Source organism: Grampus griseus (assembly GCF_964374135.1).
Source record: "Grampus griseus genome assembly, chromosome: 8".
Classification (NCBI taxonomy): Eukaryota; Metazoa; Chordata; class Mammalia; order Artiodactyla; family Delphinidae; genus Grampus; species Grampus griseus.
Genome location: NC_139002.1, coordinates 69,391,309 through 69,463,397, shown reverse-complemented (window position 1 = coordinate 69,463,397; position 72,089 = coordinate 69,391,309). Strand labels below are relative to the sequence as shown.

The 72,089-nt window shown below is 37.3% G+C and overlaps 2 protein-coding genes and 1 long non-coding RNA gene across 3 annotated transcripts; 2 read left to right on the top strand and 1 right to left on the bottom strand.

Moving 5' to 3' along the window:
• Nucleotides 1-1,082: 1,082 nt before the first annotated feature.
• LOC309826434 lies at nt 1,083-17,697 on the bottom strand. Its single transcript, XR_014297107.1, has 3 exons — nt 17,481-17,697; nt 12,898-12,952; nt 1,083-1,315 (listed from the first exon to the last, which is right to left on the bottom strand). It is a non-coding gene; the product is annotated as an uncharacterized lncRNA (long non-coding RNA).
• A 166-nt stretch (nt 17,698-17,863) lies between these two features.
• On the top strand, nt 17,864-29,961 carry PSMA1 (proteasome 20S subunit alpha 1). Its single transcript, XM_082660246.1, has 10 exons — nt 17,864-17,972; nt 19,282-19,326; nt 19,776-19,877; nt 19,998-20,101; nt 21,980-22,068; nt 22,690-22,760; nt 22,879-23,008; nt 24,236-24,315; nt 28,359-28,469; nt 29,770-29,961. The coding sequence occupies exons 1-10, from the start codon at nt 17,970-17,972 to the stop codon at nt 29,824-29,826; spliced, it is 792 nt and encodes a 263-aa protein (XP_082516372.1). The 5' UTR covers nt 17,864-17,969; the 3' UTR covers nt 29,827-29,961.
• Nucleotides 29,962-34,376: 4,415 nt separating this feature from the next.
• Nucleotides 34,377-66,555, top strand: COPB1 (COPI coat complex subunit beta 1). The gene is made up of 22 exons (XM_082659212.1): nt 34,377-34,480; nt 35,179-35,330; nt 38,284-38,513; nt 38,936-39,105; nt 40,491-40,605; nt 41,792-41,884; nt 43,896-44,033; nt 46,367-46,486; nt 48,118-48,225; nt 48,309-48,455; nt 49,170-49,315; nt 50,708-50,804; nt 51,917-52,077; nt 52,956-53,076; nt 56,978-57,205; nt 57,370-57,549; nt 59,724-59,868; nt 60,880-60,999; nt 63,785-63,930; nt 64,543-64,632; nt 65,598-65,753; nt 66,226-66,555. Exons 2-22 carry the CDS (start codon nt 35,240-35,242, stop codon nt 66,283-66,285), a joined length of 2,862 nt encoding a protein of 953 aa, XP_082515338.1. The 5' UTR covers nt 34,377-34,480; nt 35,179-35,239; the 3' UTR covers nt 66,286-66,555.
• Nucleotides 66,556-72,089: the final 5,534 nt, after the last annotated feature.

Genomic DNA, 72,089 nt, shown 5'->3' with positions numbered 1-72,089 from the left:
TGGACCTTGACTGCTGGGTTCTAATCTCATGACTTTGCTATGGTTTGGAATCCTGACTGATGATCTTGTTCTGGACCGTCCCCAATTCCTATCCATTTTGCACTTACAATTCACTTGATCTGGGATATCTGTAACTATGATGGCCATTCAACCTGGGTTTTCCAGATAGTGTCAATTTTAAATATTTTGTCCTTTAGACACTAGTGTTTTGGTATATGAAGTATATTTCCCAGAGGATTTTTGACACCAGAGAGAACTATAAAATCCCATAGACAAAATATGTCCTTTTTATTTTTTTAATTCAGAAAATATAATCAGGGTTCATCTAAACTTTTAATAAGTTCCCATACTCAAGTGACCACCAGTCTTAATGCCCAGTTGCAAACCATGGTCCAGGTTCTATATATTACTCTGTCAGGCAGTACTATATTACATGGTGGAGGTGATTTGGAAAGAAGGCACAGTTAAAAGGAGGACCCAAAAACCTCCTTGCCCCAGGTTTCAAATAATGGCCGGAATGTCACACATTCTATTCTCATTTTAAAAAATGATTTACTCCATCTGTGTGTACATATTGTAATCATCTGATATTTACAGTCATTTGAATAGAATGAAGACAAACAACTTGATTGTGTCTGTTTTCTTCCATTCCACTTCTTAGTGACCACGTGTGTATCAGCAGCTATCTCTTAAGATGGTCTGCCCTGGTAAGCTCCTCCCTAAATTGAAAAGTGAATAAATTTCTGCAAAATCTAAAATCAGTGATTTGAGCTCAGTTACCCCACTCTATTTCCAACAGATTCAATCTCTGCTGGCAGATTTTCTGCCTCACCAGGCATTCAAAAGTGAATTCTTAAAAATATTCCCTCTGAGAAAACGTCAAATTCCACTAGAGCTCTAAACAACAATTACTTTTCTAAATCGACGTCTACTATTGAAATATAGTAATTATATTATCATTTTGTAGTTGTGGTGTATATGGGTTGCTTGGGTGGTGGTGGTTGTGTGTGGGGGGGGGGCAGGAATGGAGTAGGAAGGGGAGGGTCAGAGTTCAAAACCTTTTTATTCTTTAGAAACTTCCACACAAGCAACACTTGGGTCCCTCTCGTTTTAGAACTGACTCACTCTAGCAGTTTAAATAAAATTCATTCTTTTCCACCTAATCCCCTTTATTAAGAGAGAGAAAAAAAAAGAGTAGGATTAGATAGAGAACTTAGCTAAGTCAGGAGGCATGGATTTTAAACCAGCTTTCTCACTAACTCTCTTGATGGATCCCCAGGAGGTCCATTCTGTCCATAGACAGAATTCAGGATGTCTGTGAATTTAAAAGGGGAAAAAAATTACATCATTATTTTCATCGATGTCTAATTGAAATTTAGCATTTCCTTCAAGAGCTCTCCCAATTCTGCCCTATCTTTCACTTCCTCCCATTTGTAGGCTTAAATTGCCCATGTAGTCCTTTGATTATTAATGTAGACAAGAAACCACAGAGTGTTAGCAGTACTTATGATTTTCCACCACGAGAAGTCAGACATTTTCTTATTGCTTTCACATTTGTTGCAGATATCTCAAGTTATAATATCTATTCATCACTATTTCAAAATTATGGTACTTAATAGACTTGCTGCTACGTCTTATAATTTAACACGTTAAAAAAGAAGCACATATATTACTATATCATATATTTGTTTTTTAATATTCTGATAACTATATTTTGATGGAATTGGTTTCCTTTGGATTCGTATGTATTTTTAAAACATCTTTATTGAGATATAATACATATAACATAAAATTCACCCATTTAAAGTGCACATTTCAAAGGTTTTAATATAATCACAGAATTATGCAACCATCACTATAATCTAAGTTTAGAATATTTTCATCACCACAAGAAGAAACTTGTACTCAACAGCAGTCACTGCTTACTCTTTTCCTCTCTATCCCTCAGCCCTTGGCAACCACTAATGTACTTTCTGTCTTTATAAATTTGCCTATTCTGGACCTTTCATATAAATGGGATCATACAATATGAGTCTTTTGTGACTGGTTTCTCTCACTTAGCATGTTTTTAAGGTTCACCCAAGTTGTATCATGTACCAGGACTTCATTTCTTTTTATTGCCATATAATATTTCATTGCATGGCTATACCATATTTTGTTTATTCATATTGATGGACATTTAGGTTGTTTCCACTTTTTAGCTATCATGAATAATAGCTGAAATGCTATGAGCATTCATGTGCAAATGTTTGTGTAGATATATGCTATGTTTTCATTTCTAATGGGTTTATACCTAGGAGTGGAATTGCTAGGTCATATGGTAACTCTGTGTTTAACCTTTTGAAGAATTGCCAGACTGTTTTCTAAAGTGGTTGCACCATTTTATATCATCTCCAGCAGTGTTTGAGGGTTCCGATTTCTCAATATCCTCTCCAACTCGTTATTGCATGGCTTTCTGATTACAGCCATCCTAGCGGGTATGAAGTGGTATCTCATTGTGGTTTTGCTTTGCATTTCCCTAATGGTTAATGACGCTGAGCACTTTTTTACATGGTTATGGGCCATGGGTCATGGTATGTCTTCTTTGGAGAAATGCCTATTCAAATCTTTTGCCCATTCTTTAATTGGATCGTTTGTCTTTAATTATTGAGCTGCAAGAGTTCTTTATTCTGGATACAAGTCCCTTATCAGATCTAATTTTTCTTCAGAAAAAAAAATGGCAGAAGAAAAGAACAGACATGCTTAGAAAAATCCAGACCTTGGTGTCATTGTTTGATTATCCCTGTACATGAACCAATAAATCCTCCTTATTGTTTAAAAAAAAAAGTTAGATTCTAAAATTAGATCATGGTGATGGTTGTACAACTCTGTAAATGTACTAAAACTGTACATACCTTAAATAGATGAATTTTATGGCATATGAATTATATTTCAATAAAGATGTTTTTAAAAAGACAAAAGAGGGGCTTCCCTGGTGGCACAGTGGTTAAGAATCCACCTGCCAATGCAGAGCACACGGGTTTGAGCCCTGGTCCGGGAAGATCCCACATGCTGCGGAGCAACTAAGCCCGTGTGCCACAACTACTGAGCCTACACTCTAGAGCCCACAAGCCACAACTACTGAGCCTGTGTGCCAACTGCTGAAGCCCGTGCGCCACAACTGCTGAAGCCCGTGCGCCTAGAGCCTGTGCTCTGCAACAAGAGAAGCCACCGCAATGAGAAGCCCGCACACTGCAACAAAGAGTAGCCCCCACTCACCGCAACTAGAGAAAGCCTGCACGCAGCAATGAAGACCCAACACAGCCAAAAATAAATATAAATAAATTTAAAATAAAATAAAAAGATAAAAGAATCCATTGCCTAATCTACAGTCATAAGGTTTACTTTTATGTCTTCTTCTAAGAATTGTATTGTTTTGGCTCTTACGTTTAGGATTTTGATCCATTTTGAGTTTATTTTTGTACATGATATAAGGAAGGGGTCCATCTTCATGTACTGTACATTATTTTATGTTGTTAAAAACATTATTCTGAGAGGGAATCCACAGGCTTCACCAGTTTGACAAGGTGATCCATGTTACAGAAAAAGGGAGGAATCTTTGATCTAGAAATTGGACTATACCCTTACTTCCCTGGGTCTCAGTTTCCTCCCCTGTAAAATTCATGGGTGGGATTGAATTGGGAAGCCCCTTCCAGTTCTGTGGTGCTCTTTACTATGTACACATTATGGGCGGAAATCAATGATTCTTTTCTTAAGAAAATACCTACGTATGACACCAGCTGCTTTATTTAAAAGGAAACCATTGTTTGGCAATCCAGGGAGGGCTCAGCCAGAGCTCTGGAAAGTGTTTTAAGGGGTAGAGGTGACACGATAGGGGAAGGAAATGTTTTCTATTGAAAAGCAGTCAATTGCCTTCAACAAGTTGCCAACAAACTGGGAAAAGACTTTTTTTTTCCTCTGGTTTCAGCTGAATGCCAGCTTTTGGAAGGTAAATAGAGTGGGCTAGATGAAAGGGTTACAAACATCCCCAAATGAGGGAGGGAATTTTTTTGTACAAAGTCAGCAGGAGGAGAGATGCCATACATGCAGCTGAGGCACCAACAGTGAAGTCATCAAAGGGGAAGAAAAATCAGGAAAATAATCTTTGCTTTTACAATTGTAAAGGGACTTTTACAATTTTACGATTGTTCCTCTATATTCTTTACCTTTAAAAAAATTTTTAAACAGGTCTTCGTTGCTGCATGCAGGCTTTCTCTAGTTGCGACAAGCGGGGTCTACTCTTCATTATGGTGCATGGGCTTCTCATTGCGGTGGCTTCTCTTGTTGCGGAGCACAGGCTCTAGGCACGCTGGCTTCAGTAGTTGTGACACACAGGCTCAGTAGTTGTGGCTGGTGGGCTCTAGAGTGCAGGCTCAGTAGTTGTGGCACATGGGCTTAGTTGCTCTGTGGCATGTGGGATCTTCCCAGACCAAGGCTTGAACCCGTGTCCCCTGCATTGGCAGGTGGATTCTTAACTACTGCGCCACCAGGGAAGCCCCAGCATCAAATTCTTTAAGCTATTTGACCATTGTCTATATGCATTGTAATTTTTCCTGGAATCTATTTCTACACAGTGGAACTACAGATCATAATAATTATAAAAGGAAAGCAAAATGTTTGCAAAAAGTTGCATTAAATATGCCATTTTTAAAAGACTACAGGATGCTCAAGCTGTACAAGTTTGATAATATTAAATATTTAGCAGGGTGTATATTTATGTGCCTTATAGTAAGTCTGGGATTTTATCACCTGTGTATATAATAAAGTGTCTATTTAAAAAAAAAAGATCAAAATTTGCCTGTTGGTGAGTTTGTAATTAGATAACAGAGTGAAACCACCTAGCTTATGACCAGAAAGCATGTGGAATTGTATCTTTGCCACTGTATTAAGTAATATTATGGACTGAATTGTGTTCCAACAAAGTCCATGTGTTGCTTTGCTGTATACTTGAAACTAACACAACACTGTAAATCAACTATACTTCAATTTAAAAGAATCCATGTGTTGAAAAAAATAAATAAAATACTATGGGATATTTGCAGAAGGGCTAACATAGTCTCCTGAAATATGTAAGCTATCTACCCTGATGCATAGAACATGCTAAATTCTCTGTTTCTGCAAATTTTGCAATTTTTTTTAATTAATTTTTTTGGGGGGTATAGTTTTTTTTAATTTTTTAAAAAAATTTTTAATTAATTTTTTATTGGGGTATAGTTGTTTTACAATGTTGTGTTAATTTTTGCTGTACGGCAAAGTGAATCAGCTATATGTACACATATATCCCCTCTTTTCTGGATTTCCTTCCAAATTTTGCAAGTCTTGTGTTGATATCCATTTAAATGAACAGTAAACCTTAATCAAGGAAGGGAAAATAATCCTTAGGGGCTTGAATGTCAGGACTTCCAATTTTCCTCTTCCCAGCACCTTTTCCTCAGGTTCTTCCCCCTTCCAAGAAGGACCGACTGACAATGTGGGGAAAAAGAGTGTGGGCAGAGAGGAAGCAGAGTCAGAGCTCAAGAGCCCTGCCAGTTAGTCAAAGGTCAGCACGGAAGGGACTGTCTGTGAGAGGACGAGGAAGCTGACTTCTCTTGAGCCAGCTGAACTAGATGGCGGCCAGTCTCTATCTCCTCGCTGGGCTGGAGTCGAGTCCCCACGGTTTTATGGGGCCCCATAAAGACAAAAATGCTCTGTAGAACAGGGTCTAGCTTCACCTTTTTAGGTGAACAGGCCAGGTTTCAGCCGGGGGTCAAGGGAGAGAGGACAGAGAGGACCAAACTGGCATGTGCTGCTTCAGAAACTTACAGGCTTATTTGGAAAGACTGAAACTAAATAAAGACTTCTTATTAGCATAGAACTAGAGTTGTGAAATCTAGTCAAAGGGTTGTATGCAAGGATGCTGGGTTTTTATACATATACTCTCTCGGTGATGGGGAAAAACAGTGAAAAACAACATTCTAATTAGGGGAGAAAACTATTGTTTTTCATAAATTCGTAACATTTCTCATGCCAACAATTTTCTTTTGACACTACAACACAGGAATGATGCTCCCAAGTTTTTGCCCCCCTCCTCAAATTGAAAAGGGAAGTAAAATTCTTTTCTCAGAAATAAAATGCACATTTAAAAAAAAAAAGAGCATTAAACTAACATTAGATGACTTATTCTAAATGATGTTCCCCTTTAACTGGACTTTTCTTCAGATTTTCTAAGAAGAAAAGTTGACATCTAACTCCATGTGTCAGTTTCTTTTTTTCCTTTGTAAAAATTTTTCTCACATTTACTTTCTGGTGGGAGTAGTATTTTATTGTTCTGTGAAAATCCAATTCCAATCCATCAGTTATTATTATCAGTTATTAGACATTTATGGTCAGAACTGATGGACCTTTTTGCTCTTTCTGCATTTAGATGATCTCAGCTTATATTGTGGAAATGTGCATTGAACCAGAAGTGATATCCTATCACCCCTGAGGACAAATCTTTCCAAAATGCCTGTCTAGCTCACTGTGTTCTTCACAGAAGGGAGAATCCTGAGGACTGGGTCCAACGGGGAGGAATATTGCCCAAGATGGCCGGAGACAACATAGCTGGATGGCGAGTCCCAATTTTCATCATCTTAGTTGAAGAGAGACAAGGTCGTGGCACAGAAGACAACCTTCTGCATTTGAGAGCCAGGCAAATGCACAGAAGCAAGTAGTAAAGCTGAAACCAGGGGAGTGAAGGTCTGAACAGAGCTAGGCGGATGGAGAGGGTCAAGGGAAGGATTTTGGTTCTGAAGCAACAAACCGGAAGCAGGTGCCAGAGTGCCCTTCCCCCCCCCCCCGGTACGCGGGCCTCTCACTGCTGTGGCCTCTCCCCCCGTGGAGCGCAGGCTCAGCGGCCATGGCTCACGGGCGCAGCCGCTCCGCAGCATGCGGGATCCCCCCGGACCGGGGCACGAACCCGCGCCCCCTGAATCGGCAGGCGGGCTCTCAACCACTGCGCCACCAGGGAAGCCCCAGAGTGCCCTTTTATGTCAGCTGTTGAGGGCAGTTCTGCTGCTCGGAGGAGCCACCCAGCACTCCAGGCTAAACGCTGCAAAGCAACAGATATATCAGATCTATTTTTATTCTCTCTTTTATATACTTTATTTTCATCTCAGTACTCCATGGTTTTTTTATCCTTTCATTCTTCCTTCTGTGGGTTCCTGTTTTGTTTTTGTTTTTTTTTAAATTTTACAATTTTATTTTTTTATACTGCAGGTTCTTATTAGTCATCAGTTTTATACACATCAGTGTATACATGTCAATCCCAATCTCCCAGTTCATCACACCCCACCCACACCCCTCCCGCCACTTCCCCCGCTTGGTGTCCATACGTTTGTTCTCTACATCTGTGTCTCTATTTCTGCCCTGCAAACCGGTTTGCGGGTTCCTGTTTTTAAACTCCATTCTCTACAGCTCTAGGCTCCTTTTCGGACTTTTTAATTTTGTTTTCTTTAAGAGTGTTGTAAAAACTAGCACTTTTGCTGTTTTTGTTTTTGTTTTTCTTTGTTCATGTAGTCTGATCTGGAAACCAGGACTTTATGTTGGCCTGGATTTCTCAGGTCTCTAATCAACTCTGTGGAAAGTGGAATAGCTTGGCAACAGACATAATAATAATAATTAAAAATAACAGTAAGCACAGAACTAAGAAATGAGATTCAAAAATAAGTAGGAAAGTGACATAGGCTTTCATCTGAAAATATCTATTCTGGCCAACGGAGAAGCACCCTTACAAATCAGTTAATTACATCTCTCCATGTAGAGAAAAGCAAAACCATAGGGAAATTCTACCTTCAAGTGTAAAGTTTGCTTTGTGTATTACCTTCTGGTGGAATTCCCAAACCTTTGAAAACCCAAGATGAAAACAATGGCTGCCTCTAGAAAGACTTCCAAGGATACTTTTAAAACAGAGTAGGTTTGTTTTTCTGGTACAACGACTTCAGAGAAGTTCTCACTTAAATCCATGCATGGTCATTTTATATCTCCCATTTATGCACGCTTGTTTGCTGAACTTAAGTCTAGTGAACGAGTTATTTTAAAAAATACTTTTTGAAATTACCCCCACCCTAAACAGCAGGACTGCTGTGTGTATACTAATGCTCTGGAAAGGCACAAGTCAGGTATTGGGTGTAGGCACAGGACAAACCGCATGGTCTGCCTTGGCAGCCCTGTCCTCACCTGCAGGCTGCCCACACACACACTGTCTTCCAAACGGTGCTCCTCTGATGCCAGATGGCTGACTGAGCTACTGTGGCAGGGAGCCTATGGGAGGGGAGGGAGGAGGGGATGTGGATAAAAATTTTATAAACTAAACTTCAAGCTGAAAACTTGATTTACCCTTTCAGCCCAATTCACATTGGAAGTCCCATCTTTTCTTAAAAATCTTGGACACTGAAGAGTTAAAAGGGTATGGAAGCTGGTGTAGCCTGGGGCTGTCATCCAAGGCCAGCAGCAGGAAGGGTTTGGCTCTGGCTAGGCTACAGACAGGCCATCTGGATGCAGGGAAGGCCTAGAATGCCAGAAGCAGCTTTTCTTTTTTGGTGTTCGGCTTCATTAAGTTCAGCCTGGGGAGAGTCTCTTTGGTTTAAGACCCAAACTGAGAGTCTTCTTTGAACAGGGATTTGATATTTTGAATTTTATATAAAACAAACACCCACTACATATACTCTTCCAGCAAAGAAGGTCATGAAAAGCAACATCCTCGATTAAACATATTTTAAAAAGGATGTAGACCAGATTCACTAGACTTATAAATACATAGAAGCTATGTGTAGTCTTTAAATAACTTTGCTAGGAATAGATAAATCTGGGTAGGTTATCTGAGGAAAAAAAAAATTCTATTTTTTATATAGTACCGCTCTGTGACTCTCATGAAGAATTCTTTCATTGTTTTTCCTATAGTTCACTTGGAAAAGCAGTTTCACCACACTGAAATTGCTTTTAGGTCTTTAAAATTATCTTCTTTCTTCATTTTTATTTTCTATTTAATTATATAACATTTGGCATAACGTTAACGTGGGCCAATTGTAATTCCTTTCACAGGAAATTTTTCTTTATTAAAATAGAGAAAAACAAAACTCTGCAGGGAAATTATAGCAACTTCCTACTCTATATCACTCATGAACATACACTCTGTTTGGAAACCACCCTCTTTAAGAGATATGATCTATTCTTCCCTAGCTATAGCAGTCTGTGGTGCATTTGTATGTGTTACTCTTAACAATGAAAGGAAAAGGTGAATGTAAATTCACTTGGACAAAACAAAGCAGGAAAGAGAATATTATCCTTAAGAGAATTCTTACCTTAAGGAAAAGAAAATGCACGTATCTTTCTGGGTGGGGAAGGTGAAGGGGGGAAGGGATGGGTGGGGATTTTTTCTCTCCAAGGCATTAATTGCCACCTAGCGGCAGAGGAGGGAATTGCGCACATAACTTTGGACTTCAACTCTAGAAAATATTGGTGTTAAAGGGCACATTACTTTTATTATGATCTAAGGAATTACTAGCCTACTGGTAGACTAGGGATTGACTTTTTTTCTCTCTTGTAGCGAGGAAAGAAAAAGAACTATAACAAGTGAAAAATTTTGCCTTATTTATAAGAATGCTCTTTCCACCCTAAAATGTCTCTATTCTTTTGTTTCTCAATGGTTACCCTTGCCACCTCAGCAACAGGCCAAAGGAAAAGAAATTCTGAAGCCACTCTGACACCAAAAAAAGGCTGGCTTTGGCCCATTAAAGGAAGAAATGCCTGTTTTTAATATAGAAAGTAGTTTTCCAAACAATCTCAGAGTTATTTCTATGAAAATGAGATCAGAATATATTTTATTTTGTTAGGGCAATAAGACGCCATCTATTTTGAAAATTAAAAGACTTTTTTAAATAAAGGATGAAATAATTTCCAGATCAAATGATTATTCAAATGTGTTAAAGAAGGGCGTCCTTATTTCAAACTTCACCAACCATGTTTTTATTTTTGTAGCAGTCAGCCATACTAAATGCCAAAACTTTAAAGGAGAGTCTCTATAATTGTGTTTCATAGATCTTGGCAGCTAAATAAAAGTACCTAAAAATTTTCAAAAAAGATTAATGCAAAATTAAACAGTTAAGAGGACTTCAAAAGCTAACAAGTTGAAAAACCTCTCGGCTTTACTCTTGGCTAAAAGTGTATCTTATTTAAGGTATTAGATATGGGGGGAGGGAGTGGTTCACTGTATACTTCCAATTTGTCACTTTTTATCCAAATAAATAGCAGGCATTGCCACTATATTGATTATATGAGCATATTATCACTAAGGAAGTCAGCAACATTTTGGAAGACAAATGCTGGTTTTAAAAGTAATAATAATAGTAGGTAATATTTACTGACTATTTACCATGTGCCAGGCAGTGTGCTAAGCACTTTAAATGAGAAATTCACTTATCACAATAATCATAAAAGATACTGGTCAATATGATCTCTATTTTACAGGTTTAAGCAACGAGAACAAGAACAACAACAAAACAAAAGTTCAGAAAGGTGAAATAAGTCATTGAAAGTCTCAGAGCTTGTAAGTAGCTAGGCTTAAATACAAACCCAGTTCTGTCTTAAAAGTGGAATGCCCCAGTTTTCAGTTCTTGGAATTCTCTCCTATCTATTCTCACTCCAATCTCATGGCTCTGAATAAATCTTCTACGATGATGACCCCCAATTTTGGATCTCCATCCTGGACCTCTCCACTAAACTCCAACTCATATGCCAACTTACTACTCCGTATCTCCATTAGAATGTCTTAGAGACATCCCAAACTTGAAATATACAAAACCATATCCATCATCTTTTCCCCCAAACCTACTCCTCCCATCTCTCCTTTGTCACATTTCATTGCAACTTTTTTCTTCCATTTGCTCAGGCCGAAAACGTTAGCCATTTTGAAACTTCTCTTTCTCTTACATGTCACATCCAATCCATTAGCAAAGCACTGTTGGCTCTGTCTTCAAAATATACCCAGAATCCAACTACTTCCTACAATCTCACCATTACAACTCTGGTCCAAGCCATTGTCATCTCTCACTTAGATTACTGTAGGCTTGATCTTGTTAACCTCCTTGGCCCCCTATAGTTTGTTCTCAACACAGTGTCAGGATAATCTTTTATAAAGTCAGTCCTGAAATGCCTCTGTTCAAAACCCTCTAGTAGCTTTCTATCTCACTCAGAGTCAAAGTCCTTATTGTGGCCTAAAGGCCCTATATTGTCTGCAGCCCCCAAACCACTTCCTCTCTGATTTCATCCCATACCACTCTTCCTCAGGAATTTTTGTCTGTTTTGTTTACTGAGGTATTCTCAGCATCTTAGTAATAATGCTTGGCATATAGTAAGGTAATCGACAAATATTTGTTGAATTAAAGAGAAATATCTGACTCGAAAACCTTTCCTTTTCATCATTCCCTTCTATGAGTATATTGGTGGCTTTGTGAGTTGAAGGTGATTGGCTGGATTATTCACAGTGGCTCTTGTATCAGAGCCCCACTTGTAGACGAATAGAAGAAACATTTTGATCTCTTGGGGTTTTAATGGCTTTAGGCTCCTTTAAGCATGATTTAAAGATTTGGCTCAGGGTACATCCTGATTTTTAACCAGCAGTTGCAAAATTGATCAGTAAGGGTATTTTGCAGAAAGAATAGGCCAGAAAAGTGGCACTACTCTGTTTAAAGACCATTGTTAGTCACTTCAGGATTTTTTAGAATTAAATAAAAATAAATTCGAATAAGAGCCAAGTTGAAACTTTCCTATGCACATGTAACATTTATTGTTACTCAACTATCTAGATGACATTCTGTAATAATTTCTTAATTTCTGGAAAAAAAAAAGCATTTCTCAACAACTCAAGTATGCCAATGGCTTTTGTACAGGCCTGTCTTTTGGTCACACACACTGAGGAGGAAAATTATCTTATATACTTTAGATAGAATTCTAAAGTGTTAATCTTCCAAGTTATGTCTATTAATTTCAATTTGCTCTATCCCAAGCTTTAGCTCTTACCCAAAGAGAATCTTAGCTTCTGAGTATCTATTTTAAAAAAAAAAAAAAAGGTTGTAGTGGATACAGATAAGGCTACCTTTAGAGTGAGCTATCTAAAGGCTATCAAATGTTGGTTAAATAAATTATGATACATTCTTATAATGGAATACCTTCCGGTTATACAGACATTTAAAAGCATGTGACATGAAGAAATGTTTGTGATGTAATGTTTAAATTAAAAAGCAGGTTAGGGGCTTCCCTGGTGGCACAGTGGTTGAGAGTCCGCCTGCCGATGCAGGGGACACGGGTTCGTGCCCCGGTTTGGGAAGATCCCACATGCCGCGGAGCGGCTGGGCCCGTGAGCCATGGCCGCTGAGCCTGCGCGTCCGGAGCCTGTGCTCCACAACGGGAGAGGCCACAACAGTGAGAGGCCCGCGTACCGCAAAAAAAAAAAAAAAAAAAAAAAAAGCAGGTTAAAAATAAGCATATATAATTGGATACAAATTTTTGTGGCAGTTTATTTTGTTGAGATATTAATTCTATGTTTTCTCCTATCTCCCTGCTTCTTGACCCCATTCAAGCAGGTATCCAGACCTCAGATTCCTCTAAGGCAAAAAGCAAAAGCTGCATGGAGACAAATATAGGCTCTCTCTATATTGTGAAATGAGAAGGGGAAAAAAAGAAAGGAATGCCTTTGAGGATGACGTGGAAGAGAGATTCCCCAGGATTTAGGAGATGGAAGCCCATAAGTTGAGTGAACATCTAAGACTCCTGTCTTGCTCTGTGACAAAACCTCAGAGAGGAAGGCTGCACCTGGGTGCAGGGGGTACCAAATTCACTCACTTGATTCCGGATTCTTGAGTTCTCAGGGTGGTAAGAAATGTTGGAGTCCTCAGACCTGAAGGGAAGATGGCACAAAAGGGAATCTCAGCAGTAAATCAATGTGGACAGACAACCAAATAATTTGAGGTAATTCCAGGTATTTCCACAATGATTAAGGCCCTAGAAACTTTGTACAATCCTGGATGGAGAGGAAATGCTCAATAATAACTGAGATTGACTTTCTCACCAACATGGCAGGATGGGAACTCAGGGTTAGATTCATGTTGATCTAAAGAAATGCAATATTTCTTTTTATGGAATGAGTCACACCCCACAATATGCATATGCACACAAAGACAATGTACTATATATTATAAATATTGGAAAATGTATTATCAGGATAATTTTCCTCCCTTCTTTGATAGATATTATTGTAGGGGGAAAATGACTAAATTTCTAATAGTAATTTTCTCTACCTAGTGGATTATATGGGATTATTTTTCATACTGTCTGCATTTGAAAAAAATTAAAATAAATGTATATTCCTCTTATAATTGGAAAAATATAAAACCAACTGTAAGCTGACTTCTTTCCTATATATTTGAACAGGTAGAAACAGGAAAGGGCATATATCATTTTAGGTTCTATTTTCCAGCTATTTCAGAGCCACCAATATTAACGTGCTTAGAAGTATAATATAAACTAAACTTCAAGAAAAGATAACAGATTTTTCTCACATTAAAAAAACTGGTGTATACCTCCTACACCGTGTAAAAACTGAAAATATTTTTGTATCTGTCAGGGTCCCAGCAAGAAACAGATGGCACACTCAAAAGGGGCAACTGAAGAGAATATAATCAGAATGTGAGGAGGGAAACAGCAAGAGATGATGATGCAGTGTATTTATTACCCCAACCTGGCCAACGTGGAGGGAGAGAGGGTAATAAATACACTAATCTCTGTCTCCTATTGCCTTTTGATCTCCTGCTAGTGCTCTCCATCAGCTGAGCTCAACCAGAAGCCAGAGGGGAAGGGAACTTGCTGATGTAACCTCTAAAGGGTGACGCAGATCTATAGGGGCAGCAGAGAATATCTGGCACAGTGACATTAAAGTACAAGTAAATCTGTCATTTTGCTATAAATATTTCCAAATTTAAAGATTTCTACTAGGAGAGTACTATAAACAGTTTTGTACTTTAATCTTTGAATTGGAATATCTGCAATATATTTGGAATTATCACTACTGCTAAAGTACTCTTACTCATCCACGAATTCTAAACTTTATTGAGTACCTAGCTTGTATGATACATTAGATATATATATTATACAAACAAATATAGCACAGTCCCTGTCCTCCAGGGGCTTGATTTACTAGATGGAGACAAACTGTAAATAAATAAGTACTGTTGTTATATGTGTGTAGCAGGATGTTAAAATGGGACTTTCTGTCTCAGTTTTGGCTGAGGCTCTAAGGAAAGTAAAGTGCCAACTATTCCCACATTCCACAGTAAAGTGGAAGACCACCAAAATTAGAAATTAAAAAACAGAGGGGGGCTGCTTTTGCCACTTTTAACTGTCTACCCATTTCCTCACTTCATGCCTAGGGAGAGAGGCTTTAATGGAAATTAGATATAGGACCCCTAAGCTGGGCGTCACGGTGGTGGATTAGTGTCTGGCTTATATCTGAGGAACTCATTCATTCAATACTTATAGAGCACTTATTAAGTATAGACACTATTCTAGGCACAGGTGACTACAGAGGTGAGCTAAATAGACGAAAATCCTCTGCCTTCATAGAGCTAACATTCTAGTGGAATCCAGGCAGCAAGAAATTTTGGTTGGCTAACTGTGAAGATGAGTTTTCAATTTTGTCAAAGTCTATACTCCCATAGATGTGAGGCAAAGCCATTCCATGGGTGTTTCTTTCGGTCAGATATGGGCTACCGGCGAGGATCAAGTGGAAGTGTGAGGAGACCTCCACAGTAAGAAGCTGGAGGTGTATACAACAGATGCTAGTAACTGACACTGAACTTTAGACGAGATGACATATATTTACCCAAGTGCAAGTGAGGGACTGTTTACATTTGCTCACTGGGGATGGAAGTGTTTCCAAAGAATGCATAAAGTAACGAGTCAAGTGTAAACACCTGCTGATCTCAGAGAGCATCAACAGAACTGTACTAGCCACGTTAAGAACTCTCTTGCCCTTTCCTCTATTTCATCTGGGGAGAAGTAAGGCCACCGAGTTGGTGGTGGTGGGAGGGGGCATGAAGAGAGATTTTAGGCTGGGACATAGAAAAGAAGTCAACCATTCGCCTTTCACCATGGCAGGCTCAAGCTGGTTAGAGGAGGGAAAGGGCTTTGCTATTATCTGCCAGTTATTATTATGCTGGACTTATTAACTACTTATCTGAGGCTATTGAATTGCCTAGTTAACTTTTTTTTTACTTGAATGTCAGAAAAGTCATGATATTTGTGCCATATTTCATTCACAGAGCAGGGAAGAAATAACTCCACAGGATGTGTTTTAACATGTGGTGGGAAAGTTTTGTGCAATTGCACCCTACATATCTCATTTGGCAGGGAGCTCCTACAAATCAATGAGAAAATGATTAACAAAATAATAAATTGAGAAAAGGAATTAAATGGCAATTCACAAAAGTAACATAAACAGCCAAGAAATATATGAAAATATTTTTTTACTAGTAATCAAAAAATATAACTAAAATTACAGCAAGAGTTTTTTTGTTTTTTTTTTCTGCCTATCAACTTGAGGAAGGTAAAAAGTTCATACACTATCCAGTATTGGTGAAGGTATAAAGAAAGTGGATTCTCAGGCACTCTAGAAAATATACTGATATAGCTTTGCTTTTCTTTTTTTTTTTTTTTTTTTGCTATTTTGCCATATTTATCATGATTGAAAATGTGGGTTCCCTTTGGACCTGCAATTCTATTTCCATGAATTCATCATAAGGAGGTAATCAGGAAAGTACACAAAATGTGTGCATGTAGAAGAATATTCATTATAGTGTCGTTCTTTTTGGTTTTTTTTTTGCGGTACGCGGGCCTCTCACCGTTGTGGCCTCTTCCGTTGCGGAGCACAGGCTCCGGACGCGCAGGCTCGGCGGCCATGGCTCACGGGCCCAGCCGCTCCGCGGCATGTGGGATCTTCCCGGACCGGGGCACGAACCCGTGTCCCCTGCATCGGCAGGCGGACTCTCAACCAGTGTGCCACCAGGGAAGCCCTACAGTATTTTTATAATAGCAAAAACTTAGAAATAATCTAATTGCCCACCCATAGTTAAGTAAATTATTGTATTTCCACACAACTGAATACTACACAACTATTTTAAATAATATAGATTATTACTTATGGACATGTAAAGATGGCCACAACTTTTTATGTCTAGTATAAAACAGTTTAATATGATTTTACTTTTAAAAAAGATATATTTATTATATATATATATGTGTGAGGCACATGAATATATAGAGATATGTAGAAAAGAACTATCAAAATGTTTATGTGCTATATAATCATTTTAAATGATCATTTATTTAATCATTCATTTAACACTATTTATTAAGCTCTTAATATGTGCTAGGCATTATGCTAGGTGCTGTGAAAACAAAAGAAAACAATGTTAATTCAATCTGCTAAACTAATAGTGATTGTGAAAAATGACAACAAGCAGTACTGGTGAGTTTAAGAAGGGGAGCACTCTCATATACTACTGTGGAGAATATATGTTGGTAAAACATTTCTGGAGAGCAATTTAGCACTTTTTATGAAAGACTTAGAAATACCCATTTCATTTGACCCTACAATTCTATTTTCAGGAATTTATTCTAAAGGAGTATAAATGTACACACAAAAAATATGTCAAGCAGCTCATAAATGAGTTGCTTGGGAGAGGGGTAACCTAAATATTAAACAATGGGGATTTGGATAAATAAAGTATCATATGTTCACAATGCAGAATACTAGGGAGTCACGTTTAACCTAGAAAATGTTTAACAGGAAAAAATGTCCAAAATATACAAGTGACAAGGTTTAAAAAGAAGAGTGTGGTACTAAACTGCTCGGAACTTGAGCAAATCACTTCAATGATCTGAGTCTCTTACTTCATCTGCAAAGCTTAGATACTTAAGGACCCTCTCAACTCTTACCTTTCCTGAGTCTAGGTACTCATCCTTTCTTCTTTATAAAAAAAATAAGTCATCATTGGGAGTCGGTAAATGTTAGGTTGGCAGCTTATTGCAGAGCTGTCCTAAACTATTTCATTTGGGGATTTACTAAAAGATTGCTCACAAAAGAGAAAATACGTGTCTTGTAAGAAAATGTCCGCCTTTTTCCTTAGTAGCCTAATCTTTCAGGCATCGTGCTTGATTCTGAGGGCACAGAAAGACATTAGTGCCCTCGAAGAGTTCAAAGTCTCTTGGGCGGAGGGAACCAGTAATGACGTTAAAGAGTGATAAACGACAACAAAGCCTTGAAAGATGAGTTCTCTAAGGAGTAGGGAAAAGGATTCCAAAGTAGAAAGAAAAACATGTCTACAAACAAGATACTCGAGGAAGAGTATGGTTCACACAGAGAAACGAACCATTATTTGTGGCCTTTCTTGCAGTCTCGTTCTTCTCACACTACACAACACGCCACATCTCTGTGGAAGCTGAAGGAGAGGTTGAGCCGCACACTCGCTCACCCGGAGTCTCAGGTGCATCCGGCCTGGTCGGTGAGAAACTGGCGGGAATCTGCAACACACAGGGAACTTCACTGAGGACCCAAGAAGGGCGACTTGGTAGTGGCCGCCTAGCAGCTCTTAGCTCCCGCGGGGACACCTGTCCCGGGGTTTCCCGCCTGTCTCAGTTCCTCCTGCTTCCCAGGCCCCGCCCACTCCCGAGCTCGCTGAGAGCTTTGAGGGCGGGGGAGCGAGGGAAGCCTATCGACATCTCTGGAATAGACTGCTCTACCCTGCGCCACCGCCTTCAAAGTCCCGCAGACTTCTCTGTAGATCGCCTAGCGGAAGTTTAGGCAGCGCTGCTCGGTCCGCGGGTTTTCAGGAGGCCAAAGCCAGCCTCGCGCCGGAACCATGGTGAGTTGGATTCCGAGCTCAGGCTGGGTTTGGGCAGAGGTCCGCTGGCTGGGGTTGGCGAGCCGCCTCGCCTGTCATCCTTAGAGCGGCCCGAGGCCACGGGCCATGGGAACCTTAGCCGAGTGGAGGGTTCAGGCAGTGATTCAGCATCTCCGGCCTGGCCGGGAGAGGGGAGGTCGGTAGTTGGTGTGGCCTTTTCCCGGGGTTTGTTTCGCTTTCCACCGGGCCTTGAACAGTACCTCCTCGGACTACTAGCCGAGTTCGCCCCTCAGTTTCCTTCAGTCGAGTAGATTCCAAGCGGTCCAGAGAGGCCCCTAGTGCTCTGTGTGGGAGAAAGGGAAAATGGGGACTTGAGATCTGCCTGTACTGCCAAGTGCGGACTTGACCTCAGGGTTTGGGTTCCTGGACCGCGTTCATTTTCCAGGTGGGTCCTTCTGTAATCTCTCCCTCAGAGCTCGATCAGAAAAGGCCCTTTTCAATCACTTTGTCCAGTCACCTAGTTTTACAAATGAGTGAACCGAAGCTGATAGAAGTGATGGAATCAGGGTTACAATATAGGGCTCAGGGCTTGCAGACCGATGTCTGCCATTCCAGCCTTCAGCTTGCTCACACCATGATTAGTCTCCCAGGTACTGTGCTGGTGGACTTGTTTTAATACCGTCCTTAAAGCAGTAATGGGTCTGTCGCTGTGGCTATTTGTGTCCGCTTCTAACTTCCTGGTGACATTGTGTTCATTCATTCAGTACGAATGTTTCAGAGGCACTGTTTTAAGCACAGTGAAGGTTCAAAGATAAATCAGACATGTCCCTAATCGTAATATAAAGTAGAAAGAGACGTGTAGATAAAGAACTGGTGGGAGTATGTTTTGGGATTTGGGGAGGAAAGATGGAGAAGACTTTAGGAGGTAGACATTTGAGCTAGTTTAGGGAAAAGTAATGCTTTTGACCATTTATTAAGGTCTGGTATAAGGGAAGAGCATAAGCAAAGATAGGAAGGAAAGTGGACACATAGGAACTTTAGTAATTGACTGAACCTAAAGCGGGTGCTATGGACAGTGTTAGAATTGTAAGATGGGTTGGGAGCATAAGTCCCATCTAGATTTGCTCTCCCCTACCCAACTAGCTCTTTGTAAATGTAAAACTGGTTTGCAGCTGAGTACAGTAGTAATCTTCCAATGAGGTTGCAATAACAGTCTTTTGTTAATGTTAGATGAAAACAGATGGAAGAACATTTTTTAATGATAGATCTTGTTAAGATTTGGGATTTGTAATGTTCTCGTGTTAATAAGTCTTTTTTCATTTACTTTCAGTTTCGCAACCAGTATGACAATGATGTCACTGTTTGGAGCCCTCAGGTAAAATGTTTTATACTATTTCTATGAAGTGGTTTTTGGTGGCTGCAATGTGTTTAGAAACTTATGGGATTGTGGGCAGTGAGAAAATGGAATATAATCACTTTAGACTTTTCTGAAACCTAAATGTATCATAAAAGTAAGTTTCCTAGTTTTTTTGTTTGTTATTTATTTATTTATTTTGGCTGAGCTGGGTCCTAGTTGCGGCATGCAGGATCTTTTTAGTCGTGGCATGCAGACTCTTAGTTGCAGCACGCATGAAGGATCTAGTTCCCCGACCAGGGATCGAACCCGGGCCCCCTGCATTGGAGTTTTACCCACTGGACCATCAGGGAAGTCCCAAGTTTCCTAGTTTAACTATGTTCACCTGATTTTGGGGATCTCTAATTTTAAATATATAAGAGGGTCTTGTAAGATGACTCTAAGGTATGTTGGTTTTTTTTTTGTTTTAGGGCAGGATTCATCAAATTGAATACGCAATGGAAGCTGTCAAACAAGGTTCAGCCACAGTTGGTCTTAAATCAAAAACCCATGCAGTGTTGGTTGCGTTGAAGGTAAGTAAAGCAGTAAATATATCTTCTTCCTTTAGAAAACAACTGTCAAATGTAACTTTCACTATATAGATAATAAAATTGTAAACTTGTTTTTCTATCTTAAATAATGTCTCTATTTAGAGAGCACAGTCAGAACTTGCAGCTCATCAGAAAAAAATTCTCCATGTTGATAACCATATTGGTATCTCAATTGCGGGACTTACTGCTGATGCTAGATTGTTATGGTGAGTATGATCGTGGAAAACAAAAGAAACATCCCTTTGATTCATAATTGATTACATTTCTAGAAAAGATGCAGATATTTTAAGAAGTTGTCTGCCAGAGTGCTTATAAGTTAAGATCATGAATACCTTAATGGATTTGGAGTCAGTTACTAAGTATTCCATTTCTTGATCACTGCAGTATTAATAGAATTAATCATATTAATATTAACGCTTTTGAGAAGTCATTGAATAATGTGTTACTTGATAACTCAGTATATATTGTTTGATATCAGGTCTGAGAAGAGCTTGACACTTCTTTCAGGTTTTAAGGATCAGCTGAACTACCCTTGCTTTCTTTAACACATCAGTATTCATTTGACATTTATTTTTTGCAAAGCTCAATACTGGGTACTGCAGGGTATACAAAAGTGAATCAGACATAGATCTCATCTTCTAGGAACTTAAAATCTAGTAGAATATCTGTAAGGTAGAAAGTGGAGAGTAACTGGTATATTTCTGTGAGAGACCAGAGGAGATAAAGATTATTTCTAGTTGAGGGGCATTGTGTAAATGAAGAGGTGGGGCTTTGGAATCACACAGTCTTTAGTCCCCACTTTTAGCACTTAGTCTGATATTGATCTAGTCACTTAAACTCTCAATTTTTTTAGTGTTTTTTCTAAGGTTACTGATAAATAGCCTAACATGTAGAACACTTAACACAGTGACTTTTGTTGTGTGTGTTGGGAGGTGGGAGGTAGTTAGCCAAAAGTAATCTCTTAAGTCTGTGATTTAGTTAGGAAAGAAGGAATATAAACACTAAGGGAAATAATAATGTTTAAAATTTTTAAGTTATCTGGCAAGCCCCCCTGCTCTCTTAGGTCAGCAGTATAGTGACGGCATTATTAGTGACGGTTTCTTTTAGCTGTTGAAAATGTAATATATGTTGTGCCGTCAAACATTTTATTTAACCCAATCTGTCCAAAATATTGTCGTGTTACAGGTAATCAGTATAAAAACTTTATTAATGAGATGTTTTACGTTGTTTTTTTGTACTAAGTCTTTGAAATTTCATGTATATTTTGTACTTATGGTACATCTCAATTCAGACTAGCCACTTTTTCAGTGCTCACTAGTCACATGTGATTAGTACCTGCCATATTGGGCAATGCAGTTTTAGACAGCCCTGGGAAATGGACTTAAATGAAAGTAGAGAACAAGTAGCTTGGTTCCTGCAGCCAACATTTGATCGTCAGATGTGACATACACATAAACTAGACAAAGCAGCATGAAAGAAAAGTACATATCCATTTCTTGTTTATTCTCTTGGCTTTAATAGTTAGGCATGAATTTCCTTTTCCCCTATGTTATACTTGCTTGAATCTTGTCAGGTTTAAGAGTGAGACTCAACAGTCTAGTGTCTGGTATCTCCTCTAGAGTGCTGCTTATGGATAGAAGTAACGTTGGCAGGACATGTTAACAGTGCCGTACTATGGATTCTATTTCTTGTATTTGTTCTATTGGGGAAATTTTCATCAGCTTTCAAGAAAAAAAGCACTGTCTTGTTGACAGTGGGAAGGGTAAGAGAAGAGACATTGCTCTTTTTCTCTTGCTCAGCCTTTTCTTCTCTGTTCTATAAAGTGCTCTGAGACAAAGGTTATCTAGAACTAAGGAACATTTTAGTCATAAACATAGTAAGATTGTGAAAACTTTAAGGTTAGTCATTTAAAATTTAGAAGGAAGAGTTGGTATATAAAAATGCATCCTTGTGGCCATGTCTTTGTGGTTCCCTTGTATGGATGTAATTCATGTAAATGTCTGGAAGAAAGCAAAAAGAAATGAAATTATTTAGAATAACTCTCTGTGATTTGAAATTACTAATTTTTCTTGTTTCTTTTTTAGTAATTTTATGCGCCAGGAGTGTTTGGATTCCAGATTTGTATTTGACAGACCTCTTCCTGTGTCTCGTCTTGTATCTCTAATTGGAAGCAGTATCCTTTTTATTTATGCATTTATTTTAGCATTTATGGATGTGGACTTTAAAGGGTTTTGATACTTTATCCTTATGTTACTTATTAGGAATATGATAATATATAACATGGGTACGATTGTGAAAACTTTAAGGTTAGTCACTTTTCAATAGCGGAATGTTTAAAATTTTTAGAAGGAGAGTTGTAGGAAGTTTTACCATGGAAGAATGGGTCTAAATAAGAAATTGGGCTGCTCTTTTATCAGCCCTTATAAATAAGCAATTAATATTTTCCAGATACAGATAAGCCAAATTTCAGAAAAACTAAGCATCATTTTTAGAGGAGATTTAAAATTTGTTATTGGTAGTTCTAGATGTTACCAAAAAATCCTTGCCCCTTATATCCAAAATGAATGAGATTCTTTACATCAGAGAAAGTCATTTTGGTAGCACTCACTTTGGATTTGGTGGATAGCCAAACATTTTTTTATAATAAGCCAAATAAATATTTCTTTTATTTTCTTCTTCTTGTGGTGGATTATGCAGCAGTTGAGAAACCAGAGTTCTTTGTTAATAATGTTTAATTTGAAAATAAAGATAGTACTTTATACCTTGTTAGAACAGGCTCTTTAACTAGTTTAAGAAACTCAGATACCAACACAAAGATATGGCCGGAGACCATATGGTGTTGGGCTGCTTATTGCTGGTTATGATGTAAGTTCATAGAGTATTGTTATATTTTAATGATTTTTTAAAAACTGACTAGAAGTTTTCTAATTTTTAGTTCAATCAAAGTGAAGAATTATGTAGTGTATTTTTCTTCTCTTTGTAGGATATGGGCCCTCACATTTTCCAAACTTGTCCATCTGCTAACTATTTTGACTGCAGAGCTATGTCCATTGGAGCCCGTTCTCAGTCAGCTCGTACTTACTTGGAGAGACATATGTCAGAGTTTATGGAGTGTAAGTGATTTTTTTTTCTTGTCCCCTCCAGTCTTTATGTAGTGAATAACTATAGTATTCTAAATGAAGAAAAATATCTGCTTTACAGAAAGAATTTTTAAAAAGATTAAACCCATGAAGTGTATATTATTTCTGTCACACATACTAGCTTTTACTTTCTCTGGCTACCACAGTAATTTGAATCATCAGTAGAACTTTTTCAAAATATAAATATGTGTCCCTGACCTTGAAGATTCTTGATTCAGTTGGTCTGAAGAAAGTGTGCCCCAGCCAGAGTTGAGAGCTACTGTACTAGCTACCAGTTGTAAGTTCTGTTTACAACTTTTAGTTTTCTGAGATTCTTATTTTTAGCCACACAGACATTCTGCATTAAGTAGTCCATAAATAAATAAGAAGTCAGTGTAGCTGTGGGAAAGAAAGGTAAAAGATGTAAGGTGTGGTGATAGGGCAGGTTTTTGAGTAGTTTGCTTACGCAAGGCTCTTGGATTTTAACACATGCTTTTTATGCATCTATTGGGGTAATCATGTCTTTTTTCCCCCTGTATTCTATGGTGGTGTATTGCATTGCTTTTGAACATTAAACCAGCTTTGCATTCCTGGGATAAATCCCTCTTGGTCATGGTGTATAATATAAATTTTATATATATATATATATATATGTGTGTGTGTGTGTGTGTGTGTGTGTGTGTATATAATGTTTATATAAACATAAATGTTGCTGGATTCAGTTTGCTGGTATTTTGTTGAGGTTTTTTGTGTATATGTTCATAAGGGATATTAATCTGTAGTTTTACTTTCTTGTGGTATCCTTGTGTAATTTTGGCATCAGAGCCAAAACTACACAAGGATAGTTGTACTAGCCACATACAAGGAGTTGGAGGCTCCTTTTATAAAGAGCAAATACAGTGGTGAGCATTCCACAGAATACATTATATGAAACTTTGAGCTGTATCATTTGTGAATTAGTATTTTGATTTAACTTATAGCATAAGAAAAGGGTAAATTCAGTAACAAAAATCAATTATCCTCTCATTAAATAAAATAATAGCAATCTAATAATAGATTATTAAAAGATTATATGGCCAAACTTTAGACTTTTGGGTTTTTGTATTATGATGTATTTAGTATGTGACAAAAACCATGATTTCAGACTATAGGGCTGACAAATAAAAGAAGCCTAGCATGAAAATGGAATTAAGAAATAATTATTAATCTATTATATTTTAGGCAATTTGAATGAACTGGTTAAGCATGGTCTGCGTGCCTTACGGGAGACACTTCCTGCAGAACAGGACCTAACTACAAAGGTAAATATCACATTTCCCAATTGTAGATACTAACATTACGGTTTAATCATTTATCACATAAATGTAAGTAATAGAGAAGTTTGTGTACTTACAGTTCTTCAATTTGTGAGTTGGTTGCCTTGGCTCATTCTCTCACTTTAAGATGTTCACTAAAAGGGACTGATTTTGAAATGATTTTTAAACATTTCTTTTTGGTATAAAGCAATAAAAGCAGTATGTCTGAGGTACAATATTCTTCATTTCTTCAAGAGGTAGGAATATCGTCATATTTTTAATTCAGTGAACAAATATGTACATTGAGCACTTACCACATGTAGGCAGTAGGCGTTGAGAATATATAGTAAACATAACAAACATCTTGGCATTTTTGGGACATACATCCAAGTGGGGGAAGAGAGACAGTGTACCCACAAGTAAATTATATGGATATTAGAAGGTGATAAATGCTATAGAAAAAATAAAACAGGTTAAGAGGAGTAAGAGTGACCAATAGGGTGTAAGAAGGAGGTGTGGTGGGTATAATTTAAAATAGAGTGGTCAGGGATGGCCTCACTGAGAAAGTGAAATTTGAGGGAAAGATCTAAAGGAGGTGAGTGAGTGAGCTATGCAGATGTCTAGATCAGTATTCTTCCAGGGAGTATAATTGCAAAGGCCTTGAGTCCAGAATGTCCCTAGTGTTTGAAGCAAGGAGGCCGGTAGTGTCAGAGTCAGTGATCAAGAGGAAGAGAAGGAATGAAGTCAGAGAGGTAATGGAGGCCAGATTGCGTATGTCCTATAAACCATTGTAGATGCTTTGGATTTTACTCCCAGTGGGCTGTTACAGTTTGAACAGAGGAATACCATGGCTTGATTTAGGTTTTAAAAGAGTCACTCTGGTTGCCGTTCTGAGAACAGATTGTAGTGGGGACATGGGTGGAAATAGTTTCAAGGTTGTTATAGTAATTCAGGTGAGAGATTGTGGTGGATTAGAGCAGAGTCATAAGAGTTGGAGATGATGAGAAGTAGTTCAGTTTTGCTTATGTTTTGAAATTAGAACCAAAAAGGTTTGCTAACAAATTGGTTGTGGGGTGTGAGCTTAAAAAAATAAATCAGGGGCTTCCCTGGTGGCGCAGTGGTTGAGAGTCCGCCTGCCAATGTAGGGGATGTGGGTTCTTGCCCCGGTCCGGGAAGATCCCACATGCCGCGGAGCGGCTGGGCCCGTGAGCCATGGCTGCTGAGCCTGCGCATCTGGAGCCTGTGCTCTGCAATGGGAGAGGCCACAACAGTGAGAGGCCTGCGTACCGCAAAAAAATAAATAAATAAATAAAAAATCAGGTTTTTGACCCGATGAGAGGAAGGAGAGATTTATGATTTACTGAGATGGATAAGACAGTTAGAGAACAGGTTTTGGGGTAAGGTTGTGGAGGAAGATCAGGCGGTTAGTTTAGGACTTAACAGGATTTGAAATGCCTCTTGTTTGTCCATTTGGTGATAAAGAATAAACAGATATCAGATGTTCACCCCCTAGAGTTTGGTGGAGAATGGTCTATCCTAGAGTTACAAATGTTGGAGTCTTTGTGTAGAAATGGCATTTAGAGACTGGCCTGGATTAGATTTCTAAAAGAATCGAATAGTTAGACAAGAGGTTTGAAGACTTGGTTAAGGGCACTCTACCCTTTAGAGGTTGGGAAGTGAGTAGGAATCAGCAAAAAGGACTGAGAAAGGTGACGAGGAAGGTCGGAGGAAAACTTGGAAAATGAGGCATCCTTAAAAGCAAATGAAGAAACTGCAGTCATCCCTTGGAATCTGGGGAGGGATTTGTTCCAGTGCTCCCCCCCTTGGATACAAAATCTGCAGATGCTCAAGTCCCTTATATAAAACAGCATAGTATTTGCATCTTAACCAACGCACATCCTCCTGTATACTTGAAATCATCTGTAGATTACTTATAATACCTAATACAATGTAAATGGCATGTAAATAGTTGTAATTGCAATGTAAACGCTATGTAAACAGTTGCCAGTGCGTAGCAAATTCAAGTTTTGCTTTTTGGAACTTTCTGGAATTTTTTTTTTCCCCGAATAATTTTTGTTTTGCTTTTTTTTTTTTGCGGTACACGGGCCTCTCACTGTTGTGGCCTCTCCTGTTGCGGAGCACAGGCTCCAGATGCGCAGGCTCAGCGGACATGGCTCACAGCGGCCTAGCCGCTCCGCGGCATGTGGGATCTTCCCGGACCCCTGCATCAGCAGGCAGACTCTCAACCACTGTGCCACCAGGGAAGCCCCCGAATATTTTTGATCCATGGTTGGTTGAATCTGAGGATGCAGAACCCACAGATAGAGGGGCCGACTGTCTTTCAAAGAGAAGAGAATGAAAAATTGCCAATAGACCGTGGAAGATGTGGACTGAGAATTAACCATTAGATTAGCAGTGATGTCTCTGGGACTTGACTAGACGATCTTAATGGAATGGTGGGGTAGAAGCCTGATAGGAAAGGAGTCAGGAGAAAATAAGAGGAGAGAAATTGGAGACAGCTCTTTGGAAGAGGTTTTCTGTTGTGGGTCCAGAGAAATAGGGTGGTGGCTGGAAGGGAATGTAGTGAAAAAGTGGTTTTTTATTGTTTTGGTTTTTTAAGATGGGAGAGATTACAGCAGGTTTGCTGCATGGATATAAGAATAATCCAGTATCAAGAAAAACATTTATATAAGATAAAAATGAGAAAAACTGCTAGACCAATTACCTTGAACATCACACAGGTGGAAAGGTAGGCCTTAGAGAGGAAATTGAGCTATTCATTCCCAGTAACAGGAAGGGAGAGAATCTAGGGACATAGATACAGGAAAGAGTGGATACTGTGGGAGCTTGTGAACATTCTCTTCTGATTGCTTCTATTTTCTCAGTGAAATAGGAGCAAGGTTTTAAGCTGGAAGGAGAATGGAGAATATTAGAAAGAGTTGTCCAGGGAAGGGGAGATTGAATGATCTAGGGACCCGTATAATACAACAACCACTAAAGGCCTCCTTGAGGTTAATGATCATTAACTAAAGTGAGATCAGTCAGCATATTATAAAATCCATTTTGTTATAATGAATGGATAATTAATATTTAATATGTCTATGAAGACTTTATAGCCTGCATAATCTTTTTAAACACATTTTTCTATTATGAAAATAATATTCTTTAAAAAAAATTAGGAAAGTACATTAAATTTTTTTAATTTGTTTAAAATACCTATAATGCCATCACTCCAAGATGACTGTCTTTTAAAATTTGGGTATACAGTTGACTGTTGACATTTACAACTTGGAAAAGGTTGCTCAGGTATCTGGCTTCCTGATTTCACATTTTTACTGAATCATAGAGAATGCCCTATATATCCTTAATGCCTCAAGTTTTTGCTGAAATTTTAATCTTACAGGAGCTCTTTTGCACTGGTTAGCGTTCACTGAACACTTTAAGAATTGCTTTTTAATTTTTCCGTGTAGAACATAGTTCCAATCCCCTAAATTCAACACTTTAGAACCCAAAATTTATTTCCCTAAGAACTATCATGTCTTAACTTACACATGAAACAAATTAGATTATTTCTTAGAAGTTAGGGTTACTTCCTAGCAAAGCGGTTTGTTCCCTCACACTGGTCTTTGCATTCCCATTATGAACAAAGTTGCAAATTTCTAGGTGACATAGACCTTTGGAATTATTCATGATTATCAAAAGTGAATATTAGGAACTTCCCTGATGGTTCAGCAGTTAAAACTCCGTGCTCCCAATGCAGGGGGCCTGGGTTCGATCCCTGGTCAGGGAACTAAATCCCACATGTCGCAACTGAGACCTGGCGCAGCCAAATAAATAAATAATTTTAAAAAAAAGTGAATATTAAATCTGCAAATTACAGAAGTTTACTAGTTTTCTTCTTCCTTTTTTCCCCAAGTATTTTTTAAGTCTCATTCAAGTGCTATATAAATTTTTACTCTGCTTTTTTCCATGCAACATTTTATCATAAGCGTTTTTCCAACCTAAATTCTCTTGAGTTTTAATTTTTACCTTTTTTTTTTTCCCCTCAGAATGTTTCCATTGGAATTGTTGGTAAAGATTTGGAGTTTACGATTTATGATGATGATGATGTGTCTCCATTCCTGGAAGGTCTTGAAGAAAGACCACAGAGAAAGACACAGGTATATAACTAATTATAAGCAAGAGACTTCAGTTCTATTGTTCCTACCATGACTGTGTAAATCTACCACTTTTGTCTTTAATTATTGAGATAGGCTCATAATTCATGTGGCAGTGGGAAAACTAAGAACTGACTAAAGTAAAATACTGAGAGGTCAGTGATCTCCATAAAACACCAAAAGGGTGATTTGGTTACCTATTGCAGTTTCTCACTTCTGTGGGTTGATGGGCTCAGCTAGATTGTTCTTCTGCTCATCTCATTTGGGGTCTCTCAAACGTTCCAGTCAGTTGAGGGAGTGGGGCTGGAACATCCAAGATGGCTTTACTCACGTGTCTTCTTTACTCATACTTGCTAGATATCTTAGAGGGACAGCTAGATGGCTGGGACCTCTGCTAGGATCGCTGGGCCTCTGTCCACGTAGTCTCAGGGCCTCTCCTTCACCAGAGTATCTCTAGCAGGGTAGCAGCTCAGAGGTTGCAAAAGTTCAAAAACTGAGAAGTGCAAGCTGCCAGGCATTCTTAAGGCTGAGGCCCAGGGCTGGCACAGCATCACTTCTGTACATTCTGTTGGTTAAAACAAGTCATAGGGCCAGCCAAGATCCTACCAGAGTGGGGACTGAGAGAAAATTCATTGGGGACCAGCTTGGGAAACTAAGTTGGCTCTTCACAAATATTGAGAAAAGGATCAAGAAGTATTGGTGAATCTCAGGTTAAATACTAGCCTTTTTTTGTTGAATGTTTAGAGTACACATTTGCTTTTGTAGATGCTTTTTTGATAGCTGTGTAATTGAAAAAAAAAAGGTCATGAATTTCTTCTACAGCATGAATTTTTTTTTAACATGTTGGTATTTGGAGGAGCAAGATTTGCATTATTTAACTGCTATTGGTAAGAACCAGCACTGTTGGGAAGAGTGCAGTGGAGTACCATACAACTGCTTTGTTTGAAAATATTTTTGCTGTGTTCATTAGTGCTAAAGAGGAAAAGAATGTCTAAAATGTGCCAGTATTTTAAGGCTAGTAGTGATAATAAAAGGAAAGCCTTTATTCTTGATCAAGACAAATTACGATGAAACGCTGGAATTGTTCAGTGATGCTTAGGTTTTCAGAACTGTAAAATTGTATCTATTTTTTTAAAACCCTTTGTTCGAAATTTTAATAGTGCAGTGAACCAAAATTGAGTATCCAAAATGTCTCCTAACTCCTTTTCTCATAAATTTTTTTTTATAAAGCAATGTTTATGATTAAAAGTATATATTGGTCAAGTGTTCTTTTTAATATTTTCTTTTTTCTTCCTCTCTTAAGCCTACTCAACCTGCTGATGAACCTGCAGAAAAGGCTGATGAACCAATGGAACATTAAATGATAAACCAGTCTATATATGTATTATCATACATGTAAGAATGCAGGAACACGTATTGATGACAATAACCTATACTTTGAACCAAAAGATGCAGAATGGTGGAATGGTATGTTTTAGGAATCAGTCCAGATGTGAGTTTTTTCCAAGCAACTTCACCAAAACCATATAATGGGGTGCATTTTCTTTAAGAGCGTCTCTATAATCATTTTCTAGAAAGTATAGTTATCTGAACTAACGTTTTTATATGAAGAACATATTGTCTTTGTGGTTTTAAAGACAACTGTGAAATAAAATTGTTTCACCTGCTGATGTATTGGTGTTTTGCTTTTTAAGCAGCTTCAACTCTAAATAGTAATCTGAGATTACAGCTCTGTCATCATCATGTGTGGTCACCATGTTTGCCAAATTAAATTGCCTTATTTTTAGTGACAGGAAAAATATTACCTCTTATCTATAACAGCCTTATACTAATGCCCCAGTGTATGGACTGGCTGCATGAGAATCCATGGAGATTTGGTCCAGAATACAAATTTTAGGGTTCAACCCTGGAGATTCTGATTAAAACCTAAGAAACTACCACTTTCTAACAATAGTAGTAGGAAGTTTAACATAGGAACGATTTTTCTTTCCAACCAGCAGGTGGCAGTAGTGATATCTCTGGTCTGGTCTCAGTGTAGGGAATTTTTGCAAAAATAGCAAAAGGGAAATTTAATCCCAAGCTATCATTTCCTCTTATCCTGCCCAGCCCTACTTCAGCATAATCTTTAGGCTGCCTTCCATTATTCCTGTGAACTGTGTATGTAAATATTGCAGTACAATTTTTATCTTAGATCATGCAAAATGAAATTAGAGGAAATCTGTTTTAAAAAACAAAGCCAGTAATCAAGAATTTTGCTGCTAAGAAGCCTAGAAGAATTATTTTCTTTTCTGAGATTCATATCTTTCTAGAGAGGAGCAGTTTGTTTATAGATAGGGAACTTGGATTTTTGACCTAATTCTACTAATTAGCCGCTATTGGCTTTGAGCAATTTACTTAGCCTTCCCTTAGGGAAATCCTTTGGAGAATTATTGTGAAGGTTAAGTGGGAAAGTTTATGTGAAACTTAGTAGGTTTAAATCTCTGTGTGACTTCTTGAAAGGAGAGTGGTAAGAGAAATTGGCAACCTTGTTGAAGGAATGACCTCTGACTAAATACAGGAATGTGGAGATGTTGGTCTCCACTCTGGAATCAGCCTCAAGAGTCTGCCATTTGAGCTTGCCATGAGGCCACCAGTACCATTTGACCTACAATGTAGTCGCATCAAGGATATGTAACTCACAAACACAAAACAGTGAAAGAGGGAGTCGTCCTACCTGCCTTCAGACTCAGCGTACAGTCTGGGCAAAGGGGCATAAGTGAGAAATTTCATAATCTGCTCTTTCCTCAAGCAGGTCTCCCTTCCCATGTGCCTTTCACTGTGTGAGCCTCGTCTTTGTTGAGTAATTCTGTTGTTTAAATATGTGTGTGTGTGTGTGTGTGTGTGTGTGTGTGTGTGTGAGAGAGAGAGATTTTTGTGTCTGTTCCCTGAATGTAAACCAATTACTTTGCTGACAATCAGCCAAAAAAAAAAAAAAAAACTGATCTGTATTGTACTTTGGGGGAAATTTTAATAATTTTTTTTTCAATATGTAATTTTAGTCTGACACACTGACTTTAGAACTTAAAATCCTCCCCACCCCGATAAGATTCAATTCCATTATCTGTAGAGAGTTCATTTTGATGCCTTTTCATGTTTTATCTAGTGTATTATACTCAGGCATTCCATTTAGTCTGTATTAAATAAACAGTAAAATTCCTAATAATGTCCTCATGAAACCTATCACTTTAATATAAAGAAAACATGTAATTCACTTGGAATTATTAGGCATCTATATGTGCATCTTTGAAGAACTGGTATAGTTAAGAATAAGAGACAGGGCTTCCCTGGTGGCGCAGTGGTTGAGAGTCCACCTGCTGATGCAGGGAACATGGGTTCGTGCCCCGGTCCGGGAAGATCCCACATGACACGGAGTGGCTGGGCCCGTGAGCCATGGCCGCTGAGCCTGCGCGTCCGGAGCCTGTGCTCCGCAGGGAGAGAGGCCACGACAGTGAGAGGCACGCGTACTGCAAAAATAATAATAATAATAAGAGACAGTAAAGTAGGTGACAGGATTCAGGTTCTCATCCCAGTTTTTTCAGTGTTTAACCATTTTATGATGCGGGCAAGTCCCTTTTCTCTAGGCCTTGATTTTCTAAACATTTAAAATTTTCAATTCTTAGTATATGACAGGTCCTTGCTCTCAATTTATAATTTAAAAAGTGTTCAAACACAACATTGTAAAACTGTACCCCAATAAAAAAATAAAGTGTTCAAAATGATATAATTACATGCTAGAGTAAAAAGTCCCCCAAAAAAGTTCATGTTATAACAAGTGAGGAAGAATTAGGCTGTATGAGAGCCTGATATCCGTTCAACAAGCTCTGTATTTCAGAATATACAATAATATAGATACACTGCCAGTGACAATTTTCAGCGCAGACCCAAACTGCCGAGCTTTCTTATTGCTAAGTCTAGTTTTTATGCCTTTTGGGTCCTCTTTTCATGCTGATAGATTGTCACTTCTTGATAAGTGGGCTTGGGAACCAGATAACTGCATTTGTGAAAATTCCATATTAAAAATGAAGATAGACATGGAAGAACTTCTTGTACACATACCTTGGGTTGATCTCAAGGGAATTGCACTGAGTGAAAAAAGAAAAAAGTCAAACTCAAAAGGTTATATTCTAGGGCTTCCCTGGTGGCACAGTGGTTTAGAGTCCGCCTGCCGATGCAGGGGACACGGGTTCGTGCCCCGGTCCTGGAAGATCCCACATGCCAGGAAGCGGCTGGGCCCGTGAGCCATAGCCGGTGAGCCTGCGCATCCAAAGCCTGTGCTCTGCAACGGGACAGACCACAACAGTGAGAGGCCCGCGTACTGCAAAAACAAACAAACAAACAAACAAAAAAAGGTTATATTCTATAATTCATTTATATTACATCCTTGAAGTGACAAAATTATAATGATGGGGAGCAGGGTAGTAGTAGCCAGGGGTTAAAGAGGGAAGTGGCTGTGACTATAAAAGAATAGCAGGGAAGGAAATCTAAAAAAAGTAGATATATGTATGACTGATTCACTTTGCTATACAGCAAGAAACTAACACAACATTGTAAAGCAACTATACTCCAATAAAAATTAAAAGGATAGCAGGAGGGAGCTTTGTAATGGAATTATTCTATATCTTGACCAGTGGTGATCATACAAATCTAAACATGGTAAAATTGCATGTGAAACTGGTAAAATCTGAATGAGGAGTGAATTGTATCAATGTCAGTTTCCTGGATTTGATATTGTACTATAATTATGGAAGATTTTTTTTTACCATTGGAAGAAACTAGGTGAAGATGGAATATCTGTATTAACGTCATTTTTACAATTATCTCACGAAAAATAGTTTTAATAAAATGAATGTACAGGATTTGAGGAGCACATGGACTTTGCGATATATTTTGCGTTCTCAAAGAATTTATTTTTTGCTTGATGGTTCCAGAAAGAAGAAATCTCAAAATAACTGGATTCTAGATAGATGAAGCACTATTTGTGTTCTATCTCCCTAATTGAGATGAGCCTGTTAATAAGGTCGGGTTTTGTCAGAGCTCCTTGTATTCACAGTATTTTGCTTAAGGTTTCTAAAAAAACTTGATTACTAATTGGCCAGAAAACCGTCTTTGGGGGAGGGGGGTACGTGGAACCTTAAATGGACAAAACCGCAGGTACTATGACTGATCGTAGCTGTAACAATTAGGTCTTTGGAGACAGGTGAAATCCTTTTAAAACAGTGACTGTTAGTCTCCCTTTAAGGATTAAAAAAATTTAATCTAGGTGCTTGTAAAGGATCCTGAAAGGGACCGATACTAAATAAGGACCAGAAATCATATCAGTGCGACTGTGATGTTCAAGCAACTCCAGCCTAACTGCAGAGGCTGAGATTCAGACTACAGCGTTAAGAATTGAAATGGATCTTCATATAATGCAGTGTCTCTTATTAGAAGAACTGAAATTACTTTCTCAAATTGTCTTTAGCTACTTTCCCAGTTTATTAGTGGGTATGCTAGATAAGGGATTCCAGCTCCCAGTCTAGCGTTCTTTGCCAGTGGGCCACAGAGCCCTGTAAAATGTTTTTACTTTCTGTCCAAACACTTCTTCTCCTTGGTTGTTTCCGTTTCTGGAAGAAAATACAATTTCTAAGTAGCGTTTAAATAACCTCAACTCTTAACCCAAGCTTGCAGGGAGAACTTAAGTATGTGTTTCCCAGTTCCCTCTTTGGCCTAAAGCGGCCGAGGGCTTGAGAAGTGGAAGAGACTTGAAGTTCTTTTAGAATTAGAAATGCTTACGACGTACTCGCACCGCGCAGACGCAGGGCGGAGATGCGTGTCCTCTCTGAGTTGCCGTAGGGGCTAAGGTGGCTGCGGCTTGGGTCGGTTCCCCACCCCCTTCCACGTCAGCCTAGGACTTTGCTGGTCAGCCGCCGCTGCTTCGGGTTGGAGCCGGAGGACACGGTCCCGCGGTTTCCCCAGCCGCTGCGCCTTGGAGTCAGGTAGCGGGCCGCAAGCCCCTAATCTCGGAGAGTCGTCCTGGACTGGGCAGAGGCGGAGGAACGCGCTCTAGCGGGAAGCTTCGGAAGGGGAGCGACTAGGCCGCTAGCGTCCGGGCCTGGCGAAGTGGAACGCGGGACTGGAAGGCTCTGGGCGGGACGCCTCATCTCGGCCTGCGTACTGGCCGGGGGTCTTCTCCGACCCAGGGCCCCGGGGCTCGCCATTTCGGGCCGGGGCTTGCTTTGCAGGAGGGAAGGGACGGGGAAGTGTCCCACGGATGAACGCATTAAAGCTCTTTAAGGTTTCAGCAGAGTATTCGTGCACGGGCTCTTTTAACTTCAGAATTTCAGATTGTGTATTATGTTTAAAAATCACTTTTATATCGCGATGGGCTGGGGGGCTGGGGGACTGTCACTGTATTGTGGGCTTTAGTTCTGCAGTACAGCATTCTGAACCCGGGACGGGATCGTGCGGTGGGAGATAATATACCTTAGGCCAAGGCTGACAAGTGTGTGTTTTTTAATATATCAAGATTTATTTTTATGAAACATAACGTAGATTGATCCTCCTCTTCTAATACTTTAAAATTCATAAGCCAAACTGAACTAAAGACAAGAAAGATCACGATAGTTACTGGTTCTTTTTTTGCTTTTGTTTTGTCTTTTCGCTTGTGATGATATCCTTGTATTTATTTTTCTAGGTTTTTTTTGGCATCCGTTATCTTTAAATCTTGTATCGAGAGTAGGCTATAACCGGAAACCATGACGGCTGCTGAGAACGTATGCTATACGTTAATTAACGTGCCAATGGATTCAGAACCACCTTCTGAAATTAGCTTAAAAAATGATCTAGGTAAACTTTGATAATACTTTGAAAATGAAATGAAAATAAAAAGCTCATTTGCTTTGCAAGTTCCTTTATAATTAGAAATGCTTAATTTTTGTCTTAATTTTTTCTTAGGATCTCTTCAATAGAACTTTGTCTTATTAAAAATGAAAATGTGTTACCTTTAGTCCTGCAATATTGGTTTTTACAAATAAAACATCTCAGTTTAGTTTATAACATGGTGGGGTGGGGCTAAAGAAATGTAATGGTTTAGTTTTTAACTATTCTTCAAAATAATGTAATGTCGTGTTTAAATGTAGCAGGCAGTTCTCTGTAGATAACAGGTTGAGAATGTGTATTTGAATGTTTTAATTCCTTTGTGCACTTAACTTCATATTACTTAGCTTGTAAAACCAAAAGAACTTTGTTCTTTGGGTTCACTCCCTGTTGAACAAGTAAGTCAACACTGGGATATATGTATATTTTTCAGAAAGATTTAAGCTTTTCATTTTTAAAGCATTTATACAAAGAAGAAAACAAAAACTATATTTCTGAATTTTAGAAGTGTATACTGTATCTCCTTTTTGTGAATGATTCTGTCAAAAATTTTTTTTAGGTAATGCATATTCCAAGATAATGATTCTTGTTTGACTGAACTGCTAAAAATAAGTTTAACTTAAACTGATAACTACTGTTTAAAACAGATTAGAGAGAAAATAATGCTTCAAACCTTGAGAGTATCTTTTAAAAGATAGTTTGCAGTTTGAAAGGAGATGATGTTTTACTTGCATATTCCCACCTCTTAATCAGCAGTAATGGAATACCTCCTGATTTAGGTTACTCAGTACTATGTTTCTATTGAGGTCTGTTTTTAGAGAAGGAAAAAGAAATGTTTTTTTATGGCATTTAAACTGATATCCTTAGTTTACAAAAGCCACCTGTACTGTATTTTCTTTTTTTTTTCATGTTCATGTTAGATAGTAGAATGGAATACAAATTAATGAATAAACTTTCAGTACTATTTTTTTCTCATAATTTAAAAGTTTTAATTTTTAAACCCCCAGAATACTTAAGTTTACTGCTGGTAAACTTTATTGCTGTTTATTGTTGGAACAAAACTTGTCCTTAACTGTAAAAGTACTCTTAACTACCTGCCACCTACCAAATAAATAAATAAGTAGTCTTGAATTTTTTGTATATTTTTTACTTTATCGCAAAAGAGTTGAGATGAGAAAAAGTTTAGGAGTAGTTTCCAACTTGAGTAACAAATACTTTTGTTTGGTGAAATAGTGAGTTGCTTTAACTACCCTTTACCTTTAATCACTGGATGTGAGCCCTGATGACTATACATTCCTTGGAGTATATTTTGGTGAATTGAATTGATATTTGAAAATTTCTATGTTTTTGATAGTGTTCACACAGGAAAAGAAGTTCTGAAAATTTTGAGTACGTGGAAAGAAGCATTCTTCACCTCAGTTTGAATTGTTAGAATAAATGGAAATTGGGGTTAGGGGAACTTGAAATAAATGGTGTTGATTTTTTACAAAATAAAAGCTTAATAAACTTTTAAAACTTTTTAACCTTTAGTTACAAGTGGATTTTTATCCTGCTAAACTTTTTAGATTTGCTAATTCATGAAAAGTAGCCCAAAACTGGAACAAAAGAAGCCATCAGCATTATAGTGATAGGGTATTGTCTTGTGGACTTTGTGTCCTTTACACGATCAAACAGATTAGGTAAAAAAAAAAATTTTTTTTATATTCACAAAGGAAGCTTTGGGACAAAGAGAGGAAAACCTGTTTAGACTCAGTGAATACAACTTTAGCCACTTAGAACTTTGCCTAATCTGTCTTATTTTGTAGTTTTGTAGTACTGTCCTCTCCTGATGCTTTGTTTTTGTCATCCTCATGACTTAAAAACTGAAGGTTTGCCCAGATTGGTACTTATTCATCCTTTTACATTAGTTCATTTCTTGATTTGATATGGCACACAATTTTTTCATGTGTGGCAGGAGTTGTAATACTCTGAAGCATGGAAAGATGCTTGAGAAGTTAGTCAGTTTTAAACAAAAATACTGACCCTTACGGGATAAATTTGGCAATAACCCTCACTGTGTTCTCAGTCCAAATACCTGAGGATATTCTCTATTTAACATGTTAAGATAGCATACCAAGTTGGTAATAGATATATAGCTTTTGGGGGCTAGAAAGAGCTTTTGATTTACCTAGTACGATTCTTCTGAGCCTTAAATCCTTCCTATAACTCTACCAGTTAGTCATTCACAGTCTCTTTTCTCTTTGGCGACAACAGGAACTATTCTTATAGCCACGTATGTTCTAACTGTTGAAAATTTACTTCTAGTTCTCTTGTTTTCCTCTTGATTATTAAAGACTTTTATCACCCCTCTTCATCCTTCCCTCTCCCAGATTTTGTTTATTTTTATGATCTAAACAATTGTAGTAGAGTGTGCTTGTCTCATATTTCTGTCTTCGAATTTTGGATCCAAAAGATTTTTACCATAAATTCTTTAGTATGCAGTAATAACGATGTGAAATTATAGATTGTTTTGCATAACATATAGCAAATATTTTTAGGTTAAGTAACAGTAAACTAGCATTTTATCTTAAATGCATCATCCTTTATTGTAAATAATGGTTACTAATCCAGTACATTATTTGGTGCACCTGTAGATTCACGGCTTCTGCATTAACTCCATTGGTTTGGGACCAAAGATCTAATCCAGTGCCTTTATATTATGTGTAAAGAATCATGAGGTTCAGAGATGAATGACTTGTATAAAGTGGTACAGCTTGTTTTTGTCAAAGCCAGGTGGAAAACCCTTGTCACTTGGGTTAGTACCTTTGTTACCATTGCCACTGATAATGTGAGAAAATGTTGTATTTTGTAATTGCTTTTAAAATTATCTGAGAAATTTTCTTTTGAAATAATTGTGCTTTTATTTTTGGAATTTTTGAATCAGAAAAAGGAGATGTGAAGTCAAAGACTGAAGCTTTGAAGAAAGTAATCATTATGATTCTAAATGGTGAAAAGCTTCCTGGACTTCTGATGACTATCATTCGCTTTGTGCTGCCTCTTCAGGATCACACCATCAAAAAATTACTTCTGGTATTTTGGGAAATTGTTCCTAAAACAACTCCAGATGGGAGACTTTTACACGAAATGATCCTTGTATGTGATGCATATAGAAAGGTAAACCAAACCATGATTATTTCCAAATACTGCTTTGATTTTTAAATAATTGTAAAATTGGTGGAATGGGCTTTGTTTTAATTTTTAAAATTAAATCTTGGGTAAGATGTAGGTTGTAGATATTTGGAACTGAAGTTGTAAAAAGTTACTGTGAAAAGTTTTATTGTTACTTTTTTCAGACACTTTCCATGCATTTTATATGTTATTAATAAAAAACAATGACACATAGAATATAAAACATTGATGTGATAAGTAAAACTTGCTTTAATCAACAGGAATGTGATAGAAATTGTGTAATAATCTAGGTCTTTTTCCTCAAACCTACTTTCTGACTTTTTTATTGGAAAATTTTGTATTTAAAAATTGTGGGTTTTTTGTAAAATGTTGGGACTCAACATTTCATATTTAAAATTTTATATCAGGACCTTCAACATCCTAATGAATTTATTCGAGGATCTACTCTTCGTTTTCTTTGCAAATTGAAAGAGGCAGAATTGCTGGAACCTTTAATGCCAGCTATCCGTGCTTGTTTGGAGCATCGACACAGCTATGTTAGAAGAAATGCTGTTTTGGCCATCTATACTATCTATAGGTAAATAAAGGTCTTCCTTTGGCTTAGTTCTGTGAGGACTGTTCGGACTGGAAGTTCCAAAGTGGTTCCTTGCAGATTGTATGTAGCTTGCAGATATGTTTTGATTAGGCTGAACATTTTTTCTTTATTATCATTAAGTTGTTAACGTTGAAAAGTTGAAAGAGCTGGCAACACTGGGTCCTGGTTTCTGCATAATGACAATCTGCTGGAAGTGAATATGGCCCCCTTTAAACAGGTTGTACACTTTCCAGTTTATGACACTACCTGTCATTCTCAATTTTAGTACTCCAGCCCAATTAATTAATTTATTAACTTGCTTAGCCCATAGCTTTGAGATTTTGACCTTATTTTAGAATTCTCTTTTTGTGGAATGTGGGTCTTTTTACACTTAGAAGCCTTAAGGAGGGAACTTTTTTTAATAGGAAGGGTTGCAATTCTCAGCTGATTCCTGTCCTTAGAAAGCTGAAGATTTTGGACTTTAAAAGCCATTCTAAAAAGGCAGTTTTAAAGTTTGGACTTTAAAAGAATGAGTTAGATGAGGCTGGAATGCTTGGTTTTTACAGTCACTGGTGTCAATTTATTTAGAATTAGAATGTAATTTATATAAATATCTTTGTGCTTTAATAGTTGATTGTTAAGTAATTTCACAGTTCTTTTACTGTTACATTAGATTTTGTTGTCTGTTAGGAAAAGTGGTATTCTGGTTAATAATGTAGAGTTCTTTGAAAGTTACCATACAGACTACACAAATTTCAGAATTTAAACTACAGTATACACACAAAAATTAGGACATAAGACAGTTAGAAATTTGAACACTTTCTATATGATGATAGTAAGGAATTGTTACAGTTTTTAAGATATGATAATGATATTAATATTAGTTTAAAAAAGAAAGAGTCCTTAATTTTAGAGAAGCATACTGATATATTTACAGAAGAAGTGTTAACGAGGTGTGGGATTTGCTTAAGAATAATATGGGAGGAGAGGAAGCAAGTAGAGATGTAGGTGAAACAAAAATGACTGTGGGGCTTCCCTGGTGGTGCAGTGGTTGAGAGTCCGCCTGCCGATGCTGATGAGCATCAGCATTATATCCCTAAAGTATATGAAAGAGAATTGTGAGAGCTATTCAGTTGATAGGTAGCATGTTGGATAAATCAGCTTTTTCTGTATTAACTTAGAAAACATATAATTTGATAACTTAATAGATGAAGATGTAAGCTTCTGATTCATACCCAAAATTTTCTAATTGATTTAAAGTTTTGAAAAGCAAAAAAATGGATAGTGTTATAAGGTTTGATAAAGGTTAATTTTGGTAGTGTCCAGAGAGTTACTAAAATAACAAAGTAGCTTTTATTAAATATGGATATTACCTGTTTTATTTCAAGAAATTTTGAACATCTTATACCTGATGCTCCTGAACTGATACATGATTTTCTGGTGAATGAGAAGGATGCAAGTTGCAAAAGAAATGCATTTATGATGCTTATTCATGCCGATCAGGTGAAGTACTTTTTAAAAAATACTTTTATCACTGTATTTAAATGAGAATTAAAGATATTTCAGAGACCTAATCAAGTTTTTAGTCAATAATTTTGTTTATAGTACATGTGATTTGTATATTTTGACTTTTTTAGATTTTTTAACTTAATTTATATAAAAATAGAATTTAAAAAAATTCCTTCTGTGGAATATTGCTTAAGTATATACTCTTTAAACATCAGAGAAGCATTTAATAGCAGCCACTTTACAGTTCTTCCAGACTGAAATTATTATGGCCATGTGCTGTGGCACTCTGCTTTGGGGCTTTATTTTTCCTTCTTTCAGTATAGATCTAAAATTGTTTAATGGAGAAAAATAGTGTGGGGTCTATCCTGAGCCATAGCTTCAAAAGAGGGTGGACTTCAATGTAGATATGTCTTTGTTAGGCTTTTCAAACTTCATAAGTAAATGTCAGCTGTACATCCAGATCCGCTGGTAATTAAAGTTTATTCTTCTGCTGGTTAGCAGTGACTCTGCATACCTTGGTGGGATCTAATCTCGGAATTTTTACCATCCAGTATTTATTATCAAAATATGCATGAAGACTGGAAAGCATGGAATCTATCCATTCCTCTGAAATCTAGATGCTATCATTTTATCTTTGTAAACAAGATTATAAGAAAGCTGCTTATTTGGGCCACAGTGTTTGTCGTTCTCTAGAGTTGGTTTTATTGACCTATGTTATTGCTGTTTACCTGCATGAAGGGACATAATCAGAAATAGTTCAATAAAATTTGTCGATACTTTTACTGTAGAGCTGTTGTTGAGGCCATAGTTCTCTCTATCACAGTGTTCAGTGTGTGAGAATCAATGAGATTTTTCTTTTGGGTCTCAGAAATAGGAGTAACTGTGCTCATAAGCAGTTGGTTTGTTTTGATTGTGTGGATACCCAGAATCATGTAATACATAATGTCTTTCTACTTAGTTTAGCTGCTAGAAAATTCAGACCCTAGATTTGTGGCCCATTTCTAGAAAATATATTTGACTTTTACATTATGTGTTAACCTTCATTTTTGTCCTTCGATTAATTTTCCTTTGCCCTCATTTCCTCATTTGTTTTAGATTTATTTGTATATATTTTTTAAAGTTCATTAAGTCCTTTTATTGAATGAGGTTGAGTTTGATAAATATATTGTTATTTTTTCAGGATCGAGCTTTGGATTACCTAAGTACTTGTATTGATCAAGTTCAGACATTTGGAGACATTCTTCAGTTGGTTATTGTTGAACTAATTTATAAGGTAAGACTAATCTATAATGGGCAAAATTAAGAGTTTGAGATAAGGTTAAGTAGTCTCTGGGATGCTGCTTAATTGCTAGGATAATATGTTTTAACAGTAGAAATATTTCATATCATGGCCTATTAAAGTCTTCCCCACCCCCTTTGTTTTATCATATTTTCCAAATATTTCCGTTCTTTCTAAACCTCCATAAAGAATTCTATGAAAACTCGTGGTTTGACCCAATACAGCTGCAAAGAAATTGTTGTGTACTGCTAAGTCACTGAATAGATTATGAATTAGGCTTTGAAATAAAAGTCAAGATCTTTTCTTGAATACACACCAGACTACTTTTTTTTTTTGGCTGCACCAGGTCTTAGTTGCAGCATGTGGGATCTTTAGTTGCGGCACACGGACTTCTTAGTTGCGGCACACGGACTTCTTAGTTGTGACATGGACTTCTTAGTTGCAGCATGTGGACTCTCTTAGTTGCGACATGTGGACTCTTAGCTGTGACATGGGGACTTCTTAGTTGCTGCATGCAGACTCTTAGTTGCGGCATGTGAACTCTTAGTTGCGGCATGCATGTGGAATCTAGTTCCCCGACCAGGGATCGAACCCTGGCCCCCTGAACTGAGAACATGGAGTCTTACCCACTGGACCACCAGGGCAGTCCCCACACAAGACTACTTTGGAAATCTAAAAACAAACCAAAAAAAAGTCTTAAGTATTTTTTTGTTCCTGTTTGTAAAAGAGAATAGAAAGACTTTAAATATGTTAATATGACATTGTAAGCCATTGACTCACAGAAAGTTTAAAACTAGATTAGAGATTTGGATTTTAAAATGAAGTACTCTATTGGCAACATTTTAATTTGATACATCCTTTGAAAGAATTGATTGCATCTTAAACGATCTGAGAAAATAAAAGATGCAATAACATCCAGTTTTGCTATTGATACCATTGGAGGCCAACAAAAATATTTGTTAGGAATGACTTTTATTGAATAGGGTGGCATGGACAGAATACCCCTAGCATACACTCTCACTCATTACAGCCTCTTTGCTTCTGCAGGAAAGAGGCCCCTTTCAACACAGGGTACGCAGTCATTTGGAACTGGCATTTAAGATGAAACCAGAACTATAAATATATAAATATAATATGTGTAATATATATAAATATAATTCATGTGTATGGTTTAGGGATACCACTGAGAGTCTCAAAAATAGGGATTCTCTGCTATCCAGTGACTTCTTTGTCTGGTAGGATCCAGGTTATAAGAGGGAAGAAGTTTTGAGTCATGTTGGAGTAATGGAGATTTGACTATATATTTTAGGAAAATCTAACATAAATACTGACTTCAAAAGAGAAAAAGTAAGGAATATTTGCTTCACAGGTAAAGGTATTGAGATGCATTTAGAACGGGATAGAAAATTATAGTTGTCTTCCCAACATTGAATATGGCCCCAAATAATAAGTAGCAGTACTTGAAAAAGAGGTTATCTTTCTTGCTTTATTTAAGAATTGGTATTTTTCTTTTATCAGCTGTTGAGATTTATATAATCCATCATGTTTCCCTTTTTGACGTGACATCCAGAATAAAAATGTAGTACCAAATTTAATACCTATTACAGTACCCATATTAGTGTACTTAGTTAATGTGTTGTCCTTTCTTTGTTACTTTACATTTTCTCTTTCTATTTCACTTGTGTATAGTACGCATATCTTTAATTATGAGCCATCTAAAAATCTTTATAGAAAGAGTGGAAACATAAAGTATTATTGAATGAATAAATGGATTGAGTAGCTATAACAATTATTTGAAGTAAAACCTATTACTTTCTGAAATTACCAGTGTTGTGTCACAGCGTCTCATCTGACATTGGCCGACATCTTCAGGTGTCCTTATAAGACTATTCTTAGCTTTCAGATTAAGAAAACTAGCATCCCATAAGCTGATATATATTTTAAAAATCTGTTTGAAAGCAAGTGTTCCTGCAGTCAACTGAAACCTAAATGTTTTCTTCTCCAGGTCTGTCATGCTAATCCATCAGAAAGGGCTCGTTTCATTCGCTGCATCTATAACTTACTACAGTCATCTAGCCCTGCTGTAAAATATGAAGCCGCTGGAACATTAGTGACACTCTCTAGTGCACCTACTGCAATCAAGGTACTGCTTTTTTTTGGGGGGGGGGGTGCCAATTAGATGATAGATATACTATCTTATCACTTATGATTTAGTGACATTGCAGTTTACTGTGTGGTTACACAGCATTACATGGCATAGAAATAACTACAAATATTAGAAAATTATTTGATTTCCTATGTAGTCTGACCTTCCTTCTTTTCTTTCTTTCTGCTTTCATATGTATATAGGGAGAGAGCAAGAGAGACAGAGAGAGAATAGCAGTATTTCTGGTTTCTGGAGAATGACACTCGTATTTTAAGATCTCCACCCATACTTTAGTTACATTAAAAACTAGATCTAGGGCTTCGCTGGTGGCGCAGTGTTTGAGAGTCCGCCTGCCGATGCAGGGGACACGGGTTCGTGCCCCGGTCCGGGAAGATACCACATGCCGCGGAGCAGCTGGGCCCGTGAGCCATGGCTGCTGAGCCTGCGCGTCCAGAGCCTGTGCTCCGCAACGGGAGAGGCCACCACAGTGAGAGGCCCACATACCCGCTAAAAAAAAACCGAATCTAGGAAAATGGATGCTGGATCCTAAAGGATGGACCCTAAAAATGTTCCAGTGAATATTTTCAATAATGAAATATTTCTCTTTTTTAGTTTACTCTATCAAGACTATGTGAAAAACCCCTACTATATTCATAGAATGAACTGTTCTAGAAAGCCAGATTGTATAAATAGGAGAATTTACTGCTTTCGCCACCAATACTTAAAAAATTCTTTTCACTTTTTATTTTGAAATAATTTTAGACGTAGAGAAAAGTTGCAAAACTAGGACGAAGTTCCCATTACCCTTCACCCAGCTTCCCATAATATTCATGTCTTGTATAACAATTGTATAGTTGTCAAAACTAAGAAATTACCATTGGAACAATATTGTTAGCTAAACTATAGACTTTATTCAGATTTCACTAGTTTCTCCACTAAAGATCATTTTCTGTCCCAGGATCCAGTTTAGGATCCCATGTAGCATCTAGTTATCATGTGTTAGCGTCCTCCAGTCTGTGACAGTTCCTCAGCCCTTCCCTGTTTTTCATGACATTGACACTTTTGAAGAGTACTGGGTCAGTTTGTTTGTAAAATATCCCTTAATTTTGGTTTGTCTGGTGTTTTTTCCTAATCAGATTAAGGTTATGCCTTTGGGCGAGGGGGAAATACCACAGAAGTGATGCACCATTCTCAGTGTATCATATCTAGGAGTATATGATGCTGATACATCGTCTTACTGGTGATGTTAACCTTGATCGTTTGGTTAGGGTGGTGTCTGCCAGATTTCTCCACTGTTGAGTTGTGATTTTTCCTTTTGTAATCAATCAATATCTTGAGAAGATACTTTTAAACTGTACAAATATCCTATTTCTCCTCTGACTTACACCAACTAGTTTTAGCACCTATCAGTGAATCTTTTCTACAATAGTTACTACTATGATATTCTAATGGTGATTTTCTGTTACCCTTATTCTACATGTATTATTTGGAGTTCTTCCGCAAGGAGGAGCTGTCCCTTCTCCTTCATCCTTTCTTCCCTCCCTCCCTCTCTCCTTTCCTTCTTTCTTGCTTTATATCAATATGGATATTTTATTCTGTGGATTATAATCCAATATTATTATTTATTTTGTTGATCAAATTGTTCTAGCTTTGGTCATTGGGAGCTCTTTCAGGTTTGCTCCTTTGTCCTTTGCTTTTAATGAGTCAGGGCCATCGTTATATACTTGAGTTTTCGGTACCGTAATGCAGGTGTGTTAGAGTTTGCACCTAAACTAAAAGATGCTCAATAGCTAAACTATTTGGGACTCTCTGTCAGCTTTTTTCTCCCTTGTTCCTTAGGTTCAGCCCTTAATTTTTGGGGGGCCTCTTACTGCTGTGGCCTCTCCCGTTGCGGAGCACAGGCTCCGGACGTGCAGGCTCAGTGGCCATGGCTCATGGGCCCAGCCACTCCACGGCATGTGGGATCTTCCCGGACCGAGGCACGAACCCGTGTCCCCTGCATCGGCAGGCGGACTCCCAACCACTGCGCCACCAGGGAGGCCCAGCCCTTAATTTTTGCCTGTTAACAAGTGTTTCTGCCTGTAACAGCCCCTTTTCATCCTTTTAATTTGTGATGCTTCTGATTTTTTGTAACCTTGAAAAAAATAATGAAATTTGTTAGAACTTAGGAAATAGAGGGACACATTCCTCTGGGAAAAATGCATAAACTTTTAGTGCAGTAGTGGTAAATGTATCTTGGTTTCTTGGAGGCTTTATTTGTTTCTTATTTTCAGATTCTGTGTTTAAGGTAGGTGAATGTGTTCTTAAAATATATTTCTCTTTTCATATAGGCTGCTGCTCAGTGTTACATTGATTTAATTATTAAGGAGAGTGACAACAATGTAAAGCTCATAGTTCTGGATCGATTGATAGAATTGAAAGAACATCCTGCTCATGAACGAGTACTACAGGTAGGTGTTTTCTAAAAGAGAGAAATCCTCAATAAAATCTTTTTTCAAATTGAGATAATTCCTAAGACTTACTGTCTTGGTTAGCTTACATGCTTGGAGACTGGGCAGTTTAAATTTTGGTCAACTAAGGTGTAACTCTTGAAGCACCATAGCCTTTTGGGATATTGTCTTTGTTATAAAAAATCATTTCTAACATGAATTAATATGTTACCTTTTATCTTTTCTATTTGTACTACACTTGGTGTTCTTAGCAGTAGAGATATATTTGTTTTAATTTTAATATAATTTACATTTCTTGGAAAATAATTATACCAACTGAGAATAAAGATGATTAGATTCTAGAAAATTATCAGCATACCTATTTAATCTGTGAGAATGATTGTTATAAAAATAAAGCCCCATGGTACAAATAGAGCTAAATTCAATGATGATCCTGGATCAGAATAACAACAAAAAATTTGCTATAAAGGACATTATTGGGACAGTTGGAGAAATGTGAATATAGACTGTATTATTTAATAGTATTGTGATCAATGTTAAGTTCTCTGAATTTGAGAATTTTACGGTGGTTATATAAGAAATTTTTCTTGAGTATACACTAAAACATTTAGGAGTAGAGAGAGTATGACAAAGCAAATGTAATAAGGTATTAACAGCTGGCAGATGTAAGTGAAGGTTATACAGTTAATTCATTCTTAAAATTTATAGAATATTTTTATCAGAGAAATTTTTAAAAATAGAAAGTATTAAAGAAGTAAAATATTTTGTTTTGCTATATTTAAAAATACTTACTTGCTATAGATTTTTAAGTATCCTTCTTTAAAATATTACAGTTTCCTGCAGAGCCAAAATAACATTATCACACTTAACAAAATTGTTAATAATTTCTTAATATTATCCAGTTTTCCCAGATGTCCCTAAAACGCCCTTTAGTTTTGTTTTTCTAGTTCATGACCAAACATCACATCTGGTTGTGATGTATGTGGTTGTGATGTATGGTTCCTTAAGTCTCTTAATTTGAGCAGTATCGTTTTTTCATGACACTGACTTGTTCAAGAGACCAGACCAAACGTCTGGTCTCCTTCAGGATGTGTCTGGTTACTTTCTTTGTGTCATGTAGCTTGTTCCTCTTGACTTTTGTATTTCCTATAAACTGTAAGTTTGAGCTAAAGCTTGATAGGGCTTCCCTGGTGGCACAGTGGTTGAGAGTCCGCCTGCCGATGCAGGGGACATGGGTTCATGCCCCGGTCCAGGAAGATCCCACATGCCGCGGAGCGGCTAGGCCCGTGAGCCATGGCTGCTGAGTCTGCGCGTCCGGAGCCTGTGCTCCGCAACGGGAGAGGCCACAACAGTGAGAGAGGCCCGCGTACCGCAAAAAAAAAAAAAAAAAAAAGCTTGATAGACTCATGAGTAAACATGTTCAATGTGAATGCATCATATGTGATATTATATACTTCATATTGTCGTATATCAGGTGACTCAAATTATCTGGTTTTTCCACCAGTAGTGATTTTATTATAGATCAAAGAATTAAGGTCATGAGGGACAGAATCCTTTATTCTACAGTTAGGATTTTCTTCTTGTGACTAGAAATACTGGTGTTAATTCTGGATATTTTTGTTCTTTTTCAGGATCTGGTTATGGACATCCTAAGAGTACTGAGCACACCAGACTTAGAAGTACGCAAGAAAACTCTGCAGTTAGCACTGGATCTTGTCTCCTCTAGGAATGTCGAAGAGGTAAAACAAAACTTTGACAGCACTTTGTAAGCTGTCAAGCCAAACATGATGTTATTCTCACTTATTTTTACTTTGTTCTATAGTTGGTTATTGTCCTTAAGAAGGAAGTGATTAAAACAAATAATGTGTCAGAGCATGAAGATACTGACAAATACAGACAACTCCTTGTGCGAACATTGCATTCCTGTTCTGTCCGATTTCCAGATATGGCTGCAAATGTTATTCCTGTGGTATGTAATTCCAGTGATCTTAACTTTGAAATTCTCTAAAAATAAAAGTTAAATTCTAGTTATTTAACAGTTAAACTCTGGAAATCTCAACTGTCTGTACTCACTAAATCTCATGGTCAGAAGGGATCTTTATGTTTACTATTAAGCTCAAAAGGATAAGGACTCTGACTTCTTTCTCTTACATCTTCACCAAAAAAATAAACAAAAAAAAAAAAGTGACAAAAATACTTCCACATATTATTGCAATTAATGTTTGTTACAGTTCCCTAAAGTAAAATTATTCTTTGTGTATAGATTATTCAGTGGGATTTTATCTCTTAAAGTTGAAGGATTTAATTAGAGGAAAAATTAACATACCCAGAATATTTTGTTTTCTGTCATTGTCAGATAAATTAGGTATGTTATTGGAATTTGGAATTTTGACTTTGAGCTCTGAATTTTCTCTAAAATGATTTTACTTTTAGTTACAACTTAGATGTGTCCAGTTATTTTGACTTGTGGATTTCCAGCTTCTGTTTTATCATGTGTTTTGTAATAAACTGAAAAGACATCATGATTTTGTTTACATAATGGTGCTTGTCTCTCAACTTACGTTTTGTTGTGTATTTGAAAAGTATTATTTATATTCTTTGTAAACTTGTTTAATTTACTTATTAAACCTTAGATAATTTTCTTTCTGAAAACATGTAATCGTTATCCATTTTTTTCTTTTAGTTAATGGAATTTCTCAGTGACAGTAATGAAGCAGCAGCTGCTGATGTCTTGGAGTTTGTTCGTGAAGCCATTCAGCGCTTTGATAACCTGAGAATGCTTATTGTTGAGAAGATGCTTGAAGTCTTTCATGCTATCAAATCTGTCAAGTAGGTTTAAAATCTGTTTAAATGTAAAGTCAAATAAGCATTTTACCAATTTCTGTTTTTTGGGGTTTTTTTGCAGTACACGGGTCTCTCACTGTTGTGGCCTCTCCCGTTGCGGAGCACAGGCTCCAGACGCGCAGGCCCAGCGGCCATGGCTCACGGGCCCAGCCGCTCCGCGGCATGTGGGATCTTCCCAGACCGGGGCATGAACCCGCGTCCCCTGCATCAGCAGGTGGACTCTCAACCACTGCGCCACCAGGGAAGCCCCCAATTTCTGTTTTTAAGGGTCAGTTGATAGACAATATAGGGGAAGAGAGGTGTCTTAACACAGTCAAGACAAAATAAATGTCAGAAACATGTCACCCCTACTCTCACCCTTAGTTAACCCAAAATCTATGTACAAAATAAAATTTTTGGTCCATGTGATGTAGGTAGGTTTCTCTATTCTCATTTCCTCTAAAACATTGTAAATCCTGAAGTGACTAAGGAACATATTCTTAAAAGGTATCATTTTGGGGATACCATTATTATTTATATCTCCCCTTTAGCATTTACTGAAGTGAAGGATTGAAAATACAACCTAAGTCTGAATTGTTTCCTTTCAGATAGCCTTTGCTAATGAGAAAGGACGTTGCATCCAAGTTTTGCTTCATGTAAATCATCTCATAGACTGTAGTAGACTTGCAGTATATCTGCCTGTGTAGAAAAGGGACTACAAAATTGGTTTTATGATATGAAGATGTATTGATATTTATGGAAGTGAGAAAGATTTGCTTCCTTTCTGGGGGAAAAAAAAAAAACATATCAAAGTTTAGTTTTTGGCAGCCATAATCTCTTAGAGCTTCAGTTTCTAGAATTTTTTTGAATAAATTTAATGAAAATCTTAGGGAAAAGATGACTGAAGACTTTATTCAGTTTAACATTTTTTAATTAGAAAATTGTTGCTTTCTTTATGTTTTTGGTCTTCTTGTTATGATCCTCTGCATTCCTTTTTCATTGTTCTTTTCAGCCTCCTGCCTCTTCAGTGAATTACTTTTTATATTAAAATAATACATTTTTTGTAGTGATAATTTACCTTAAATTTGGTCCTAAATGGAAGATAACACCTTTCTGGGAAACATTTTGGTATTTTATTTTTACTACTAGGTTTACCAGTTGTAGAATGTTCCTAAAAATGATGGATAAGACGCTTACTTTCCTTTTAATCCTTGTGATTTCAAGAGAGAATCAAAGAAACGTAGTGTCTTTGTTATATTCTTCCTTAATATTTCATCCATAGTCCCTCACAACTGCAGAATATTGTTTTCTTGCTTAAGCTTAAATTCACAAAGAAAGATCACTGCTTCAAGATTTGTTGGCAGAATCAGTGTTTCAGAACTTGTATTCTTGCTATAGGATTTACCGAGGAGCATTATGGATCCTGGGAGAATACTGTAGTACCAAGGAAGACATTCAGAGTGTGATGACTGAGGTCCGCAGGTCCCTTGGGGAGGTATGTTTTACTTTTAGTAAATTCTACTTTATATGGTGATTTTTTACTTTAGTAAACTGACTTTTATGTGGTGATTTGCTTTTGTGTTTTTATTTGGTAGTGCTTGGGCTAAAGAACACTGAAAAAATTTTAATGACACAGATAATTAAGCCTTTGGGCAATGGGAAATTAGGAGAGTTGCCCTCCCCTACATTGAGCCATAACACCTGTTCTTTTATCTGTATTATTTACCCTTCTGGGTAAGATTTTATTTGAACAAAAGGTTCTGTGTTTTAAAAAAAGAAAAAGACTTGTAAAACTCTGCTTAATCCTCTGTGTTATGAAAAAAGAATGCATATATTATAAGAACGGGGCTGACTTGAGAATATGTATTTATGTACTAAAACTGGCAGTATTTCCTCATCCAAACAACCATATGGTAGAATAGAAAGAACAGTGCTTGTTAGGAGCCTGGATTCCAGTCTTTCTTCTGCCAGTAAGTAGCTTTGGGTCTTTGGATATAAGTTCCTAAACCTGACTGGACATCAGGTTTTTCATCTATATAATAAAGGAGTCGATAGATAATGATTGAAGACTCTTAGAGCTCTTAAGTTAGATGATAGACTGGTGTTGAGAAATAAATACAAAGTATCCATTTGGTTTAAAGAGGAAGTTGATGAAGTTATTATGTACAAATAAGTTAGATTTATTTCATTTTATGGAAGGATGGGTGCTGGTTTTGGTTAGTATTTCAAGGAAAGGGATGGAGAAGAAGAATAAGACTTAGTGAGTATCTCCTTTGTCTTATAGTCAGTGTCCTAAGCATTTTCCTATTAAGTAACTTGTGTAGAAGGAATTAAGATTTCCATTTAACAGATTAGGAAACTGAGACTCAAAGTGGTTTAATTAATTTTCCCAGAACCATACAACTAAAAGTGGCATCCAACTCCAAAGCCCCTGTTCTCACTACATTACCCTGGGAAGGAATGAAAATTGAAAGCAGAGTCCCAAGTTCCAAAAAATCCCATTGTGGGAACAGTTCTGTAGAGAACTATAGAAATGATTGAATATTTAAATATGTTTTGCTTGCTACTGATATTATTACTAAATTGATGTTTCCAATTGATTTTTAGATCCCAATTGTAGAGTCAGAAATTAAAAAAGAAGCTGGTGAATTAAAACCTGAAGAAGAAATAACTGTGGGGTCAGTTCAGAAGTTGGTAACTGAAATGGGCACCTATGCAACACAGAGTGCCCTTAGCAGTTCCAGACCCACCAAGAAAGAGGAAGAAAGGTAATTTGTGGCACCTGTGCCCTGCCAGCTACACCTCTATGATTACTCCTGTGTCTAAAACAGTCAAAGGATTTCTTTTTCTTATAATTGATAGTTTCCTCTTTTGACCCAAATGGAAATTTTTGCCATATAAGATACTTGAAAGGAGAATGATGTTTTAAGTTCTTTCCCCCAGAAATTGTGTTAATAGTTTTAATCCTCTGCTCCTTATAACTGTTCTCATTGAAGTAACTGTGTTCTGTTTAAACTAAAATTATTTTACTCATGTAGAAAATGCTAAGTGGAGGTAACTGATGATATTTGAGTTTTGTTGCCTTTTTGCATTTGGAAAACATATTTTGAAGATTTTCCACTTCTAATTGATGGAATAAAATTTTGATGTTTTCCTCCTTATTTTGTTCTCAATTTTATAGTGAAGTTGATGAAAATTTGCCTAAAATTTTAATGGTTACTATGTACTAGGCATTGGGCTAAATAAAGAGTTTGTGTCATATAGTCTTTGACAGTATCCTGTTGATTAACCACATTTTATAGAGGAACTTGAGGCTTAGAGAGGTTTGCAACTTACCCAGAGGGACATAATAAATAAGTAGATAAGCTGAGGTTTTAATGTAGCTCATTGGTTTCAGTATATGCACCTTTAACCTTTAACCTTTAACCTAACTCTTTCCCTATTCATTTAGCTCTTTTATCATTTGAAGATAAGTGTTAAAGCCATGTGATTTTTTCTTTTTCCTTTTTCATTCTGAGAGCTAAAGAGGGAACCATAATTGAGATCCCTATCACTGAAGGGTGGCACTGAGAGTATTCAGTAGGCTTCCTTGAGTCGTTGATGGCTGAGAAGTTGGTGGCTTTCACTTTCCCTGATTGCTTTGCAGACCTCCCCTGCGAGGATTCCTTCTGGATGGAGATTTCTTTGTGGCTGCCTCGCTTGCCACAACTCTGACCAAGGTTGCCTTGCGCTATGTTGCTTTGGTTCAGGAGAAGAAAAAGCAAAATGTAAGTTCATTTATCCTACATTTATCCAACAAATGAATCTTGAGAGCTTATGCTCTAGTTGGGGAAATGGACAAAGTGATATAGCATAACATATATACAACCTAATGATTGTAAAATTGACAAAGTAATGTAATAACAATAGCACGTGATTAGTCCAGTGGAAGTGTTACAAGAGTTTATGAGGTTATTTCTGCTTGCTAGGATTAGTCAGGGCCCAGTGAAGGAAATGTCTCTCCCTCCAGCATCTTCATCCTGTCAGTTACTGTCTGTTTTATCCTAGAAATGCCTCTTAAATGTATTCCCGTTTCTACAGTTTATACCTTCATCGTAGCGTCTGACCATTCTGACTGTATGTTAATTTACAATAATGTACTTTCATTCCACCCAACCCCTACTACCATCCTTTGTGTTATTGTCCTATATTTTATTTCTACATGTCATGTTATCCACCCTATGATGTATTGTTGTTATTTTTGCTTTAAATAGTCAGTTGTCCTTTTAGTATATATTCACCATTTCTTTCCCATTTCTTATTTATCTAGTGTTCAGACTCAGGTAGGGAAGGGGGACATACTTAGCAAGTTGTAAGAAGTTGAGAGTTGAGAACAGGTCAAAGTTCACGTACCTTCCTGGGTGGGGTTTTTTTTTTTTTCATATTTTTCTTCATGGTAAAATGTACATAACATAAAATTCACCAGTTTAACTGTTTATAAATGTACAATTCAATGTCGTTAAGTATATTCAAATTGTTGTGCAGCCATTATCACTATCCCTCTCCAGAACTTTTTCATCATCCCAAACTGAAACTACCCAGCAAACAGTAACTCCCCATACTCCCTCCCCTAGCCCCTGGCAACCACCATCCTACTCCTCTCCCTCTATAAATTTGCCTATTCTACATACCTAATATAAATGGAATCATACAATATTTGTCCTTCTGTGACAGGCTTATTTCATTAAGCATGTCTTCAAGGTTCATTTGTATGGAAGCATTGTCAGAATTTCTTTCCTTTTTAAGGCTATATAATATTTTGCAGTTTCTGTATATCCATTCATCCGTTATAAATGGTCAGTTTCCTTCCAAGTATTTTTTTTAATGAGAAAAAAGTTATATTTGCCCACATATTTACCACTTATGGTGCTTTTCATTCCTTTGTATAAATGCAGATTTCTATCTGATATTTTCTTTCTGCCTAAAGAACTTGTTTATTTTTATAATGTAGGTCTGCTGCTGATGAATTCTCTCAGCTTACATTTGCCTGAAAAAAATCTTTACTTTGCTTTCATTTAAAAAAAAAATCTCTGTGGTAGAATTGTGAACGTTTTTATTTTATTTTTGTTCATATCTTTTTTCACATTGCTAAAATAATGAGTGATGTATTAAAAACTAATGAGAAAAAAATCACTCACGGTTAAAGCACCGAAGTACAAATCTTGTTAATATTGTGCTGGCGATAGATAGAAACATCAAAAGATGGAATTACATTACCAGATATAGTAACAAAAATCTTTCCTTCCTCAGAAAGAGTTCATTATGGCTTTTAATAATGATCACTTTTTCCCCTAGTAGTGATCATTTTGTGTTTTACAATACTGCAGTTTCACTTAACTTTATCCCATGTTATTCTAAACCCTTCCTAATCATAATAATATTTAATAGCTGCATAATAGTCGTCCATTTGATTCTTTCCTTTACTCAAACCTCTATATAATTAGACATTTTCTTTTTAGATTAGGGACTTTCAAAGGATTTTTTTTTTAATTTCCATCTTATAGATTTCCTTATAAATCCATAAATGAGGTTTAGAGGGTCGGGTAAAATTACAAGATGTATTATCTCTTTTTTATTGACTAATTTTATTTATGGGCAGTAATTTACTTTGTAACTCTCTGTGGGCCATTATTTATTTATTCAGGTCTTGTCTGTTCTCTAAATTATGCTTTTTAAAAATCTCCAGCATTGTATATCTCAGTTCTGCAAGTTGGGAGACCATTTGCTGATACCTGCTTAAGAGAACTGGATTTCTGGTAACATACCTGGTTCAGCAAGTTTGTGACCTTTGGTACGAGGCAGAAGGAAGTTTGGTTGTTTATCACCATACTGGCTCTCCTTCATTTATGCCTTTTCCGACAGTCTTCATTTTTTCATGTAGATCTGACTTTCTCTCTGGTATCATATATCTTCTGCCTAAAGATTTTGCTTTAACTTTCCTTGTAGTGCAGGTCTGTTGGCAGTTAATTCTTTTGGTTTTTGTTTGTCTGAAAAAGTCCTTCTTCATTTTTGAAAGATATCTTTGCAGATGTAGCATTCTAGGTTGACAGTTTTTTTCTTTTAGTACTGTAGAGATGTTGCTTCATTGTCTTCTGGCTTTCGGTACTGTCTTCATTGTCTTCTGGCTTTCAGTACTGTCTTCTGGCTTTTCGGTAGCTCCTGTGTCTCTGTGTGGAATGTGTCCCGTTTTCTTCTGGCTTGTTTTGGATTTTCTCCTTATCACTATAATTTCAAGTTTCAGTAATTTGATTAGGATATGCTTTGGTGTGGTTTTCTTGTTTGCTTTTGGTTCATTGAGCTTCTTGGATATGTGGTTTTGTAGTTTTCATCAAATTCAGGAATTTTTTGGCCGTTATTTCTTTAGCTACTTTTTTCTGTCCCCCTCCTCTTTCCCCTCCTTCTGGAGACAATATCTAGGCTCAAAGGATTATCACACTTACTCTTCTGAGGTTCTTTCCCAGGCTTCTGGTAGTTTTTTCACGTATGTATGCTGATCAATACTTAGCCAAAGATATTTTGACAAAGATATAAAGCATGTGTCAGGATAATGGTACATGAGACTAAAAAAGTAAGTCGAATTCACTGGTGGAAGACCTTGAATAGCAGGCTGAGTGATAGGGACTTCAACATGAAGGCTGTAGGAAATCATTGAAGGTATTTGCATGTGGAGTGAAATGATTGAATAGCAGGCTGAGTGATAGGGACTTCAACATGAAGGCTGTAGGAAATCATTGAAGGTATTTGCAATGTGGAGTGAAATGATTGGTGCCCAATAAAGATTAAGATAGTAGGTAATCACACTTAGCATCACCAGTAACAGGACAACCTGACATTATGTGCCTCCTAATGCAATACAATAAGATATGCAAAACATTACCTATCTTGTACTCTAACTAAAAGTGGAGAACATTCTGTAGAACAGCTAGCTTGGGCTCTTTAAAAGAAATCATTGTGATGGAAAACAACACAGAAAACCAGGGGACTGGTCTAGTTTAAAAGGGGCTAAGGAGAATAGTAGTCAAATAAAATGCATGAAACTGGTCCTGGGTTAAAAAAAAAAAATTTTGTGACAATTAGGAAGATTTAGTTCAATTTGGAGTGTAGTAGATATATTTTGGAACTGTTACATTTCTTAAGTGAGATGATGATGTTATGATTATAAAGGAAACTGTCCTGATTCTTAAGAGATGTATGCTAAACGTTTATGAATTAAAGGTTCTTACTTTCATATGTTAAGCCAAAAAAATAAGTGTACCTATATAGGTAGAGTAAGAAAGCAGTTATAGCAGAATGTTAACAATCCGTGAAGTGTATCATTCTTTTAACTTTCCGTAGTCGGAAAGATAAAAGATAGCATTGGCCTGTGAGGGGTTAGAGTAAGAGAAAATAGTTTAAAAACCACTTCTGTCTATCAGTTAAGGGTTAGTGAAGATTTTAGAGGGTGGCAGTTAGAATAGAAAGGAGGGAAAAGGGTGCAAAAAAACAGGGAGATAAAATCTAAAATATTTGAAATCTTATTCAGGTGAAGTGAAAATTAGGTTTATTTCTTGGATTGTGAGTTATAATAAAGTGACATTATTGCATTTGGAGAAGCCTGACAATAAATAAGCCATTTCTTTCCTTATCTAGTCTTTCGTTGCTGAGGCCATGTTGCTCATGGCCACTATCCTGCATTTGGGAAAATCCTCTCTTCCTAAGAAGCCAATTACAGATGATGATGTAGATCGAATTTCCCTGTGCCTCAAGGTCTTATCTGAATGCTCACCTTTAATGAATGACATTTTCAATAAGGAATGCAGACAGTCCCTTTCTCACATGTTATCTGCTAAACTTGAAGAAGAGAAATTATCCCAAAAGGTAAGGTATATATGATAAAGCCATAATAGTGCTTTTTGGTTTTATTGTTGTTGCTGTTGGTTTTTCAGTCCTCATGTGTGAGGGCTTGTCCCTGTTGAAGGCCTACAAAAAGCTATCTTTTTTTCCATATTAAAGAGAGATGGTATATTGTATTTTCAACACAGAAAGAATCTGAAAAGAGGAATGTGACAGTACAGCCTGATGACCCCATTTCCTTCATGCAACTAACTGCTAAGAATGAAATGAACTGCAAGGAAGATCAGTTTCAGCTGAGCTTGCTGGCAGCAATGGGTAACACACAGAGGAAAGAGGCAGCAGATCCCCTAGCATCTAAACTTAACAAGGTAACAAAATGTCAAATACACTGGCGAGTTATTTAAATTGGCTACTTAAGAAAGTAGTAATCAGGAAGTTGTTGGTCTTGCTGTTTTTTAAAGGAAAAATAACTAGTACAGCATCAGTTTTTGTCAAGTTACTCTGATTGATAGGTTCATTAAACATGAATTGAAACTCGGTGCAGCCTGATACTTTACTATATGATGGCACTGTAAGTCGCAGAGATGAGTTTTAACTTGTTCCAGTTGTGTGTCAAATTACCACAAAGTGAAACATAGCGCTGAGGCATCCTTAGTGGTTGACTAAAACTTTTAAAAGGTAGGGCACTAGCCTCTTCCCCAACACCCTGCCCTCAAGTTTCTCCTGTCCCCTGCTACTTTAAACAGGACAATTACACTTTTATAGTCTTAATATATTGAGTTCCGAATAGGATTTCATTAGGAAAATTGTTCTAATCTCTCTCTACTCAGATGTTAAATTTACAAATCTGGTTTAATCCTTCCTCCATTAGATGAGTAACATTCTCAAATTGGTTTTGTTGACCAAGATAAGATCAGTGGCAGAATAGGAACTACTGAAACACTTTTCTCCCTTAGAATTGGGAATTGATATTGACAATATTACAGTGATAAAATTTTTCAATTTATTTTTTAAAATTGTGGTAAAGTTTACATAACATCAAATTTACCCTCTTAACTATATTTAAGTGTACAGTTCAGTGGCATTAAGTATAGTCACATTATTGTGCAACCATCACCACCGTCTATATCCCCTGAACTTTTTTCATCTTACAAAGCTGAAACTCTATACCCATTAAACAATAATTCCCCATTCCCTTCTTCCCTCAGCCCTTGGCAACCACATTCTACTTTTTATCCCAATGAATTTGACTATTCTAGGTACCTTATGTGGAACCATACAGTATTATCCTTTTGTGATTGGTTTAGTTCACTTAGCCTAATGTCTTCAAGGTTCATCCATTTTGTAGCATGTGTCAGAATTTCTTTCCCCTTTAAGGCTGGGTATACTTCACTGTGAATATATACCATGTTTTGTTTATCCATTCATCTGTCGATGGACATTTCGGTTGCTTCCACCTTTGACTGTTGTGAATAATTCTGCCATGAATGTGGACGTTCAGATATCTCTTCAAGGTTCTGCTTTCATTTCTTTTGGGTTAAACCCAGAAGTGGAATTGGTGGATCATAGTGATTCTGCTTTAATTTTTTGAGGACCACTATACTGTTTTACATAGCAGCTGCACTGTTTTACATTCCAACCTTCAATGCAGAAGGATTCTGATTTCTCCATATCCTTGCCAACACTTCCTTTTTATTTCTTTTGTAGTAACCATCCTAGTGGATGTGAAGTGATATCTTGTTGTGGTTTTGATTTGCATTTCCCTAATGATTAGTGATGTTGGGCATCTTTTTGTGTGCTTATTGGTCATTTATATATCTTCTTTGGAGAAACGTCTATTCAAGTCCTTTGCATATTTTTTAATCTGGCTGGTTGTTTTCTTTGTGTTGAGTTGTAAGATTTCTTTATATATTCTGGATACAAGTCCCTTATCAGATGTATGATTTGCAGATATTTTCTCCCATTCTGTGGGTTGTCTTTTCACTCTGCTAATAGTGTCCTTTGATGTACAAAAGTTTGTAATTTTGATGTAGTCCAATTTACCCATTTTTTTCTTTTGTTGCTTATGTCTTTGGTGACAATATTACATTTTTAAAGTGTTATATATACTCTGGATGTTTTTTTAAAAATTTTTTTTGGTGGGGGAACATCTAAAAATTTATCTTTGTGGAATTACAGGTGTTTCTTGCTTGTAATTATTTTTCCTGAGTTTGGGTAACAGCTAGTGAGTTTAGGTGCTTAGGGATTTAACTGAAAATGTATGCAAATCTATTCAGTTCCTAAGTTAGGATAATGTTTAATGCATTTGCTGAACATATTTAACGTCTTTCTACTACTGAGCTGTAAAGTGTAGGACCTGTTATTTTTAATGTCTAAGTTTCAGTTACCATGTCTACATTACAAAACAATTTTATTATACATTTCAAATGACTGGTCTAATCTAAGCACATCTGTTAATTACCTAACAGACTTAGTCATTTGGCTAGGATATGTTTGGTTAAATTGTCTCAGTCATTTGATTATCTTTATTTTTGTTTGACAGGTCACCCAATTGACAGGTTTCTCAGACCCTGTATATGCAGAAGCTTATGTTCATGTCAACCAGTATGATATCGTCCTGGACGTACTTGTTGTGAACCAAACCAGTGATACCTTGCAGAACTGCACGTTAGAGTTAGCTACCCTGGGTGAGGAAATTTACCATAACAGAAAGATATCGTTACATAGTAAATCTTTATGACAGATTGTTAAGAGAAGTGCACAAGTCTTAGTATAAGAATTCTCTTGAGCCCTTTGTGACATTTTGAATCAAGTCTTAGTTTTACATTTTATATTTAGTCTCCTTCTACTCCAATTTTCTGAACCTTTGTGATACTGACTTTCTTATGTTTATGTTCTTGGTATTCAGTGAGCTTAATCTAGCATATGTCAGTTTTTCTAGATTAAATAAGAGCTGTTTAAGTTATAGATTTACCAAGTAGTTTTAAGTTTTAATTGCCTTAGTACAGAACTAGGTATTTTCTGAGCCCATTACTAATACATACCATGTGTGGCCAAAGTAACACATCATTATCACATTTAGCAATGTGAGATTTTTTTTTTTCTTCTTCTTTATATAGACACATGAATCAGACTTTCTCTGGTCATTTATACATATGGCTTTGAAGTTGGAAAGTATAAATTGTATACAGGAACAGTGCACTGCCCCTAGGAAATTCCATATGGCTTAAACAAGAGTTAAGGGACTTTAAGAAATCAAGGGAGAACAGTTCTGCCCTGTCTTCCTCAGCATAGCTTGAGGCCTATATAAAGAACTGTTTCTAAGAATTTGCAGTCCTTTCTTCAGATTGTTTTATCTTTGTAATAGAGTGTATAGTTTAAGACTTAAGCTTTTGAGACATCTGTATCCATTCACTGAAATAAAGCAGTATGCCCAGAGTACCCCCGCCCCGCCCCCCCCACACATGAATTAAATATAGAATTATTCTGAGAAGCCTATTACCTTTTAAAAGAAAATGTGCATTTTGATGTGAATAATAGTGTTAAATGATTTCTTTATTTTGTCCTTATATTTGAATCATAACCCTTCTCTTGTTCCTTGTTTTGCTAGAAACTATTGAGCTATATACATTTTAAGGTTTTACGATTGGAGAGGTTAATATTTATGTCCTTTTAGCCATGTCTAAATTTTTTTTCAGGGGACCTGAAACTTGTGGAAAAGCCATCTCCTTTGACTCTTGCTCCACATGACTTTGCAAATATTAAAGCTAATGTGAAAGTAGCGTCAACAGAAAATGGAATAATTTTTGGCAATATAGGTAAGGAATTGTTTTATAGCATGTGATGTTTGGATACTTTATTAAAGAATTTCTGTAATGAGTAGCTGTGTGACATTTCTTGAGGACAGGACTTGAATCCATTCATGCATTCATTCATTTATGGGGCATCTGCTATGCTATTCAGTGTTGTACCGTGTTCTGGATATACAGAAATGAACCAGATAGAGTCACTGTCCTCAAACTGTCAAGCAAAAGGAGGAGACAGATAAATAATAGATTAGAATACAATGTGATAATGGCTAGTTTATATACTATGTGCTTTGGGATCATAGAGGGAAAATGCTAACAGTATAGAAGGCTTTATAAAGGAGGAAGGTATGTTATCAAAGGATAACATTTGAACTGAGTCTCAAACTGTGTATAGGCATTTGTTGTCGGGCCACCTAGGGATTAGCTTGTACAGAGGTATTAAGTCAATAAGCTTTCTTTTTTAAAAAAGCAATTTCTGGGGCTTCCCTGGTAGCGCAGTGGTTGAGAGTCCGCCTGCCAAGGCAGGGGACACGGGTTCGTGCCCTGGTCCAGGAAGATGCCACATGCCGCGGAACGGCTGGGCCCGTGAGCCATGGCCACTGAGCCTGCGCGTCCGGAGCCTGTGCTCCACAACGGGAGAGGCCACAGCAGTGAGAGGCCCACGTACCAAAAGAAAAAGAAGAAAAGCAATTTCTGTGGTAGGAACAAAAAAATCTCTGTCCTCAGATAGCTTCTAGTTGAGTAAGGGAAAACAGATATGTGAAGTAGATATGTGCAGTACATAACGGTAAGTGCTATGAAAGAAGGCTGTGCTGGGTGAAGTGGAAGTCTATTAAGAGATTGGGTCGGTTCTCTCAGAGTGGTGGGGGGTTGGGAGGAAAGGTAAAGGAAAGACTTTGTGGAGGAGCTGAAGCTCAAATGGGGTTTTAAAAGATCAGTAAATGGTCTACAGATAGAGATTCAGTTAGAAGAAATGCAAGTAGTTTGATATACATGGAGTTTAGAGTGTGCTAGAGGGTGGTGGTAGAAGAGAACGAGGTTGGGAAGGTTAGTGGCAGCTATATTATACTTGTCATGCTAAGAATTTCGGACTTTATCCTGGATATAGAGGGGAGCCATTGAGGAATTATTAGTGAGTGAGTTACATGATTAAATATTTCTGTGGCAGCACTAAAGAAGACTGATTGGAAGAGGCAAGAAGATTAACTAGTAGACTTGCAGTAGCACAGGTGAGAGATGATGGAGAGTTTGAACCAACAGAGTTGTGGCTGGGATGGAGAGAAGGGCTGAATATAATAGATACTTAAGGAGATAGAATGTCCAGGACATGGTTACTGATTGAAGAGAAAGTGGCTAGAGCAACGCTCAGATTTCCTGCTTGGGTATGTTGGGTTGGTGTTTATGTTAATCACCAAAACGGAACATAGGAGAGAAGGACAGATTTGAGAGAGATGATAAGTTAAACTTGAGGTTAAATAATGAAGTGTCTTAAGTTATTGAAGGGCAGTTTGAGATGAGTCTGGAACTTGAACGAGAGGTCTGAAGTAGAGATGAATATTTGTTTTAAAACCATAGAAATGGAAGAAATCACCCAAAGAAGGCATAAAGAGTGAGAAGAAGGGAGATTTGAAAACCGAATCCGAGAGAACAGCAATATTAAGAGCTGTTTGGAGTTTTTATTCAGGGTAGTATTAAAGCTGGTCAGAGAAGGAGAAGCCTGCAAAGGAAGTGTGGTTAGAGAAGCAAGGAAAAATTCTGAAGAAGTATCGGCAGCTGCAGAAGATCCCTAAGAGAAGGGCCCTTTGGATTTGACAATCAGTGATAATAAAACGTTTCTTATGACCTGTCTTGGGCAGTGGTGGTGGATTGAAGACTGCATAGGACGTGGAGAAATAAAGATAGTGAGTGTAGGCCACTCTGAGTGTACGACCTTGGTTTTGATAAGAATGAGAAAGGGCAGTAGCCAGAAGAGAAATAAAGGATGAGGGAAGATTTTTTTTTGACGATGAGAGGACCTTGACTATGTTTATAAACTATAAGGGAAGAAAGTCAGTAAAGAATATGAAGGTAAAGACGAAAGAGGTAATGATTGATGGAATGAGGTCCTGAACCAAAGCAGGCATCACAGATGGCAGCAAGTATGAACCTTGAAGAGCAGAGGCAGTACTTGTCTGATAGGAAAGGTAAGTAGGTGAAAGTTGATTCAGAGAAAGATACATTTATTTTTAGAGGTGGGGTTGAAAATTAAAGGAACTTATTCTTGGTAACCTTAGTTTTCTCCAAAAGTAGGGTGGGGGAATGTCAAGAAAACAGGCTAAAAAAAAGGTAGGCTCCAGTCAGATTATGACTTTCTACCATGGAAGAAACAGTTACAGAAGAAAAGATCTTGTATCATTACGTACTATGGCTCAGCAGTATTCATCCAGAAATATTAGTTAAGCATGTGCATGAGAACACTACTACCTGTGTATCCTTCTACAGTGTCTAACACTGCAACTGCTATGTAAGCACTCACTGAGTTTGAATCCTGGCCTCCACCACTTAACCAGTTCTGTGACCTTGAGCCACTTAATTAAGTTCTCTTTTTTTTTATTTCTCTATAAGATGGAAAATAATAATACTATAACATAGGATTGATGGTCATATTAAATAGGTAATAATTTGTAAAACATAGAGCCTACTATATAATCAAAACTATTTGCTAATGTCATAGTTGTTGTTTGGAAATATTAAAAATTTTAAATTAAAATTTGCCTTTGGTGATTGGGGATCTTTTTATATGTGTATACTGCAGTTTATGATGTCTCTGGAGCAGCAAGTGACAGAAATTGTGTGGTCCTCAGTGATATTCACATTGACATCATGGACTATATCCAACCTGCAACTTGCACTGATGCTGAATTCCGTCAGATGTGGGCCGAATTTGAATGGGAGAACAAAGTTAGTCCTTGGGAGATTTCCTTGAACTCCTTATGTTTCTTTTTGGCTAGTGTTGAGGGATTCTCTGATAAAATTAATCCCTCTAATAAGTGTCAGATGTGAAAAACAAAGTCTTTCAATATCTGTGCTTACAAATTAGCTTTAACTGGAAAGCATGCAAGTGGTTTGGTTAAGTTACGGTTTTAAATTGGTGAGAGTAACAGTTCTATAATTAATCTGATTGTTCAAGACATTATAAACAATGTTCCATCCCTTGTTTGTATGAATAGTAACTTGCCATTGAATCCAGTGTCCAGTAGAAGCTTTGCAAAGTCAGTGCCTGCTAGGAAACTTTGTTCCTGTAAGCCTTGATTTTTATTAGAAATATTTTATATACAGCATGTTGATTGTCTGTGAAGTTATCTGTATCTGAAAGTTCTGATACCAGCCTACAGTTTGTTGGATTTTGTAGATGTCATTTACTTTTTGTTGCCCACCCTTTCCACCTAAATACTTGGAAGGAGATTCTAATATGACATACGAATGATTGTCTTTTCAACCCCAAGATAAGAAATTCACAACTTTCTTAAAGTAAGAGCTATAACCTCGACTTTTTTCTCTCCCTCTGTACAGGTGACGGTTAACACAAATATAGTTGATTTAAATGACTATTTACAGCACATATTAAAGTCAACCAACATGAAATGCCTCACTCCAGAGAAGGTAAAATTTGCCCTTGTACTTCTTAAATCTGATAGAGAGTAAGATGGTAGATTCTTGGCTTTCTTGTATTTCCTCTAGTGTATTTAGGTATTATTTAGCCTGAGAAAAGCAGTGTCATTCTGGACTAGCTAAAAGAAGTTATCCCATAGAATGTATGAATCTGCTTACTGCTTTCTACTGGAATAGGAACAATATCTGCTTGTTCCTAGTTCCTTGTTCCTAGTGACCCAACTGAATAGTCACATTGGTTTTTCTTTTCAGTCTTCTCCCTTTTGGCTAAAGGCTTATTCCACAATAGTTCACGATACTGGATTAGAAAATGTCCATGATCTTTTCTGTTGGCTCTGATTGTGGGTCATAATATATCTGCTCAAGTATGGAATTGTTAATGTACTTTGATTTTCTGCTATGTTTGTGTATGTATGAAAAAAGACTAGAAAGAAAGACCAAAAAGTGAAGACTGCCAGGGAATTCCCAGGAATTTTTCTTTATACAATTTCTGCTAACTTTGTAATATTGATTTAATCGTAAAAGAATGCTGCCATACAAGTAGGTTTTAATTCATATATTAGTCTATTGAACAAATACTCCAACAAACATTATATGCCCAATACTCTGTGAGCTGCTGGATGTACAATAAAGAACAAAATAAAAACAGTCTCTTCCTTCATGGAGCTCAGGGTCTGGTATGGGAGGGAGGCAGACAGCTCTAAACAAAGAATATATAAATACAAATGAGAATAGGTGCTATTTCTTTAAAATCAGTTTTTTTGAGGTATAATATAGACGCAGTAAAGCTCACACTCTTTACATTTATAGTTCTATGAGGTCAACAAATTCACACAGTCATGTAACTACTACCACATGATAAGTCCTGTTTTAAGTGGTAATTTTCCTATGCTATTTGGTCTTGCTTATGTGTAGTTCTCTAGGAGAGTATTGAATTCATCACAAATTTCTTCCAGGCACTTTCTGGTTACTGTGGCTTTATGGCAGCCAACCTCTATGCTCGTTCCATATTTGGAGAAGATGCACTTGCAAATGTCAGCATTGAGAAGCCGATTCAACAGGGACCAGAGGCCCCTGTTACTGGCCACATAAGAATTCGTGCAAAGAGTCAGGTAACAGTTGGTTTTTTTTGAGATGGTCTCTGAACTAAATAAAAAGAGAAATAATTTATGTCTCTTTATTTCTATATGTAGCATCCTCTGTTGTACCAGTGTTTCATGCATTAGATGCATGTATATTCATAATAGTAGTATCCTTGAATAGAAATATGACTTTACTTCATTAAAATAGCCCACCTTTTGGGCCACTCATTCTGTTTGTTTGCTTAAAATCAGATTAATTCCCATGGGGTATTTGTGAAATGGGTTCTTCAGAGGTTTTTGAAATCCAAGCTACAAATCTGGTGACTATTTGTAAATCTAGCACTAAAAGTACTTAACCAAGTAAAGTTTTGGTGAGTCTCTTTTGTACATCCTTGGTTTCATTGTTGATGTGGTATCATTGCATGGAGGCTTGGTTAGATAGAATAACCTACTGATTGTACATAGTTTCAATAATTATAAACATCTTCATTCTTTCTTATAGGGAATGGCCTTAAGTCTTGGAGATAAAATCAACTTGTCTCAGAAGAAAACTAGTATATAAGAATAAACAAAAAAGTCCTCGCAGCTTTACAGTTAAAATTTAGGTATGGGCTTACTGGACTCCAACATATTTTGTACTCTTTTGTGCTTTATGTTATATAGAATCTGAGTTCATGCTGAATGCATTCCAGCCAATAATTTATCGCCTTTCCCTTAAATCAAGATTGATTTTAAAATTATAGTTTGTCTTTTGTCTTAACAGTTCTGAATGTTGTCCTCAAAGTATATAATGTTTCTCACATGTATCAAGACCATTTTCACAGTACAATAAACAGATCTATTCCTAAATCTTTTGTTTTATAAATAAATGTGTTATTACATAGTTTTAGTTATGAATTAGTTATAAATTTAAATTGCTGTTTGAGTCGTGAATATATGAACTTTATTAAGAGAATTTACAAATGCGGTGATATGAAATGAGATAGGCCTTGATTTACTTGACTGATTTTTACTAATTTAATATTCTAACATCAGCATCTGTAAGAATGCCTTATCATGTTCTAAAGGGCTTTTCTCTGAAATTTAGGTCCAGGAAGATGGTATCAAATACCTTGAGAAAACAGGTCCATCTTCATTTTAAAAGAGTACTATGAACTCTGACTAAAATAAACACACTATTAATTATCCTGAATCATAATGAAAAGTAGATAATCTGAAATAGATTTTTTAATCATTCACCTTTAGCTTTGGGTATTCTTTTATGTTTGTTAGGAATTAAATTGATTCCAACCAGTTACTTGAGCTGCACTGGGAGGATTCAAAAAGCTGTCCTGTTTCCATGTTGCCTCTATGCCTCACTCCCTCCTCCCCTTTTCCTCACTTTACACTAGGGCTGGGCACCATCCCAATATGATTCCAAATGCCTTTCTGAGCTGAGTTCCCTAGGGTCAGATTGTGCTGTTCTTCTGGCCCTTGCTTTCCTTGGGGATGACTGAGGTAGTCTGCTCTTTTAGCTAAGTCTGAACACTAAACTATTATACTTTGTCTTCCAGCTAGGATTCAGGCTGCATTCAGGATGAGTTCGTAGATAAGGTCTGTGAAGGAGTGAAAGCAGCATCTCCTATTTCAGCACTTAAGTGAGAATGGAATGATTTGTTTGGCGTGTGAAGGAGATTGATACCTTGTATGATGTCAGAAACTTTGAAGCCACTTGCTTTTCTAATCAGAGAGAACCAGAGGACTATAGGGCATTTGAGATTCCAGAGCACTGAGATCTGAAAGGAAAGTCAGTGGCTACCAAATGGGCAAGATACTAGGAATGCTGGAAGGGGATCAGTTTGATGCAAAGTCAAGGGTTGGAGATTTGTGATGAGAGCAGAGGAACTGATGCAACTTTGGATTAGATCATTTCCCAAGTTCTGTTCCACTGAGCATAGCTTCCTTGATGTCATTAGATATTATGAGAGAAAAGGGATTCCATAGTTAAGTAACTTTGGGGAAAGCTTTATACTGTCCTGTACCAGAGATTCACTGTGCACATTAGCATACTAAAAATTTTGAGAGGCACTTGAGTAAAGAGAGCAGATTAGTTTGGTTTAACCCAGCATATCTTAATCTTACATAACCGGGGAATCCTTTTTCCATAGAACACCTGTTGACAATACGTAAGGCAGGAAAAGCAGCTTAGCACATTAAACATTTTGGTTTTGTATTCACAATCAACCATTACTGCATTTTAAATCCCAAGGATGTATGCCTCTGTATGTCCTAGAATATATCTCTTTTTATACTCTCAGAAAATTCCCTGCTTAACATTCTGGCCATTTTTGTTCAGATCAGATTGGTTCACATTGCCATTTTCTTAAATTCGTAAATAAGGAGAACAAAGAGAAAAAAGTTAAAACAGTTGTTTCATTAGCATTTTATTAGCTTTGTACACTTGCTAAATGTAAACTGAGTAAGATAGCAGCACTGTTTAGAAAAGCTGTTTACACTGCTCCTTTAATAGGGATCTAAAATACATTTTATGTGCTCACATTACAAAATATCATATAATTAGGACCATGATGTCTAGTAAGAGAATAAACACAGTATCTGGCACCAAGTAAGGGCTAAATATGTAAATGTATTGAATGAAAAACTAAATCTTACAAGAAAATTAAATGGCCCTTATATTTTGCTGTCTTGACACTAGAGGGAGCCATATGCAGTTACTTTCATTTTGGGATTAGAAGTGATTGGAGTTTATAGAGGTATTTTTATAAGGAGAAAAAACAATATAATTTTTTATTAGCAAGGAGATTGATATTAGTGATATTTTGCTAGCTGTGAGAAACTTTTCCACATGATTTATAAATAATACAGGAGACAGAGGAATTCACTTTAGGATATCTAAAAAGACAAGAAAACCAAAATATTTTTTAAAATTCAAATATTATCAAGTGTGAAATATCTGTGCTATGTATTGGATAAAGTAAGTGATTCTACTGGTGACCTTTTCCTTCCACACTGGTAAATGTCCTTAGTCAGCTAATTATTTGTAGCCTTTCCCTTAAACCAAGATTGGGTTTAAAATTATAGTTATTTTGCCCTAACAGTTCTGAGTGCTGTCCTCAAAGTAGGGTCAGGTATATCAGCTCCCTGCCTTACTGCCCTCTCAATGTTATCTGTTCCCACCCCCCGCCCCGAACTCTACTCTCCACCCCCAGGAATCTCAGGAGCCTGAAGAGGTAGCCGGGTATAGTGCAGAAGTTCAGTTTAGAATCAGAAAAGTGTACGGTCCTGTCTGAACTTACTTGCTGTGTGGTCTAAGACAATGGTAAGTAGCTGATTTATTGAGTGCTTACGTGTGCCAGGCATAACCCTGAGTGCTTTTTCCATGGCATATGTAATCCTCCCAATGACTCTCACCAGGCAAATACTATTAATATCATCATTTACAGATGATGACTACAGTCATAAGAGAGGGTGTTACTTCTTATCAATTAAGGCTTAATATTAAGAGTTGAACTCAGATATAAAGCCAGGGTTTTATATCCGATATGAAAGCCTTGCAATTAGTAATTCATTGACACTACTGCCTCATCTCTTTGTGCCTCAGTGTCCTCATTTGTGAGGTGCTTAGAATGTCTGCTTCATAGAATTGATGTGAGGGATGAAATGATATAATGTATTTATGATGAATGTTTGGCACATGATAGATGCTAATCAATAAGTGTTCATTCTATTTCTTTCCCCATTCTCCTTCCTTACGCTGCAGAAAAGACGGAAACCTATTGACATGATCTTCATACCTCCCTCAGAATTTAGGTCCTAATTTTACACTACTTGAATACTTTGTTTGTTTGTTTGTTTGCGGTATGCGGGCCTCTCACTGTTGTGGCCTCTCCCGTTGCGGAGCACAGGCTCCGGACGCGCAGGCTCCGTGGCCATGGGTCACGGGCCCAGCCGCTCCGCCGCATGTGGGATCCTCCCGGACCGGGGCACGAACCCGCATCCCCTGCATCGGCAGGCGGACTCTCAACCACTGCGCCACCAGGGAAGCCCTGTTTTTGTTTTTAACACCAGAAACTTACTTAAAAGAAGCTTTATTTCTCAAGAATTCTTAATAACAGTATCATGTCAGGTTTTAACTAATTTTAACACTTTTGCTTATAAACTGTTGTTGTCACAGCTAAATGTAACTGTCACAACCCATATACCTCATATCATGGGTGGTCTGTGATGAACATACTGTTTTTATTTGCTTTCAGGATGACAGTCGAATGACTGATTCTTTAACAACTGAGTATAGAAATATGTGCAGCCAGATTACAGTAACAATGTAATATTTAGAATTGCTCACTTAGATCAAAAGTCACTTCTAGTAATTGACCACTTTCTCTTTATTTTCTCTGCCTCTGGCATGGCAGAATCTTTTTGATTAAGAAGTTAGTTAGGGCTTCCCTGGTGGCGCAGTGGTTGAGAGTCCACCTGCCAATGCAGGGGATGCGGGTTCGTGCCCCGGTCTGGGAGGATCCCACATGCCATGGAGCGGCTGGGCCCGTGACCCGTGGCTTCTAAGCCTGCGCGTCCGGAGCCTGTGCTCCGCAACGGGAGAGGCCACAGCAGTGAGAGGCCCATGTACCACAAAAAAAAAAAAAAGAAGTTAGTTATGCAGTGACAAAAGAAGGCAAGTGGGATTTGTGCCTTTTATCTGGGTTCTGTGTATAATTGTGGGATTCTGAGAAAACTATGTATTTTTTTATTGATTGTAAAACCAACAAGACAGACAAATGAAATGCAGCATGGTGGGCTGAAACAGCCCTGAATGAGATTCTCCTAAATTGAATCTCAGTTCTCTGAGTAGCTTTCTGAGAACAGATGTATCTGTCTGGGTCTATCTCCTTATAAAATAATACAGTTAACTGACCTCCAGGGTTTCTAGTTTAAAAAATTCATACTAAAAATCCTTGTGGGGCTTCCCTGGTGGCGCAGTCGTTAAGAATCCACCTGCCAGGGCTTCCCTGGTGGCACAGTGGTTGGGAGTCCGCCTGCCGATGCAGGGGACACGGTTTCGTGCCCCAGTCCGGAAAGATCCCACATGCCGCGGAGCAGCTAGGCTCGTGAGCCGTGGCCGGTGAGCCTGCGCGTCCAGAGCCTGTGCTCCGCGACAGGAGAGGCCACAACAGTGAGAGCCCTGCGTACCGCAAAAAAAAAGAATCCGCCTGCCAATGCAGGGGACACGGGTTCAAGCCCTGGTCCGGGAAGATCCCACATGCCACGGAGCAACTAAGCCTGTGCGCCCCAACTACTGAGCCTGGGCTCTAGAGCCCGCGAGCCACAGCTGCTGAAGCCCATGTGCCCAGAGCCTGTGCTCCACAAGAGAAGCCACTGCAATGAGAAGCCCATGCACCACAACGAAGAGAGCCCCTGCTCACCACAACTAGAGGAAGCCTGCACGCAGCAACGAAGACCCAACACAGCCAAAAATAAATTTAAAAATAATAATAAAAAAAAAAAAAAACAAAAAAAGCCTTGTGTTTTTACATATACCTCTTCAACGAACTTTATAAATCAACTGGGACATCTCCACCTGGCTATTACCCACAGACACCTCAAAGTCAACGTTATGAGATGGAACTTATCTCACTCCTCTCACTCCTTGTTCCACTGCTGTGTTCCCTGTCTGGTTAGTTATGCTAGAAACCCACTAGTCACCCTTAACTCTACAGTCATCAGATACCAAGCCCAATGTTCTCCCTTCCTCAGTATTTTTCTAATCTTTTTTTCCCACTCCTACTACCATTGGTCTGGTTTAGACTTTTGTCATCTTTATTGTAGTCTATTACAGTGGCCTAACCATAAACTTTACATATGATTCTAAATTTAAAACCTGCACTTTAATCCTGACCACACACAAGAATAGCTATATGATTCCTTGACCTGGTCAGACCTTTCCCTAGTAATACCATTTTGAGAGGCATAACTAAAAAAAGAAAGTCCAAAAATTTTAATATTATAAATAATGACAATTAAAAATGATTGAGACACCCCAAAATGGGTATTGATAAGCAAATAATGTTAAGTATATATGATGTGTGCCAGAGTACTCAGTAGATAGATAAATATTTATTGAGTGACCAAATGAATGTAGCTATAGTGATAACAGGGTATGGACACATGCCTATGAAATGTTAGGTGAGGGGGGAAGGGATAAATTAGGTTGGGATTAACATATACATACTACTATGTGGTATAAAATATATATATATAAAATAGATAACCAACGGGGACCTACCATACAGCACAGGGAACTACACTCAATATTTTGTAATAAACTATAAGGGAAGAGAATCTGAAAAAGAATTCTCATATAGTCATATA

Bases quoted from the DNA above. Each gene is read 5' to 3' on its own strand.
- PSMA1 (XM_082660246.1), top strand. The intron at 20,102-21,979 runs GTGAGTATGATC...TTTCTTTTTTAG, and splicing joins GCTGATGCTAGATTGTTATG to TAATTTTATGCGCCAGGAGT. The intron at 28,470-29,769 runs GTATATAACTAA...TCCTCTCTTAAG, and splicing joins GACCACAGAGAAAGACACAG to CCTACTCAACCTGCTGATGA.
- COPB1 (XM_082659212.1), top strand. From the start codon at position 35,240: ATGACGGCTGCTGAGAACGTATGCTATACGTTAATTAACGTGCCAATG. The intron at 49,316-50,707 runs GTAGGTTTAAAA...TTCTTGCTATAG, and splicing joins CATGCTATCAAATCTGTCAA to GATTTACCGAGGAGCATTAT. The intron at 53,077-56,977 runs GTAAGTTCATTT...TTCCTTATCTAG, and splicing joins AGGAGAAGAAAAAGCAAAAT to TCTTTCGTTGCTGAGGCCAT.